The sequence below is a fragment of the Neopelma chrysocephalum genome, unplaced genomic scaffold, assembly GCF_003984885.1.
Source record: "Neopelma chrysocephalum unplaced genomic scaffold, ASM398488v2 Primary Assembly neopelma1_70, whole genome shotgun sequence".
Classification (NCBI taxonomy): Eukaryota; Metazoa; Chordata; class Aves; order Passeriformes; family Pipridae; genus Neopelma; species Neopelma chrysocephalum.
This window is the reverse complement of record NW_020897730.1, coordinates 9,640,721-9,711,210: the sequence shown is the minus strand read 5'-3', so window position 1 is coordinate 9,711,210 and position 70,490 is coordinate 9,640,721. Positions and strand designations below refer to the sequence as shown.

The window sequence follows — 70,490 nt, the reverse complement described above, 5'->3', positions numbered from 1 at the left end:
CTGTGTTACACAGTGCTCTAAGAGCTGCACTATGTTAGTGCTGCTCTCTGTTGATGTGGGGCTAATGTAGCTCTGGAAATGTCTGAGGGTGAGAGGCTGCGGTGGTTTGTCACAGGAAATAGAGAGAGAGTGATACACTGGCTTGTTTCTGTCCTCCCTCTCAAGGGGATCTAGGAGTGAGGTCGCAGCAGTCTTGTAGGAGTAACATGATTCTACTTCGTGATTATCATCTAATGAAGGATTTTCAGAGCTCTGGGAGCCATTCTCTCTGTTCAACTTTTCTGGCAGCGGGTTTTTAGCTCCAGATGTCTCACATCCCAATGAAATTGCCACCTTCTCATTGTCAGTTGAAGATGTCTGCAGGTTGCCTCTGTTAGCCTGTGATTGTGGTGCATAACTTGATGATCTGGTGGTTTCCACAATCCCAGGCACTGTAGAAAAATCCTTGTGGGGCCTCCCTTCTCTTCCTTGGAAATCCATATTAGATGTGTTTGGGCAGGAGTCCAGGCTGTGATCTCTTTCAGCAATGTTTACTGAAGAGGCCTGGGCTGTGTATTTGCTTTCATCCAAAGACACACATACATTAAATGCATTAGAATCTTCCTTGCTTGGTTTCTCCTGCTGAGCTTCTGTGCTCAGTTCCTGCTCTGGACTGGGACTGGGCAGGACTGATGAATCATTGGACTTTTCTGGCTGTGACTGAGGACTCTGAAGAGAGTCAGGGGAGGAAATGAGTCCTGAGTGTTTTCGCAGCCAGTTTATTATCCCCATAGTCAGTGAGAGCTCAGTATCACAGAGTTTTAGCAAGCATTCTTTGCCTTTCCATGAGCTGTGGAAAAACCCCTGGCTGATAATGTCTAGAGTTGGTTGGGAAGCCATGTTCTCCTCAGCTCCAACGTGAAAGCTGTAAATGGACAGAGGGATCTCGATGGCTTGCTCTGAAATGGTTTCTGATGCACACAAGTCATCATCAAGGACTGGGTTTATTTTGGCTTCATTTGGGTCATAGAAGAGCTCATAAAGGGCATCTCCACTGTAGCTGTCTCTTGGAAATCTACCTGGGACACCAGGGGTCTGAGCTTCCTTCCGTTCATCATCTTGTCCAGGAGAGAATGAGTCATAGTAGCCTTCATCACTTGTGGATGTGGATTCCTGGTTTTCACTTTTTGGTGTTTCTGTTTCTGTGGAGCTGTCTTTGGAATTGTCTCCTTCTTTATCAGGTGACACGTGGGGGCTTGTCACCGATATGGCAGCCTGACTTTTAATCTTTTCTGTGTCAGACCCAGGTATCTTCAGCAGCTTCTTTTCAAACAGAGCACTCTGATGTAGCCGTACTGATTTGTTGATGTTGTCCCAAAACTTTGCAAATTCCACAGTTTCATTCTGGCCAGGAGAGGCCAGCTGCTCCACCCCCCCTTGGAAAGAGCCCATGACGGGGCTGTCTTTGTGCTTGCTTCGCCTCAGCAGAAGGTCTTTGCTGTTCTCCAGCTCCAGGTGAGCAGAGCTCTCATCAGCAAAGATTTCCCCACAGCCGGTGAGGGAGTCAAAGCTCTTCAGGGAGGCAACATCTTCACACAGGGCATTGCAGCAGTCATAGGAGGAGTCAGACTGCAGTTCACTGTCTGAGCAGTCCTGTGACAAACAATCAGCTGCAAATGTTTCTCCAGTTTTGAAGAGATACTTCGCAAGACGCCCAGGCAACTCACTCTTGCAACCTGGAGAGGACAGGTTCTTGTCCTTCTCAACCAGAAATGTGAGGCTGTCTGACTTATTTTTTCTTATATGAAATATATCTCTGAGCCCTTTCTTAGATCTCTTGAGGGAAATCCTTTTCCTAGGAATGGTTTTTGCGACAGCTGGTACAAAAGGCATCTGCGGCACAAAGTTCCTGTAATCAATCATCTGACTGCTGCAGGCAGACTGGCTGGGGCTGACCACACACTCCTTCTTACTGCTGGAGCTGGACATCCCTGAAAAGCTGATGCTGTTGACAAGTCTGCCCTTACCCTTTCCAGAAAACCCCTCCTCACATGCCCTGCTGCTGGGGCTGCAGTGCCCTGCTTTGTCTGCCTCAGCAACGCACTCGTGGGTTTTACTCTTCCTTACAAGTTTGTAGGAGGACCCAGATGATTTTTCCAGGCTGTGGTCACCAGCTCCATTCTTTGTTGCTCTGGTAGAAAATCTGTAGTTCTTGTGGGTGGCCAAACATGCCAGCTGGACTTCAGCCACACTTTGGTTTCCCTCCAGAGCTGCCTTTTTGTCCTTTCCCATCTCATCTTTGTTGGTAGGAGCTGTATGCACTGGTGGCACTTTCTCATGTTGCACACTGGATTTTATGAAGGTCTTTCCTCTCTTGAGCTCCATGCTGCTTCCTCACATCTGTTTCTGGAAGAAAACAGCAGAACACAACTACTGTGAGGCTGGTGGCTAGCACTTGTAAATTTGGAAAGCAACTGGAGAACAAAGGGAGGGATATGAAGCATTATGGAGTTGGGTTTGTCTGTCACTGGACATTTCCATCACTGAGTCCTGGTACTGCATGACAAACAGATTGAGTGAAGCTGAAGGTGTGTTGGCTGGAAGATCCAACAAGGAGAAGACAGTGCACATTATGGACTGGTAGCTGAGGGTCAGAGAACAGTTTGTATGTTAGAAATAAGGGGGATTGGACTGAGGATTATGACTTCAGTATGGCTTTTAACAAGATAGAGGTCCTGTTCTGAAAGTAGAAGAGGCATCAATGAAAAACAACTCCTGAGAAACTTTACCATGCAAGTGCGTGCATAAGGGAGGCAGCAGCTCATAAATCTGTGTGTTTGAGAAGGACAGAGAGCTCAATGTGGGAAATCTCCTCAGAAAATGGATCAAACATTTGACACATGATGCTCATTTTATAATAAAATAATCCTTACCTGTGAATAGAAAATCCATAAACCTTGGGACTACTTTGGAAAGGAGCTGAAACTGAATTACTGGGTTTGCTTCACTTCCTCCTGAACATAATGGAACATTTTCTGCAGTAATACTTTTATTGTCAAAAGTCAAAAATGCCATATTGAAAAATCACTGTTAATTATGACGGAAGAGTCATCTCCAATTCACAAAGAACAGTGTAGCACACAGAGGCATTGGCACATTGAATCTGCACTGTGCATTGATTAGCTACTTCTAAAAATACTCTAGTACCTGTATCAATGGCAGTTTCAGGCTCTGCCTATATGGTTTAGTATTGAACCTGTTTTATGTTTTCATTAATCTATTTAGTCATTAATTATTTTAGCCATGTTGCTTTCAGCTTTCCAGCAGTTATTTCATAAACACGCCTGATCCTTTTCTGCCTTGTATCAACTTGAATATTGAGTAAGTCAGTGGAGTTACATAAAGGTAGGTCAGGGAAGAAGCAAACACTTCCTAAAAGCTGTTAGAAAAAACAGATCTTTACTGAATGGGAAGCAGGACAGTAACTCCAAGCCCTGTTCTTGAAAGAACGTGCTTGGATCTTTCCTTAGTGAAATCTCAGTTAATGATTTATCTTGTTTTGAATTGTTTAGACATAACTAAACAGTTGGAGACACTGAATGGGAGATTTTAAATTCAGCACCAAGCCAAGCCTTTGTACTCCTAAAGTAGAACTTAAAGCACTCTTCAGTCTACCTGGAACTACAGCAGCTGTCTGTAGCCTCCAGAGGCTTTCCAGTTGCCAGGGCTTGCTCGGAATGTCCACACTCTGACCAGCACCTCATAAGATGCAGATCTGAGAGCTGTCACCCACAGCTCTGCTCCAGCTGGCAGATCAGTGACAGCCCATTGCTCACAGAAGCTGCAAACTAGCAGGTGATTAGCAATATTTACAACTAAATGTAGGTCAACAATAAAAGGCAGAAAACTTAAGACTAGGGTGTGACTATTTGACATGCTCTGGAAAACATGGTGGGTGGTGATAGATGGGTGTCTGTCAGTATGATTGAGATGTTGGCACATTTATTTGCGCTTGGGGCTGCGTGTGAATGTTGCAGAGCATTCTTAATGGAAGCCAGTAAACATTTTACTACACTGTCAGGTATTTGGAGTTCACTGATGCTGCGGGAAACTTGTTTTGCATATTTAGAAATAGGTCACTGGGACAGGATTACACTCCTTCTGAAAAGCAAGGTGTGATCGACAAGAGATTCAGTGCGTAGAACTCCGGCAGAGTCGTGAAAACAATCAGAAACGGCTGATGCAAGACCAGTTATTAATATCCCAAAAATGAAGCGCCTGACATCTCAGTCCTTTGCAAGTGTAGAAGTAGGTACTGTGTCCCTGTGGGAAGCTCCTGGTGCTGCTGAGAAGCTCCTTAGAGGTCTGTGACATGGCAAATGCCAGCCTTATAACAATGTTATGTAGAACTCCTTGAAGTCCTGCAGCTGTTTCTGCCCATTCTGAGTATTAAGCAAGGGTCACTTTTGTAGGATATTGCATACTTAGGAACTTTATCTGTAGATGCATTAAAAAGGCTTTTAGAGGTGGATTTATTTATTGTCAACTATGAAATGTAGTAAAGCTAAGAATTCAGGATATTATTAGATAATCTTTGTAATAAAGTAATGTTTGATCTGAATTGTATCTCCCTTATAAGAAACACGGTGGATGACCAGTTTGATAATTGGGTCTAGAAACTTTAAGGCTTGTTCTTTTTTTTTTTTTTAATAGATTAGATGAATAGTTTTAACATGAAAGCCCAAATGGCCTGAATAACATCTATACTGAGAATATATGTAGTATAATAATGTAAGGTACACTGATGGTAGCCTGTGCTACCTTTTCAGGTTCCTCTGATGGGGGAAAAAAGTGTTAGATGTCATTTAGATTTTGTGGGATTTTTGTTTGGTTTGGGCTTTCTAATATCTACTATATATATAGCCACCAACTTTGTGTTCTGATTATTTCATGTCTCTATTTGATCCCATATATTCTTTTCCCTAATATTCCCACAGGATTCATGCCAGACTTAGTATCTAGTTCATTGTGTCATCTTGCTTATTCTGTTTTAAGACTGTCTCATCTTTGGGAATCTTCCACATTAAAAATGTTATTATGAATGAACACCAAGAAAAGGAAGACCCCCTCAGTCAATTCTTTGAGGGCTCTTCAGGACAGACTACCAGGGTCTGTAGAATTTTAAAAACCTTTGTAACTTCCCATACGATGAGTTCCTCTTCATCCTCACATGACATAAATTATCAATGAGCTTCTTCCCAAATACAGAACAAATGTTTATGTGATGATGTTCTCTTTCTATATCTTACATATAAATATAGATATATTTTTTAGCCCTTTTGGTTGTAATGGACTACACCATGATATCTATTTTTTGTCTTTGCAGGGACACAAGTTATATCTCTAACCCCAGAAGCTGTACCAGTGAAGTCACAAACAGATTAAAGTGCTGTAAGGGAAAGTTACCCTCCAGTGCTTATGTAAAGCTAATCAAAATTCTATGAAAAATTATTCTAGGCATTTAAAAAGTGGTACATTTTCTCTGGGATTTCTTGACCCTTGCACTCAGCTACACTATTGCCTGTCTGCTCCTTTTTAATTATTCTCCTCTTGGACTTAACTTGCAGTATATCTATTCTTCCACGGGGATAAAAGACATATGAGGGACTGATTTCCACCTTTGTAAAGGAAATACAGTTTGCAATTAAAATCACTATGAAAAACAGAAACCTGTGGAAACCAGCAGTCAGTCTACTGAGACTACGTTATCCTGTTTTGAACAGACTCTGGATGTTTTCTTTGGTGATGAAACTTGACCTCTTTTTTAGTATCTGTGAAATTACTTGTCCAAAATACATGGGTTTAAATAGAGGACATCCTTGAATCTTGTACTGGGCTGCAGTTGTCATTTACAACAATGTTAGGTGCAGCAGCATTGAGACTTCCCATCCACAGTAAACAGTACTTTTATCTGGCTTGATCATACCAGCTTCTCACTTTTAGGATTTCACAGGTGTCTAAGCAGGCAATTAGGTCTGGATTTTGGGTTTATACTATAATGGAAATAAGATTTTATTTTAAATTTGGATAATATTGCTCATAAAACGCAGAGATACTTCATGTTCAAACATACACCATCTGTGACAGCCTTTTCATAAACTCTGAAGGCTTTACTGTATCTGTGATTCATCTAAAAGTAAATGAAAGTTTTAGAATGGAAAGATGAACACATTCCTGTGGGCTGAGGAAACTTGGTTTTAGGACAGTCAAAGCAATTGCTTATGGTTCTGGGTTATGAGGACCTGAACAAGACTGAATTAGGTAACTGTTCTGGTTAATAAGAGCCATATTCAGATGGCCTAAATTCTACCTAAGTCCAGGTCAACAGGCAAGGGCCAAAGAGGAGTGCAGTGGAACCAGATGTTCCTTAGGAAAATGGGTGGAAGGAGGATTCAAACTGTCCAAATATTGCCTCTGTCATGTGGGTCAAAGAGAGCGGTCCCACTTGCCTCTGTCCATGGTCCCCACAGCTTTCTGCCAGACTCAGCTGTTTACAAGTTTCCTTCTGTGCTGGAATGGGGGAAACCTTGCTTTGGGTTTTGAGCTGGTGTCAAAATTGATATCTTATATCTTACTAGCTGGAAAGTTTTGTTTAGGTTATCTTCTAAGGAAAGCTAGAATATCAGTCCTCTTACATGGAACACTAGGAAGATCATCCAACTGGGAAAGCAGAAGTATCTGCTTCAGTGTGATTGCATGGATAGAAATAATAGTGTTTCAAAGAGTAAATTTAGATGAACTGGCTTCAGCAGGTTTGGATCAAGAATAATTTTGCTTAAGCAGCAAAAAATATAATTAAAGTTCATTTATTCCAAAATCTTATCAGGTGTCTAGCTTGGACACTCTTGTTTGTTTGATGTGCAATTTATATATAACTGTCTCTCTTGGAGATAGAAATAAGTAAAATTCAGAATACAGTGTTTTTGCAGGGGAGATAGGAGTGTTCTTTCTTACATTTAGATCATGCTTACAATTGACAGGTGGTGGAGTTGGTGCCTTGCTGTCTCTTGTGAAGCAGAATTCTGCATCACTTGGCATCTGAATTTCACCTCCCTCCAAGCATATTGCTTTTATTAAATGAAAGAGTTGATAAACTTCGAATACTCTTCTAGCTTTTCAATTTAAAAAGAAGGAAAACCTCTCTTTGGATTGTTTTTATGTTTCAGGATGCAAGTTTGGAGTGAGTCCAAAATCCCTTTTCCACAAGTGGCTTCATATCAATCAGACTTAAGATGCTGAGTATCAGAGGTACCTTTGAAAATGTTACCCTGCTTTCCCCTCAGAAACAGTAGCATAATTAAATTTCCTGAAAACATTTATCTGATTTGGGCATTTGGACATGAATTATGCTTAAAATGGATGCATTTTAAGATGAAAAGTTTTTTTAAAATATTTCCTGAGAAATTGTGTGATGGGAAAGGCAAAAAGAATGGAGTGCTCGGGAAGGCTCTCCCTTCCTATGCCCAGTTAACATCGGGAGGATTTTTGCTGTGCACCAGTTGGAAGTCCTAAAATGCAAAACCAATCAAGCTTGAGGTGGTGAAAGCCACAGCTACTTTCAAAGTCAGTGGACAATACTAATTTTTAATGCTTAGGATCTAATCAGCAATGCATAAAGAACAGCTGGTGCTCCCAGTAAAGGAGGGGGGGATATTTTTTGAATAAGACTGTTTATTTGCAGTCAAAAACATTAACTCTCTATCTCAGAAGATAAAAGTTAATAGTGGAAATACTTGCTAATGATAATGAACATATATTCCATTCTGTTAATTTGATTTTTAATTGCAAAGCAGAAAAATGCTTTCTTGCTCGAGGGTAGTGATACCCTCCCTGCAGTTATTGTAACGCTGTTTTCTAGTAAGCAAATAAATGTAACTGTTCTTCTGGTAAAAACCAAAGAGGATTTTAAAGCAGGGCTCATCTTCTCCCTTAAACTGATTACTCTGCCACTATCTCATCTCCATTATAAAGCAGAAAAGAAGAGGGTGGGAAGGATGGAGGATGTAATCAGGGACAGTCATCATTCAGGAAACAGCAGAATGTTTATTTTTAAAGGCGGCTGTGTGACACACAAACCTGCATTGAGATCATGCCTCTCCTCAGGAGGAGTACTCTTGTCATCCTTAGTGCCTGGATCTTATCATTCCCCTTAACCATTTGTCTCTCTTGGCTAACCCAGGATGCCTAATTCCTTGCATATACATTTAGGTCAGGCAATGGCTTTCTCGTGAAGAACCAGCAAAAAGCACATTGGTGGGTTTTTTTCTTCAGCCTTAGTTCCAATGAGCACACAAAGTAAAATCTTACACTCCCCCAGCAGAATACTAGAAAGATGTGTCGTTAAATGCATAATCTTATTAGCAATGTGCTATAGGGGAGTCTGAACCTTCCTTTAAGCCCTGACAACTGTTTCATGAAGCTCAGGATTTTTCATAGTAAAATTAACCACGTTTCTACTCCCAGCACACTGTCCTGCTGTGTGCTGACAGGAGGGATCCCTGGGGGCACAGCAGCACCCACTGCTCCCCCCAGTCCTGCCCATGTGGGGCACCCAACTGCTCCCCCCAGCCCCATGGGGTGTACAGCGTGGCAGAAGGAGGCTGAGACCATGACAAAAGGAGGCTCCTTCTCTGACAAAACCTCTGCACCCCTCATTCAGTTTTCTTCTCTACCTGAGGGTGAAAGAAACGTAACTGCTTGAATTATGCCATGAAAAAGGGCAGCATCAACTCCTGCCCAGGGAGCTGTCGAATCATCACTGTATTGCTGGGAGAAGGCAGCAGAGCAGAAATTTCCACTGGGTACCTGAGAAGGAAACAGGGCATTTGTTCTTGCCCTGGCCAGCAGCCTGTTGGTACCAGACAGCAAAGTGTTAATGCTGACAGCTTTGGCTGTCCTCTGTAATTTTTTGCTTTAAAAGGACATAGGATGCGCATTCATATAAACACAGGCACACACTTGTCAAATGTATGGAAAAAGAAGTAAAAAACAATGCTTCAAAAACAAGCAGTCATCCCAAAATCACAGTCTCTCAGAGTGGCTGTGAGTGTCAGAGCAAAGAAAATGCCATTGCACCAGAGCTAACAATAAGAGAGATCATGAAATTCCTACTCACCATGTTTTATCACTGAGCAGAAATCCTCTGTCTCCTTGCTTCTGAGGCTGGTCTTTATCCAGAGGCTCCTGTGATGCTTTTCAGACTCTGAGGGGCTGGACCACTGCTGCTCTCCAGTGTTACTCTCCACCCCCTATCTTTTCCTCCTCCTTCTTCCTTCATCCCCACCCCCTCATTCCTCCTGCTTGTAGCTTTTTTGTACCTTATATAGATTCTAAGCTTCCACATGTAGCTTGATATAGGAAAGATGCTTATTTCAGCCGTCTGCTGGAATAAGGGAAATGCCTCCACTGCTTTAGGAATAAAAGCCCAGAAGGTAAGCTCGGGAATCCTGAGCCAGCATTTTGGTTCCCCTCTGTATGACTGCTTATTAAACAGGGAGGAACACATCCAAATTAATTTCATTTCTCACGTGCTGTTTTGTTTCTGACTAGGATTCAGGAAAAGTGAACCTAATGTGTCTTAGTTTAGTGAGAAGCTTCACTTGCAGTGTGTGCAGATTATTGGACTGTGCCACCCTTTGCAGGATTTGTGTTAATGCTGAAGTTGGAGAGAATTTCGTGTGGGAGCAAAGTGGTGTAAAGGGAAAGAGTGAATATTTCTGCTGCCCAAAGCTGGAGTGCCTGGTGTGAGCCTCACACTGCCTACCACAAACACCATTTATCAAATTCTCCTTAAGGTCAGTCCAGCTTCTGCTTCAGTGTGCAGTGAAGGGAACATCTGATATTACAGTCTGATATTACATCATTCTTTGTTATATCTTTGTATATATATCTCTTCTGTCCCCACATCGCAGCAGAAAGGGTCAAAAGCCTTAACCTGCTACCTGTTCTCATCTTCCTTTTCACCGTGTGCTTGAACTGAACCTTGGAAACGGGGGAGGGAAGGAGCTTGAACTTTTGTGCTGTCTAAGCTTCTGAAGCTGAAAATCAGTCTGTTAACTTAAAAGCAGGCAGAACAGAGTGCTCCTGCTCTGAGTGTCAGCCAGTAAGCCACTCAGGTGCCCCTGATGGTAGAAACTGAAAAATTGCATATTGGAAAAACACTCCTGGGTTCAGTCCAACCTGCAACAAGTAGAAAGCCCATGTGTGACTTCACCAAAAGACTGGTGGGAGGAAAGAACAAGCTGTGATTGAATCCTACTAGCTCTGGCAAGTAGATTAAAAACAATCATGAGAGAAAATACATTAATTAGAAATAGATCTGATGTTTTTTATTCTGCATGAGATATTTGTATTAATATAGGAGAAAGCCTTTCTTCATGATGGGTATGTGAAGCCACCAAGTTTTCAGGTAGTACATCCTTGCTCTGCAGTGATGGCGCTTTTGAGAGCCCCCACTTTGTGCACTCTGTTTTGGAATGAGGGAACCTATAAAACATTGCAGTCCTTCTTTGTTCAAAGTAAAATCAAGGCTTGTTAGAAATGGTGATAAACGTGAGAGTCACTGTTGTCACCTGTGCCCCAGGTGGCCAAGAAAGCCAATGGCACCTGGCCTGTATCAGCAGTAGTGTGGCCAGCAGGACCAGGGCAGTGACTGTCCCCTTGTACTCAGCGCTGGTGAGGCCACACCTCGAGTGCTGGGTTCAGTTTTGGGTCCCTCACTGCAGGAAAGACATTGAGGTACTGGAGCAGGTCCAGAGAAGGACAGCTGAGATGGTGAAGGGTCTGGAGCACAAGTCTGATGAAGAGCGGCTGAGGGAGCTGGGAGTGTTTTGTCTGGAGAAAAGGAAGCTCAGGGGAGACCTTATCACTCTCCAGCTATCTGACAGAAGACTGGAGTGGAGTGGGGGATCGGGCTGTTCTCCCAGGTAACAAGTGACAGTGTTGGAAATGGCCTCAAGTTGTGCCAGGGGAGGTTTAAATTAGATATTACAAAAAATTTCTTCACCAAATAACATTCTTCATCAAAAGCAGCTTCTGTGATGAGAGAACTTGAGATTTTAGGATGTTTACTTCAGGATGCCCATATGGACAGGCAATTCCATCTTTAGAGCCTGTTATTTTGCTTTATCAGGGAAGTGGCCTAAATCCATTGGCCATCCATAGCTATAGATATCCATAGTTATCCATGGCCATAGCAATCCATAGCCATAGCCTGCATTGACCTAAATACCAGTCTCGTTGCATGCAATGGCAAATGCACAGCATGTTGAACAGCAGCTGACCCATGGTAGCCTTTATGCATTACAATACAGCGTGTTTTTCCTAAACAGTTCTCAACTTGTCATTCTCTGAACCATCTTTCTGTGCTATCACTTTGTTTCAGGCTATTTCACTGTGGCTGATGATCAGCTTGGCTCAAAATGTTGGCCATTGGAGAACCTAATCATCCTCTCTGATTAATTCTGATTAATTCAGTCTGTCCAGAATTGTTTTGGGCATCAGTGGGCATAAAAGGGAAGGGAAATCAAACCCTGCAAATGAGGGGCACATGGCACAGCTGCCATCTGTTTAGCAGATGCACACAGCCCTTGGCATGGGGAGTAGGAAGAGGGCCCTTGAGGGAAGCAGGACTAAGGAATGTACAGTCCCGGGAGAGGGAAGAGTAGGACAGCAGAGATCTTTGGTATGAGGAGGACTGGGGAAAGGAGGAGGAAAATCCACATAGAGGGCAGTGTGGAAACACAAGGAAGGAGGGTTTAGATGCAGAAGCCCAGCCTCCCAGACCCTGGAAGCCATGGCAGAAAATGTTTGCCAGAAAATGCAGTGGTGCAACAAACAACTATTAGCGTGAGCAACTCACAAAAAAACCCAAGCTGTTCTATTTTTTAATTTTCTGCCATGGAAGAATGTAGCAGATTCTTTAACCCTGAGACTCAGAAGAAAGAGCTGAGATAGCTCTATTTTGTTTCCAAGGAAGTGCTTACAGAATGAATTTGACCCAGGCTGTTTCCTGCCAATGAACTAATGAAGAGTCTAACATCCCTAGTCCAGTTTAGCTTTCTGCTAACATCAGGTTAAACTTAATTATTCATGGATTCTTATCACTATTTCTTGGGTTTGCATGTCGAAGAGAATTGGTAATGGATATGGAGCTTTTTCTCCAGACTGCTTCCGAAAGCCTGCCTTGGGTTGAAGGGACTGATCTTTGCGACTTATCTGACAGTTTCCCAGGGCTTTCATTAAGTTAATTGCTACTCTCTTCTCAGTTGCTTGGTGAGCTAGTTTATGCTGCAAATTTTAGGATTGTGAGTTGCTGTTAATAACATCAGTACTTAGGATGGAAATAGGAGGATTTTTATCCACAGATTTCTGCAAGTGTATTTCCCTCACTGTCTCCCACTTGTTTGCCTGTGGGGCGTTGATGTTAAGGTTTGCTGCCAGGGAGATGAGGTGGAGCAGGTAGGGTCACAAAAGTAAAATATGGAATTAAAAAGCTTGGCTGTCCTGCCTTCCAGCCACGCCTCCCCACCCCAATAGTGATGCCCTCAGGGACAGAGAGGAGCACGGAGTGCCTCGGGAATGGGACTGATCACATTTTCAGTATTGCTGTTCCAGGGACTATGGATGACTGATTATGAACTGCTCGTTGCCTCAAAGAATTAAAAGGGCTTTTGAGAAAAAAAATTAAGTGGTGAGTGCATTTTTTCAGCTGCCTGTGTTGGAGTAGTGGCTGCCCTTTAACTTTCTGTTTTAAACAAAAAGCTCTTGGGTAATAAATACCTGTCTAAAAATCAATGTGGAAAAATGTACTGCATTAAATGCTACGAAGAACTACATCAGAAGAACTGTTTCATGAAATTATGAAGAACTCCCAGGCTCTGGAAACCAGACAACACCTGGGAAGGACACAAAACCTCAGGGACCTGACTACAGAAATGTTTCAGTACAGGTCACGTTTTCAGAAGTTTTTCCATTCCAGATATGCCTGTGTGTCATAGACATCTGTCCAGATGAGGCAAGAATACCTCTGCTGCTGCCATCTCTAAGGCAAAATAATTATTCAGCGTAAAGCGTGGGGATGACAAAATGTGCTGTTCCACAGGCGTCCCATTGCAACCTATAAGCAAAGTTTCCTCAGCTTCTGCTGAGGAAGTTGCTGTTGTGATGACTTGAGGGAAGACTATGGGAAATTTTTTATGGCTGTTTTGTGTGACTTGATTTCCCTGCTTAATTTTATGTTGCTCCCTGCCTGAATACATACAGTTAAGTGCTCTGAAGGCTTTGTTAAAGGCTCAGTGAGGAAACTGGGATATATAGGTGTAAGTAGCCATAGATACACAACTTCACATAATAGATACAGGCCATCAGTGAGGCAGAAACTGTTTCAGTGGCTCTCATGGCACAGCTGGGATCAAAGGAGGACTAAAACCAAAAAGACTTAGATAGAAGCTAAGTGAGTAGTCAGTTGAGTTGGTGAGGGTGACACATTAGCACAGCAGGCTCAGGTCTAAACACAGGGACAGGGGTATCTCGAGCTGTGAGCAGGACAGGCTGGTGCTGCCACTGCTGCCTGTCACTGCTTGTGTGCTTTTATTTCATATCTCAGTGGCAAACACAAATGATGTGTTGCACAGAAACTGGCTTGCTCACAGTGCAGAAGATATACCTGTCACAGGATCTTGCAAAGGAGCCCTCATGGGTGGTAGGGGGGCCACAGCCAAATCATAAATCCTGTTCTGAGGGAAGAAACATCTTGGTTGAGGGTAGTTGGTCAGTCCTCGAGGAAAAAGAGCACTACAGCCAGTTTGTAACTGCAACAAGTAGCACCTTGCTGTACATAAAATCCCACTGGTCTCCCAGTCAGTATCTAAACACAGGCAAACAAAAGGACATTTGGAAGACAGGTGAGAAATGAAGCCTTTGAAACCACCAGCAGTGCAGCTGGTAACAATGTGGTTAAAAATGCTTCTGCCTGATTTACTCATTGGAACATGCATTTTGGAAATAAATCTGTGTGTTTGATTTGTGTTGTTAGTGGCAATGTCACAGCCAGATTTCATTATAGGTGGCAAGTCGTAAATCTCAGAGAAGACTAAAATACACAGTTCTAAATGCAATTTATTAGCAGACCTAGAGATTGTATTTGGCCGTGTTTGTTGCTCTTGTTATCCTGCCTCCCACATGCTCAGGTGGCAGTGGCCAACTCCAGAAGCCTCATGTCTGCTGCTGCCTGAGCTGCCATCACAGCTGGGAGGGGAAACCTCTGTGTTCCTTGAAGTCATTAAGTGTTGTTTATGGTAGGAGTATAGCATTACAGGCAAGGCTCTTATGGTAATGAAATATGACCCGTAAAGCAGTAAACCTGAAAGAATTCGGCATCTGACGAAGTGCTCCATTAATGTATCGTGAGTATTGACAGTGCCAAGGTCATCATTTGGTTTGCAGCTACACCAGTAGGTTCTAAAATACGATATTTTATGGGTCTTGTAGCTGTTTAGAGAGGAGTGATCTGCTGAGTACTATTCCTTGGGCTTTGTCACTTCATGGCTTTGGCTGTTGCCATCACTCTGCAACAAAACAATCTCTCCCAGCAGTTTGATTTTTCACAGAGGGGTTATTAACGTTTCTGAGTCAGCTGACGTGCCTAGACAGTACTCAAGAATATTAAACTCTTACATATTTCTCCTACAAATGTGCAAAAGCCATTTTTGAAGCAGTAGCTGAGTGCCAGCGCAGGGCTGGGAGACACTTCAAAGATAGCTGGGAGACAAGCTGGGCTAGGGCCGTGAGAGCGGGGATGTGTTAGAATGGGATGGATGCTCTGCTCTTTGTTGCTGTGTGTTGAGGAGGATGGTAAGCCTGTGAAATAGGACACTTTAATCTGGGAAAAGAGATTCAGAAATTATTCTTCAGCTTTAATACAGAGATCACAGAATCGCAGAATACTTTGGGCTGGAAGGGACTTTAAAAATCACCTCGTTCCAACCCCCTGCCATGGCCAGGGACACCTTCTGCTAGACCAGGTTGCTCAAAGCTCCATCCAACTTGGCCTTGGGAATGGCAATTTCTTGCCATACAAACACACTTCTATAACCTGCACCTTTGGAAAGGACTAGCGTATTTCTAATAACTGTTTCTAGGCACCTGGCTTGAAACACCTTGCAGGGAGTCTAACTTCTCTGGAAAATCAGACACTTTAAGGTGCTTCAAAGCCCTTGATATGTTGGGATTTTACTGTAGAAAAAAAAGCAGCAAGAGACTGCTGAGTTTGCAGAGTTTGAGAGGAAGGTGTATGAAAGAGAGCGAAGTGGGGAATGCTGCTGACTGCATGGTCTTGGCTACATAGTCATTTGGAGCTTGGCAGTGTCTGAAGAGCCAGGTCCTTTCAGAGCTGACAAAAGTGGACAGAAGCCAGTCACAAAATGAGTTAACTTCTTCCTCAGCTCATTAAATGAGTTGCCCAGTCAAGAATGAAGTCTGCATTCACACGTAGGTACACGTGTTGTCACAGAAATGGTATGAGGATGACAGTGAGATGGGGACCTTGATTTCTTCCTTTGTTGCTTTGGCATGAAGTTCTGTACAAAAGCTGTTGCTGCAACCCCTCACACAGCGCAGGGCAGGGAGTCTGTGCTATTCACCCTACAAATCAGTCACAGGATTGCCAGTGCTGCTGGCTGGGGCTGGAGGAGACAGATTTCCCTGCCTTTGGCTCTTTCCTGTCATAGATGTTTTCCCTAATGCCAGCATGGATAAAACCCAGGCTAGTCTGCTCCAGATTGGGAAGCATTGCCCCAGTAATTAGAAATTACCTAAAATAACAAGGTGCTGCCATACCTAGGTAGTGGAAGAGCCAAGGTAATATGCAGAGAAGGATGAGTCAGGGAGGAGGCTGACTCTGACCTGCTGTGATGCTCTTCCCACAAATGCTGCAGCCCGTGGCAGTGAGGGGAGGAGTGGGCAGCCGGGTGGGCAGGAATCACCTGCTCTCCCAGCAGCAGCTCCCAGGTGAGTCTGCGTGCCTGGCACAGTGCTCCCAAGACACCTTGGTCAGGGCTTCTCTCATAATAATATTGTTTTCCCTGTCCCATAAAGATCTTTCTTGAACACTTGAACAGATATTTGAAGTTGTGAGTTTTTTGCTTGATCTACCTGATGTGTGCTGCTGTTTCCATGTGAAATATCTGATGTAGTTGTGGTTATTGAGGTGCTGGCCTGTCATATCCCTTCAGTCTCCAAGGGTGTGAGATGAGCAGATCAGCAATGTGTGCTTTATTTCAGAGTTCTCCTCTCTGGCAGTTCACAGGAGGACAAAAGCCTTCCGTGGAGATGACATACCTGTCAGACTGTGGCAACTATCAGCACTTTCTGTGAGCAGAGGGATAGCAGAGCCACTGCTGAAGCAAACAGGCATAATGACACTGCATTTCAGCACCCCAGCAATGGGTTATTGTGTGTGTGCCCCATTCAGAGCTGGGGACACGGCCCAGGACAGGAGGCAGGGGAAGGGGATACAGCTCCTGCACCTACAGCTGGGGCCTCCGTGGTGTGTGGGAGCTCCTGGGGCCGGGGCTGCAGGAAAAGGGCTGCAAAAGGCCCTGGAGCAGCCTCTGGGCCTGTCCCTGGTTGTGGGCAGTGTTTATACAGCACACTCAGGCAACAGAAGAAAAGGAGGGAAGCGCAGTCAAAAGGATCCAGGAAGAATAGCTCTCAGTTAATAGGCATTTGAAATATTTCTAGACAGAAAGAAGTGTTTAGGCAAATGTGAGGATTTATTGTTTCCATTAATTCTTCGGGCTTTTTCAATTTGCTGGTTGAATTGGGCATAATTTGTATTAATATATGAATTATTATGCTTATAAGAGAGATGCTGGTTGGTTAGAGAACAGTCCAAACTACACTCTCAGACACTGCATGTTCTTATTTAATATAATTGTGTTTTAATTTGTTTCATGATAGAGAAAAAATAAGTAGTCAAAGTCAGCTTTCATGGAATTAAGTAATTAGTTGCAAAATCTCAGAGAATTTTTAGCAGGAAAATTTCTAACAATATTGTAGCTTCTTTTTATTTTAATTTTCAGATCATAAAGACTTATGAAATCTTGTTCTTTGTACCTGCCTGCTTGTCCCTGCCTTTTAATAACTTCTACACCTAACAGCCAGGTTAGACCAACTTGAGATAGTGAGAGAGCTCTCAGAAAATATTACCTTTATTTAAAGGTTTCATGAAACTAGGTAGAGACAGGCTGTGTAAGTGCCTCCAGAGGGGAAAAAAAGGCTGGCAAAGAAACTCCACTTTCATTAGAAATCAGAAAAGCAGCATTGCAGGCAGGTAAACATCTTAGAGAGCAAAAACAGTTGATCAACAAGATCCCAGCAAAGCAGGCTTTGTTACAGTGCTTGAACTATTACTGGATATGTGAATCAGTGGGGGGGAAACCCCTCTGTTAAGTAAATAAAAGATGAGAAAATGGTAAGAACTTAAATATGAGTGATTTTCCTGTGCTTTTGGAAACCTAGTTGTTTTCCAGATTCACAGTGGGGTTTACAGATAACCCTACAAGTGCTGTAAACCCCTTTCTCACCCTCCTCACTGCACAGATGGGTGAATTAATCTGAGCGTCTCTGAAGGGATGCCAGTATTTCCTGGGCTATCACAGTCATTTGAGCAGAGAATCTCACTGACAACACTTGATATTTCTGTGAAAAGTTACTGATTACCAGCCAGCACAGCCATCTGAATAATTCAGTCCAATACCAGAGATGGAGTGTCACATATATACTAATGCCTTTCTGCTCCATCACACTGTGCTGGCTCCAAGTGTCACTGGGCCTTTTTTGAACTTGTATTAATGAGAACAGAAACTGAGAAAAGCTTTGTGAAGTCATTAGTCAAAAGAAATTAATTTTAGGGCACGCACAATTTTGTTGCACAGGAACCTGCAGCGAGACAGGCTTGATTCCTTGTTCCAAAGGCTCTCCTGGGGATGCTGTAGTGTCTCAGCAGGGAAGCATTCATAAAATGCATTTCAGAGATGTAATAGGCAAAGGTGCCTTTGTTCAGGCTGTTGTAAAACACTACCCGGTTTTGTTGCACGCAAAGAGACTCCCCACTAGATGGCCCTGCACATCCAACATTGGATGTGTGTCCACGTAAACACGGAAACAATTTCTTGGCTTTGAATTTAGCTGTAAGCTTTGTCAACAAACCTTCTTTTCCATGATTTGCGTAGGCCGAGGTCTAGGCTCCTCCAGTCCAGAAACTGGGCAGCCCAATACCTTGCTACGTTAAAATACCTTGTCTTTTTTTACTGTCGACCTGTACCCATAACACATATGTTTAAAATTCTGCCTTCTCGTCTATGGGAACTATACAAGTTGCTGTTAAATGTGCTTTTTATCCACACATAACGAATTGAAACCTGGGACTTAAAGCTGAGGTTGTCGTGCATGTTCATGAACAGGGGAGAAAGCAGTGATATTACAGCCTGGTCAGCTGGTTTGTTGCACCTGTTCTTCTTAAAATATTTGCATCTGGCAGGGCTTCCTAAGGGGAGAAAACCACAGAACTAAACTTTTGGAGGATGTAAACTGTCATTATTAACATTTAAAGAATTGCATTAATCAACCTCAGATTTGATCTTGATCAAGGAATTTTGTGAGAGATCCCCTCTGATTATTCTGCCTATCACAAGGCAGCAGGAGGCCCTTTTTGGAGATGTCTTCCTCGGAGTGTGGCACAGAATACTTCCTTGCATTTGTTCCCCCGAGTCACTGCTTGTTTGTCCAAATTACACCTTCCTGTACTCCTTCCACTTTGCTGATGCTGCCTGGCATTAAATTGCCGAATGCTTGACACAAGTCTCATCTTCCTGCCACGAGCTCCATGGAGGTGAACTCCTTTCACACACAGCTCTTTCGGTGCTGCTTATTCCCAGAGGACGACTCCCAACCCAGGAGGGGCCCACGGCCACCACAGAGCTGGGTGAGTGAGCCTGGGGGGGGATGTGGAGCATGGACTGTGTGTCATTCTGCTGCTGTGCAGGTGCTCGCAAAGGGAGTTTCACTAAAGAGTGACCAGGAGTTAATGCTAAACAGGTTACTGGTGCTGACTTGGTGCTTTGTGCACAAATGGGAACTCACAGCACCTGCAGGACCAACAGAACAATTCAAGAGAAGAAAACGGGCCTGAGGAGGAGACCAAGGTGTTGCAGGTTTGGGAAGACATGAAAGTCTTCCTTCTCATTTTGTGAAGTGACCCATGGACTTTGGGTCTTAAGCAACTGCAAAATATGAAATAGGTTTGGGACAACTTGAATTAATTAGTTGCTTGGCAGGAAAAAGGCAAACAGTGGTGTGGGGTACTAACAATTGAGGCTGGTAATAAGTGAATTAAAACGGTCACTAACAGTATACATGTAGCTGGCATTCATCAAGCACCGCCTAGAGGGGTTAAAAGTTGAAATTAAGTGATCATGACTTTTAAAAACAAAATAAGAAAACATATCTTAAAGTGTGCTTTTGTGAGTAGGCAGAGCTGGTGGGTTCACTGGGAAGGAAACGCAGCAGGTTAACAAGAATGGGACTGAATATTGCTGTGGGACCTGGTGAGTGCTCTTTGTTTTGCTGTGCTGCTTCGAGGCACTGGAATCAGTTTTTCTTGCTGAAAAGGGTGGTGTTGCTAAATGGTATTATGATAACATAATGAGAAATCAGAGCAACTAAGTCTTGACAAGGCATCCGGCTCGAGTTAATTAAAATAGAGAAGTCATACCATGGTGCCAAGGGAAATAGTAAAAGCACAGATGGGGAGATTTGATTACTTACTGAGGATTAGTGTGGTTAGTGCAGGGTCTTAAAAGGACAAAGGGACAATCTGGACAACCTCAAGGCTGGAAGCTTAGAAGCTTAGAAGAGATGTGGGCATGTGAATTGCAGGGAAAATAATTTTAAGCACCACTACTGGTGTGAAACTGCAAAGGGAAAGGCAAGCTTTTGGGTTAACCCAACATTTTTGTAATTATGGGAGTTGATTCTGTGAAAAAGGGTGAGTGTACACAGTCTTGGCACATCATAATACATGTAATCCTGCTCGTACTGTAGCTGTGCCAAGCCCAGGTCAGATCTGATTGACAAAAAGTTATCCTGAGACAAACTGTTCCCAGTCCAAGCCAGTCTGGCCTGTCCTTTTCAGAGTTTCAAGGTAGATGTGGTTCCAAGTGCACCTCAGCACACCAAGGGAGCCAAACTTGGAGGTGCCAGTCACAGCTCTGCTGGGGTCCAGCAGCAAGAACCCGTGTGCTCTGGCCTGGAGGGGGAACAATGCACATGGCAAGCGGTGAGGTGACAGTGGCTTTTCTGTGCTGCTCACAGCAGCCATAATCCCCTCCTGTGCAGTCCCCATGAGAGATCATAGTGCAGAAATGTAAGTAGATCAGATGCAGGTGTTTTGCATGCTCTGCCTGGCCAGAGAGCCCAGAGCACACTGAATTAGATGGCCATAGTCTCTCCTTCTCTGCACATCCTCTCGTGTTTGGCTTAATTCCTGCAGAAATTCCAAGGCATGGCACACAGCCGTCTTGCATTTGTTGCTATTTTCATTGGGACTGCATGAAGATACAGGAGGACTGGGCTGGTCAGCTCCTGGGACAGGATTGTACAGAAAAACCTTTCCCTCCACCATCCCCTCCACCCAAAAAATACCTAGCACCCAACCAAGTAAAAGATCAGAGCCGGCATGGTATTTCCCTGAGAAGAGGAAAGGGATTGTCTGGAGGCAAAAAAAGGAAATTCCAGAGCAGATTAAAATGGAGAAAAATTTCCAGACTAGGAGAGGTCCTCTGAAAAATAAATAAGGTGCATGAGTGTAGGAACATGTTTCTTCCCACTGTTCAGCTGACCAGATGCTGCCTAACCTCTGGATGGCTCTGTCAGGTTAGAGATCTTCTGGTGCCTAGACAAGGAGCACAGGCTGCTTGTTCCTGAAGCTACTGTACTAATTGAAAACAAAACCAGTCAATTACTTAGTAGTTCAGAGCAGCTTTTGTCAGGCCACTTGCTGAAATCAGTGCAGATCCAATTATGCATAAATTATCAGAGAAGCTGGTCATTTATAGCATGCTAAAACCAGAAAGGACAGCACGAAGGGTGAGTAGGAGGAGCTGACCCTCTTCCAGTTCATTTACAAAAACAAATACCTTTTTATAATTCTGTATCCCTGCAGACACCCTGTGAGGCTCCAAGGACCCCATTTTGAGTCTGACAAAGGGAGTTAACCCACTCCAAGCTGTTCCCCAGCAGGCTGAAAGGCTTTGCTTGGTGGGGGGAAAAGTCCCCAAGCTGGTGTTTATTGATGGCTAATCATGAGACAGACTTCTCTCTATTTTGGGAACAGGAAGAGTGTGCCTGGAATCTTGCCAGTGAACAGCTTGGGGTGCAGCCTCAAGGATCCTTACCTTCCTCTGCTCTGTCCTTACGTGCCGTTTCTCACCCTTCAGGGCTGAGGTCACTGCTTCTGTAATGTTTTTAGCAGAGTGTCAAGGTGAGACACTGGCTGTGAAACCAAATGAAGACCACGTGGCAGGCAGCTCCTGTGTCAGCCCAGGCAGGCAGCAGGGGTTCAAGAACATTTGGCTTATATGACAAACCTGTACTCCCTCCAGTGAACACAGGCTGAAGGAGTCGGGGTTGTTCAGCCTGGAGAAGAGGAGGCTCCGGAGAGACCCAGTGCCTAAAGGAGCTACAAGAGAGATGGATTTTGGACAAGGGTGTGCAGGACAGGACCCTGGGCAATCTAGCCTAGTAGAAGGTGTTCCTGCCCACAGCAGGGGGGTTGGAACAAGATGGTCTTTAAGGTCCCTTCCAACCCAAACCATTCTTTGATTCTGTGATACTGGTGGTGCAGATTTGAGGCTATGGGAGCAGGAGGGCTTCTCCTTACACTGACTCCTCAGCTTCTCAGGCTGCCAACAGCACAAACAGCCTTAGATGTGTGTTTGTTTTGACTAAAAGTGAGGATTAGTGGTGCATTTTAGAAACTGAGTCACAGAGGGTGTTGACAGCTGCTGAAGAGGTTCACAAATAGTCTTGGAGACTTTCAGGACAGATAGCTGGGGATGAAAAGTGACACTGTGGGTCTCGTTTTCACCGTCACTTCAAACCTCCAATAGCAGGCAGGAGAGAGAAATAAGAGAAGTAAGCAGTCCTGGCTCAGAAATGGATGCAGGAGGAACTGGCAGCAAATGAAGAGACACAAGTGGCAGGGCCCGAGGTGGCGTCCTGGGGGATGGCACGAGCAATTCCACAGCTGCTGTGCTAGAGCTGGAGCTGGCACTGATGTAACAGCACTGGTTTGAATAGAGCTCAGGCAAGATCCAAAATCAACAGAATATTGTGGGCTTGCCAGGGAAACCACGTGTTTGAAAGGGGAAGGGGTCATGGGGCAGCCGGTATTGGGACGATCACCAGAACATCCCCAGTGCTTCCAGGAATGGGAACTGCACAGGAGTGTGTGCCCCTGAACTGCCCCAGAGCATCGCTGCAGGACTTCATTGAGAGGTCAGGGCAGTTCTGATCTCATTCATCTCACAGCTTGTTAAAATGGCTCATTTAAAGGGTCTGCTAATTCATTTAAGTTTTCTTCCTGTATATGTTGTCTTAAAGCTTTTGTGATCTATAGTAGTTTTGTGCATATTTATATTCCTCTTAGTTGCTATCCATTGTGCTGGGCAGGCACTGAAATGTTTTCTTTGGAGCAAGACGCTGCTGCTTCATGGGAGGAAGAAGCAGCTCAATTAAAAGGACCTAGAACTTCCTGAGAAAATGCTGAGAATGGGTGAGAAAAATAGTTTGTTTTCTAGTTATCCTGGTAACTTTGACTATAATGAACTCCTACAGGACAGGCATTTGCCTGTGGATAGCTGAGCTATCTCTGAGCTACCCAGAGGTATTTTGGAGCTGTTGTTGGCTCTGGGTGCTGCTGAGAACAATAATAAAGGAAAGGAGAGGATGTATTTGCTCTGGTGCTTCTCATGCACATCCTTTAATGAGCTGGAATTTGGACTGGAGAAGAAAGAAACAAATAATTAAACTAGAAATAAAATTAACTTGGCAAATAAAATTAACTTAGCTTGGTGGCTGCCTTCAGCAATGTTCTCTCCATGCCTCAATCTCTTCCTGTTGTGAGCTGTAGCTCTGCCAGTTTGGTGAGAAGTTCTGGACATACCAGGGGGTGATGTGCCCTCTGCCTTGTGCCTGTGGAGGTCACCGGGAGAGTAAGACTGATGTGGGCTCACATAACCCAAACAGTGGTAAAGTTACATCTCGTCCCCCCAAAAAACCCTCTCTTTTCTTTACAAGTTCGGAGCATTTGTGTTCATATTCCTGCCCTAGCACTGTTTTTGTGCCATGAAGTCTGAATCTCCAGTGTGAAGGAGCAGGGAATTGGTATGGAAATGAGTGGGAGTGGTACAAAGCCACTGTTAGAAGGGCAAGGCAGAGTGAGGCCTCCTGTGGAGAAAATCTAATTTTTAATAACCTGTGCTGAATAAGTAACAAAGGAGCTGGCGGGGAGGGACAAGAGAGCTGGTGAATGGCACTGTGTCAAAGGCCCACGGCATGTTCCTGCTCGGCTAATAGGAGATTGTGACTCTTATTCAGCACATGCTGGCAGTTAATCCCTGTGCCATATGGCAGCTCTGCCTGGCACCTGCTCCATCAGTGTGAGATAAGGTCAGTGTCTCCCTGTGGGCAGCGTCATTGCAGACAATCAATGTTGCTTCAGCGTCTTTGCCACCCGGGAACCACTGCCCACCCTAAGTACAGCACTGGGAACTGGGGAGGAGCATCCTAACTTTGGCAGCGAGGCTCCTTCCTCTCCAGGATGGTGCTGTGCCTTGTGCTATTCCATGCCATGTACAGATTGTATGCATTCATTCACAGCCTGTCATCAAAAGGCATGAATAGGAAGAGATAATGTGTATTTTCTTTCACACTGTGTTTTTCCTCCCTTTTCTGTCTCGACTCCACATCTAGAGTGTTTTCTTCCATCTTGATTCCTCTATTATCTTTGCCCCCCAGGTTGTACAGGGCAGGCAATCCCTTCCAAGCTGTCAGGAGGGAACTGTGACAGTGCACAGCTGTGGCTGGGGTCCTCCTGTCTGCTGCATCACCATTAAAGCCCCTGTCTATCTGCCTGTATATGCCAACCTGTCTCTTCTGCCTTTTTTTCTTCCATTTCTGTTTTGGTATTTCATTTTAACTTGCACTTTGCACTCTCCAGCCATCTGTCTGCCTTCTCATCCAATCATCCTTCAAGGAAGTATCGTGCTAAACCTCTCCTGTACTGCCTAGCTTTTTACAGGAGACAAAACATGTTAAAACGGGCATATGGCCAGGTAGCTTCTGCTTTTGCCTGCCAGCAGCAGCCCTTCCTAGGTGATGCTGGAGATCACTGCAGGTGAGACAGAACAGAGACACAGAGCTTTTGGTGCCAGCAACCATCAAAAAGACAGAGAATCTGAGATGGAATGGTGTTCTAAGGGATTGGGGGGGGTGTGTGTAGCTCCTCCATTTGAGAAACTTTCTCTTATGAGAAGGAGCTTTCTCCCTGTCTTAAAGGAGGAGTGAAAAAGCCACCAATTCAGATGTGTACTTCTAGTTCTGCTCATGACTCTATGTGATATTAAATATGGGTTTAATCTCTTCTGATAGATGCTAAATTTTCAGATGAGAGTGATATGTTATTGTTCTTTATCTAAAGGCCTTAGATTTCTATAGATAACTCCTGTTAGCACCAGTGTTGTGCAGCATTCAAAGTTTAAGCAAGGTTTCTCCTCACAAATTAAACTGCTTCAGGAAAGAAGATAATATTTTTTAAATAGGCCTTAATTAGTAGGCTGTTTGTCCTGTTTCACAAATGCATTGTTATGAAAAGTAGGTAGGCAGGAGAGATCATTAAATCTGAGAAACAGTCTAGGATGGCTTCTCTTGATGTCCCATGAGTCTGTCCATAAATGACCATGAAAAGCAGTTGTTTGCTATAAATCCCTGGTCACATCTGCAGCTTGTCACCAGAAAACATGTTAGTGGTTCAACCACGTAGGTCCTTCCAGCTTGGAAGAATTACTGTGGCAGAGGAGGAAAAGCCATCTTGCTTTGCCTTGCCAGGCTCAGGGAATGGAGATGGGTGAGTTCTGCTGGCTACAGCTCACAGCAGTCAGGGACACACAGTGACCTGCAGGAAAGCAGGTGTTGTCTGGGACTTACAGTCAAATATTCCAAAATTCTGTTCTTCTGACACCCCCTTAATTCTTAATACTGCACCTTGAAGGCAGATTTGGTACAAAATTTACCTTGGCTTTGTGATGACAGTGTCTTGATGGTATTTGGAATTAGGAAAAGTGATGCAGGGATTTAATGCTGAGCCCTCCCAGTCTCTCCCAATGTCCTCTCTTTTGTTTGGGAGCCTCATCAAAATGTCTTCAAATAAGCACTCTCTAATCCTTGTTTGCTTTTGTTTCAGGTTTCCTTTGACCTTTACAAGCATTGTAATCTGATCTTAGTTTTCACACCCATTTCTTTACTTCCTTAACTTCAGTAATTGCTATGTCCTATTTGTGAACTTTGTACAGTTACAAGAGCAATGCTTATGTCTCTTATCTACAGCAAATAACAAGCAAGGGCTGAACAATCCTTCTGGACCCAAGTGGGAACAGATAGCTGAGGCATGGACAAGTTGCACCCCTCCCCTGTGGCTTGCAGAAAGGACAGAATCTTACAGGTTTAGAAAAAAAGTTGTCTTTTAATTGACTTTGTATGTAAAGGAGAAGCAAAAGGGAAGGCTCAACCAGAAAAACAGCACAGTCAAACTGCTCTAATTACTTTTTTCACTGGCAGCAGCAGCTCATTTCCCCAGAGTGACAAGATGGATACAGGCAGGAAATCTGGTTCTCCCTGCCCTGCTGGGAGGAGCTGGCCTGCTCCTGGGCACTTGGCTATTCATGGCTGGGGGAGCTTCCCCAGCAAGGGAGGTGCTTTCTGAACCTGGATAAGCCTGGAAGAAGGACATTCATGGAGGGAAGCTGAAGAAACTGCAACCGCACATGAAGGCTCCTGAGGCCAAGGCTTTGTTACTAAACACGCCTGGGAATATCCCCACGAAACAAAATTCCAGTGGAAATGTTGATTTGTTAGGCCCACCTGTCTCATCCAAAACACAGTTCAAGGAGCTGTGGTGGAGACCAAGGAAGCCTTTTTACCCTGCTCTTGGACTCCTGGCCAGGCAGCCCAAGGTCTGGGGCAGACCCACAGCCCAGGAGCAGTTTCTAGGCTGGGACCTGGTGCGTGGTGCTGGGGGAGGCAGTCAAAGACTCCATGGTCACACTGAGACAGAGACATGATGGTTCAGGGAACCTCAGGGGTGAACGTGAGCATGCAGTGCAGTCACACACTTCCTCTGGGTATCCCCTTCTAACACAGTCTCTTGGGATGGAGGGCTGGGGAAATCTTAGGTTGCTTCCCTTTCTTGCACGGTGCTTGTTGGCTTGTTCAGTTGGTCAGACTAAACTCTTCGTGAAGTAGGAAGCTTCCCTCTGTGTGGATGCAGATAAGTCCACACCAAGAGCTGTAAGACAGTAATATTTCTAACCTTTTCTGTTCAGTTCAGCAACACCTGTTTATAGTCAGTAACAGTATATAATGTAGTGCAGTCTTTGCTGGATTTACAGTGTGGCTGGATGCATTCTTTCTGAGATCTCCCAGACTCATCAGATAAGACAACTAAGCTTTCAGTAGGATGTTTATTGAAGCAGAAATGAGTAAAGTACTTAACAGTGTGTGGTTCAGTTTGAAAATCAATACAGACAGTATTGAGCCAGAAGAGGGGCTGCTAATACTGTATGTCTGCATCAGCAAGATATGTAAGAAGTGTGTCCACATAAATTTACCAGGAAGCATTTAAAAAAATCAATAACTAGAGCATTAAGGCCAGGTTTACAGGAAATTGCAGGAGAATCATTCAGGTTGGCACCACAAAATATTGAACACTGAGATGCAATGGCAAGGAGCTGTCTTAAGTTCAGAATCCTCAGGAGTGGTCTTCAGAGCTGCCAGCCCCTTGCAAATGATCCAGATGTGGAAATGCCTCCTAAGGTCAAGAAAATGAGACAACAACCAGATATTCTCAGAGCCATCTATTTCTGGGTATATTTCAGTGTACCAGGACATCAACCTATCACATTTTTAAATCTAGCAGAACTGTACTGAACAATTATAAGCCCCTGTGGAAATCTGAGGGGAGTGGCTTTGGCTGGATCTGCTGGGGTTGAACTGTCTTCCAGTTATTTGCTGTTGTCCATTTTTGTCGAACTAAAGCCTTCCTGTGTTCCTTTCAGGAGGAGCACAGTTAAAGCTGAGGGAACCTGCAGTCACTCATCCAGAATGGGATGAACTTTAAAGTCCCTTCCCACCCAAATCATTCTATGATTTATTTTTCTAACAGCCAAAAGTGTGCAGCTGATATGACAACGAACTCTTGTTTTTTCACACTGAATCCTAACCAGATGGTGGAAAATACAGTGGTAATTTAAATAGAAATGAGAGAATCCTGCCCATTGACAGGACATCCTTGGAGTGCCATGAGCTGGGAGGCAGCAAACACTTCCACCATTAACAGAGATCTGAAATTATAATTGGAGGTGACTTGCATACTTGAGTTTTCATCATTTCCCTTCCATTTTGCAATAACAGTATAATTCAACAGTTCTACTGTCTGCTTAAGGTATTATGTTATCATCATCAATGATAGATGCAAGGCATGGTCCTGAAGCATAATTGCATCAATATTGCTCACATACTTCTCAGTGGATGCGGGATTGAGTGAGCAAAACCAAACACCTTCTGTTTTGCCTACCCCAGGCACCATAGCAATTGAAATGCTGTGCTTAAAATTATCATTGGGTTTTCCTCCTGTCCCTTTGTTCCATATGGTGCTGCCTGTCAACTGTCTTAACATCCAGTTCTGTGGATGCCAACTATCAGTGTGTAAGGAAATGAAATGTGCACAAGATTTGGTGACTGATGCTGAGTTCCACGAGCTGTCTGCTTTGTTGCTTGGCATGCCCTGAGCCAGCATGTCCGTGGCACAGCACAGCTTTCTGTGTGGTGAGCTGTGCCCTGACCCCCATGGAGGGAAAGATACTGCATTGCCATGTGCTGGTAGTGCTGGGCAGATAATGAATACAATAATGCCAGGTTAAGTGAGGAGCTGCCTATTAAACAATAAAAAAATAGGTTTTCTTCTGATCAGACCATGCCTGGAAGAACTTGAAGAGTTCCTTCTCTGCAATCCAGATCCCTCACAATTCTCTGGTTGCACCCCCAGCTCTGATCCTGAGCTCTGATATTAAAGGCAGCACAGTGCAGCAGCAGTGTCCTGGCCAGCAAACCAGGAATTGGTCTCCAAATGGACATTGGAAACCCCAAGTCTGCTGTAGGATATGCTGGTACATTACAGTGTATGTCACTCATCCCAGACAATTCTCAGATTGTCTGTAAGTCTGCAATAGATGAGAGTTCAGTATTTGTGTACCATGCATGAAAAAAGGCAGGGGAAGGCTTATCAAGCATGAATAATGTGGTTTGATTCACTGAAGCAAAAATGGTTTTCATCTACAAATAAGGTAATTTCATTCACTAGAGCCATTGTGCTACAATTTTACAACAGGATTGAGAGCCTTTTTATTGATCTTCAGGTCAATTGTGTTGTTGCATACAAATTGGTGCAAAACCACCCAATGACATTTATGGCTCTCCTCCATCAGTACATGTGAAATGTTGATCTGCATCGTTGCATATTTGTTTAATCAAGCCAACATTTCACCTGCATCATTGGAGTGATAATGTGATGAGAACAAACTCAAATTACTGAAAATGATCAACCCATTCATTTCTGATCAAAGAGCTAGCTGAGGGATTTAGTCCCTTTTAAACCTCCCAGAGATTCATTCTCTTTTCTAAATATTAGATTTTACAGAAAGAAAATAAAATCTCCACTTTAGGCAAAAACATCTTTTGACACCACAGAATTCACTTGCAACTTTCAGCTTTCTGTCCTTGAGAAGAGCTGGTAGAATTGGCTACAGAAATCACGTTGCTTCCATGAGTTTTTTGAAACCTCTGCTTCATTTGCCTTTCTAAGGACTCAATGTAGAAGATCTGTCTTGCTTTCTTCAAGTCAGGCAATCATCCCTACATCCTAAGGAAATGGACATGTCTGGCTGTGCCTCAGTAAGGAGGTCAAATGCAACTGTGCGCCGCCTCAGGGAGATAGAATTCAACAGTTCCTCAGTTTTGGATGATACTACTTTGTACTTTCTGCTGGAGGAATTGTCTCTCACCCCATCAGGCACAAACATGAAGATGTTTTTAATCTCTCCAGTCGTCTGCCTCATGGCAGGTGTCCTCATCATTCCTACCATCTTATTCGTGATCTTCTCTCGATTTAACATCCGTCAGGAAACAAGGTACATGCTGCTGGGAAATGCTCTGCTTTCTGATCTCATCTACCTGTTGTTCTACACCCTGTCGGCTGCTCTCAATGCAGCACACCTACATCTCCCAAAGGAAGCCTGCGTCCTCCTGTTATTTCTGCTGGCAGTGGCTTATTGTGGAGGATTGTTCACAGCTGTTGCAATAGTCTTGGACACATACGTAGCTATTTTGTTTCCTTTGCGCTACATCACTATTTTGCCTCCTTCACGAACAAAAAAAATCATAGTTTTACTATGGATGTGTTCTGGAGCTTTCCCTGGGATGTTTTTCTTGGTGCTACATAGCACCCACACCTTTGTGCCCTGTGTCCTGGAAATGTGCTCGGTTCCAGTAATACTAATATTAACTCTGAATGGGACTGATGCTCTGAAACTCTGTTTCTGGCTTTCTGCCACGGTTATCTTTCTCTGCCTGTCTGTAATATTTTGTTGCTATGCTATTCTGTATTTTAAAACCAAACATTCGGGTATATGGGAGAGCATCTGCTCCAGAGCCAGTGTAACATTCTTAATGCACAACACTGTGTTGTTTTTCTACTTCTTTCCACTCTTGGCCCTTATTGTAGAATCATTCTTGTGTGTTAATGTTCTCATCAAACTGCAGACAGGAATTTTGGTCTCCCTGACAGTCTGCAATGTCCTGATGATTCTTCCTAAAGTTTTGTTCCCTTTTCTGTATGGGCTTCGATACAGAGAGATCTCAGCCTCTCTCAAATCCATTGTCAGGAGGAAGCAGCTTCGCATGGTGTCACCTGCTCCACCACCATCCTGAGCCAAGGCAGAGCACAGTCACAGCAGAGGAGTTGTCCTTACCCTGTTATCATGCAAGACTGATGGAAATCACTCAGCTTCCGAAGAAGTGGAGGAGAAGTGGTCAACCCATGGTAGCAAAGACATGGGTTGACCACTCTGCCTCCTTGGTGCCAAAAGATCTTTCATTATGTCATGGCTGAGAATACAGAAAATGCTACCCTGGATGAAGTTACAAGCTTTGTTCTGATGTGAAAGGCAGAACCTTTGGGAGGAGATATTGAATCAAGATCATTTTCACCCACCTGCTGCAAATGCCTTTCTAGAAAAGAAGAAAATTAAAAGTTTTGCGAAGCAGAGGGGGCAACCACAGGTCCCTTGACGGCATCCCTTACATCAGAGGATCCTTAACTAAACGTGCTGTGAACAGAACAACTGTTTCTTTCATGCACAGTGTATTCTTGCAAGGTTGGTAGCCAATGTCCTATTCTTTGAAACCTGACCTGAGAGGTGCCTCTGGAAACTGCTGCACCCAGCGAAAGGCTGTGCCTCAGCCTGTGCAACGTGCTGGTGTATTTGCTGCCTTACGGATTCTGTCTGGCAATTGCACAACACTGGAATTTTTTAAAATCTCTGTCTGGTGGGAGTCACCTTTGATCAGTGCCTGCTGGGCAGCCCAGCACATGACAGTGCCGGGGGTTGCAGGGATGGATGGGCTGCTCGGGGAGGGAAGCTGAGCCGGAGGCAGCGGGTGGCATTCCCTCATTCCCTGCCTGCAGGGTGGTGTCCTGCTGTGCCGGTGCTGGAGAAGCCTGGAGCAGCCCAGAGCCCTGATTCCTGCTGAGGCTGCACTGAGGTGACCTGGCCAAGGCTGAGGCAGCAGCTGGGGCAACAGGGCAGGAGCAGTGAGGCGCCAGGCTGGGCACAGCTGTACCCACAGCATGGCTCCGGCAGGAACCCGGGGCGAGGGACTGAGCATGAACACCACATCTGATCCCTGCTGAGGCATCTCCCAGCTCTGCCTCACAAAAATCCTCTCTAGCAGCCTGATCCCAGGTTACAGCTGCACTGTCTCAGAGCTACTGCTGGATACCTGCCACTAAAGCCTTAGGAAGGCCAGGAGGAGAGGCTGCAGAGCCAGTTGGTGCATCAGGAGCAAGATCTTGTAAGAGCCTTTTAGGTTTTCCAGATCAGCCCCCTACCTCTAGAGAACAAGTGAAACATATTTCTGACTTTAAAGAAACCAAAATTTCATTAGGTATAAACATCAGTGTGGGAAATGTAAGTTGCCGATCTGTTCCTTGGACTCGATAAAAAAGCTCTGTGTTTCTAAAGATATTACTTTTAGAATTCGTTAGATTTTATGTAAAAATACACCGGGCTTAAAAGGAAAGGTCTTTGATTTCACTGTGCAATATTTCCCTTATGTGCAGTCTCTCTTCACGTTCTTTTGGCTTAAAGTTATACACAGAAAGTGCTGAATGTGGCTGTTGGCTATTTCTCACTGGTCTGAAGAATTCCACTAAGTGTGAGCCAGGAGGAGATCAGTGTCTGATTGCATGGAATGTTTTTGGCAAGGGAGCCAGTTTGAGCGGTTCCTGCTGATCTTCTCCCATCATTTCCAAGCTGCTTGTTACTCTCCTCACATTGCAGTGCCTGCTTTCTCCTGTTTGCTGATGCAACTGCTTCTGAGGTTGCAGGTTAAATATGTTCCTTCAAAGAGAACTGGTGTTGTTTTTATTTTAACTGAGATTATCCCAGTGATCTGCTTTATAGGATGTTCTGCAAACAGCTGCATAAGCACAGCTGAGGGGGTAACAAGTTCCAGTACAGAGGTGGGGGAATGAGCAGGGACATCTTAGAGAGGCTTTGCTGCTAAGGGACGCTTCTTTTGTAAGAAGCATCTCTAAGGCAAAGTTGTTGCAAGTGAATAAACTGTAATATTGCATATTTGCTTTAACCGTGGTCCTGTGCTTCTCAGTACTCTTCAATAAAAGGATCTAGAAGTCACTTTTTACTGGATTCTTTTATTTTTCTCCAAGATGAATGTACCATAGACATTTGTCGTGGAAACTGTGTTTGTATAAAGACTTCAGATTGTCTGTAACAGGGATCTTGCATAACCCTAGGAAGGACGGGGGAAATGGCTGCATACTAAATCAGGTGCTTTCTGCTAAATCTCCTTGGCATGTGGAAAGATCAAGAATGGAAGAGGTACTCGTAAATCCCCAGGCTGCTCATATCCTGGGCCGATTTTTATGCCAGCACCCATTGACAAAGATGCTGGTGACTTAGAGTTTACTTTAACCATGCAAAGCTCTTTCAAGTTTACCTGTATTGGAAATTTTCATGATCAGGGGTGAAGATAACTGTTTAAATAGTATAAGTGACCATAAGTACCTTTGCATAGCTGCAGGTTAATAGTGCTTGATCTTCCTGCCAATTATGAAGTTAATCTCCTGGACAGGATTCTGTTGCCAATTCTATGTCTCTTTCTGACATACACATCCCCTGGATATATTTAGATACAACTGGAAGTTTGGTAACAAAGGACGCAGAAAGACAAAGCAAGTGAATCAGGGATTGTGTCAAGTTTATGTGTATATGAAGTCTGCCCACAGTGGTATCACAAGGGCCAGGCAAACAAAACATTGCTTTGTGGAAATGACCTTCTAAGAAAGATTATTGCAAGTTGATATTTTATTAATCCACATTAAAGTGGTTTAACATTAGATAGGTAAGTTTTTCTTAAGTGACTGCTTGTAAACAACATCTTCCCAGGTAATATTACTGTGCTGTTTGGTACAAAAGCAGTATATTACAGAGTGTGTAGAGGAAACACACCACAGCCCTGAATCATTTGCCCTTGGGGATTTCCCCAATCTATCTGAATAGGACCAAAGGATTCATTAGGGCAACATAACAAGCACAAGGTTCCTGTAATGCTTTTCATACATGCCTTGAGTTTTGTCTCAAAGATTGTTAGACTTCTGTATTTTCTAGAACCTCATTGCTGTAGTGATTACCAGCCTTGTAAGGATGTCTCCACATAAGCTCTGGAAATTCAAACTGAGCCTATTTACCAGAGTCCAGCAATCGACCTCTCCCTGGTCACATAAGTGAACTTCTTGAATGTCACTGTGCCAGCCCAGCATTTTAATTTAAAGTGAAATGGAGAGCAGTTGGCTTTACCATGTGATTTGGCAGCTGGGGGCAGTAATCCTTTAATGAATTGCAATACCATGAATCACTAGAAGTATTCTAATTTATAGCCTAAATATATTCCTGCTCAGTTTTTCCCCTCTTTTCTTGTGCCAGCATTGTCACTACGTTTAGCACTGCTCTCTTCCCTCTCTCAGTTGGATTTGCAGTGCAGTTTGCTGTCTGTAACCTGCAGACTGAAGGGAGTCAGACCTGCATTCCAGGGGCTGGGGCTGTGCCATACAACACTGGAGACATAATTACGTCAGAGATAGGTCTGTGCCTCCAGTGGGATCAGGTTCAGTGTCAGGAGATACGGAGGATCTCCAGGCAGGTAAACAAGCACACAGTTTTGGATTTGGGGTATAGTTCATTGCAACGATTTCAGTAATTATTCAGTAAAACTAATTAACCTCCCACAGTTTTAGTAATTAATGTTGGAGTGTCTACTTCTGCTCCATCACTTGGCTGTGTCATTTTCTACGGGAAGTTTAATACAGTAAGAGGGCAGAAGGAAAGTGGCATTTGCCTGGTTGCACTGGGGGCAGCCCCGAGAGCCCTGGGGCTGTGTCCCAGCCCTGCGGAACAGCGCCAGCTGCCTCCGGGACGGGTCCGGCAGCTCCCGCGGGGAGAGGCTGCTCCTTGCTTATTAGTCGCTGTTTGTACATGGAGATACTGTGTGTTCTTTGGATAGAAACCGTGACTGTGGCCATTCCCTGCCGGAGGGGGTTATGCATGACAGATGAGAGAGAGCCCTTGATAGGAAAAGGAAATTACAAGTTTCCCCGAAACTTGATTTCTGTTGTCTTCTGTTTCCAACCCCACCTCACTGCTGGTAACTGAGGGCCCAGCACTGCTGGTGCTTGCCATTTTTTCACAAGGCTTGTGATTTTTGGCGTCTGCATAAAACTACTGATCCTGGAGTTTTTTGTTTTTCAATATGCTCCGAGTCCTTCAGATTGCAACATGAATCCAAAACGTACAAAGAGCAGGGAGGCAAATAAACACAACATGCACTGCTATTAAAACGTCAGAATTTTTGAGCAACTCGTGAGTTAGGAGAGGAAAAGGAGCCAAGCTGTGATTGTGCTGTCTCGTGTTTGTCAGTGAGGGATGTTTTGGCTCCTGCTTGCCCAAGGTCTGCAGATGTGGCTGGGAAACCACCACAGAAGAGACAAGAGGTTGTTTTCTGCCTCTGATATGTAGAGTTAAGAATTCATTTATTTTGACAACTCTTTTCCAACTCAGTGGTTTGTTTTTCTCAAGAAAAAAATACAAGTTTTGCTATGGACATGAAAATCATCAACCAGTTCCTGAGGGCTACTGTTTTTTAGGATGATTCCCAGTAGGAAGAACTAGTCAGCCTCAGCAGCTACTATCATTCATCCATCTTCTCTGTCCCTGTAGACCAGCCAGTGCTGCTAACCACGTCAAAGGTGGTAACTGTTCTTCACAAAAACCTTTTGAAACAAAATACTCTTTTTAGAGGGTATTTCTTCATGCCTTCTGAAAAGCAGAGTGGGATGGGAGAATGTGGGCCAGCATGGAAGTGTGAGAAGTGCTCGCCCTGCAGAACGATAGGAATGTAAAGGTGGAAGGGGAGCAATTAAAAAGTAGTTGAAAATGGAAGGACTGTGGGAAAATCAGTGAAAGAAATGGGGGGATAGTCTGGAGTTACGGAAGTAAGTTCAAGGCATGGGGCAAGACACAGGATTTCTTGCAGTCTATCTGAAGGAAGGACAAAGTGGAGACCTCTTGTAGGGCTGCCACCTGCCCCAGGGGCTGTGTCTGCCTTGCTCAGCCTGCACCAGGTCTGCAGGCCCTGCTGTACCCCTGAGCACTCTGGTGTTACTGTGCTGAAATTCAGGAACTCATGTTTTTTTCTTAGCCCAACACGACAGAAATATTATTTTTAATACTGTAAAAGGCAAAGGAGACATTACAGAAAGGGAGGGAGAGAGGCTGGAAGGAGTCACTACTCTCTGCTTAGAGAGATTTGTTTTGCACAGTATTTTCTGTCTTGATTTAATAGTGGGTTGGCTCTTCCCAGCAACTAGGCAGGGGAGGAGGGACGGAATATGTTCCCAGTCTTTAGCCAAGAGTGTCCCAGAGTGTCCCGGGCATGACCTCCTCAATGTTTGTTTTTCTTTCCCTATAACTGACCCAGATGCTGGGACTTGAGACTCGGGCCCTCCTGGCCTGTTGAACATTTGCCCCTTCTGGTACTGCATGTGATGGTCTCAGGAATCAGGCTGGGAACAGTACCTGGAACTGTTTTTGTCTCCAGCAGATTGTTCTGTCCGATTGCATTCCAGGAAACCAAAACCCGTGAGAAAAATCCCGGGAGCGCACTGCCACCCAGTGGGGATGGAGGCAGGGATGGGCTCTGGACTCCTCTTGTGTGCAGCAATGGGGAGAGGAAAAGGCCTTTCGGGCAGAACAGTGACCAGCCCCAGAGCACAAGAAAAAGGAAACTAGGTTTTTGTTTGCTTTATTAGAAAACAGCTACAGTGAATGTTCAGTGGAACCAGATTAGGGTTCATTTACATTTGCAGCCTGTGCAGTCTCTGTCTTGGGAATGACAGCAAGGTTTGCAAACTGAGATGAATTTTTTTTGGTCATCCAGAATTGAAAAGCCAACAAAGTATCTTCAAGCAAACAAACAAACAAACAAACACACAAACCGGTTCAAACTTAATCTAATGTACCAACCACTGGAAAAAAAGCACAGCTTTGGAGGAAACGACGTTTCATCAAAGGTACAAATCTTTCATTCCAAAAAGCATCTTCTCTTTTACACTAGTTGGTGCAGCAAATCCAACTTAACACAATAAATAATTGAAAAAACACTGGGACCAGGCTGAGCCAGTTCAAGCACATTTCAGGGTAGATATACCTGGGAAGTAAATTTCCCACCTACACATCACATTTCTTCACCTGATTGGAGGTATTGTGTTGACAGGAGTAAAGTACAGCTGGTCCCTGGTTCTTCTGTGGGGGGAAGGAATTAAGATAATTTAAGGATATACTGTACAGAGGAAATGCAAGGGCTAAGCTTATATACAGATACTCCCCCGAGGCCCTGTGGAGGTGTTTCCCTCCACTGCTCCCTGCAGCTAAAAGCCATCCTCACTGCAGTCTGTGCCACGGGGACATGGAGCCACTGGGTTTCTTTGCAGTTCTCCTGCGGTCAGACAGAAACTGCCCCGGGCACAATCTTACGGATGTGGGTGTAAGACTTCCTGAGGGTAACACTCCCGTGATGAGACACCCCCCGGGGCAGGACACACTCCTCTGTCAGCTTCTGAGTTTCAGGGTCCCAGCAGAGCACTGTTGCAATGACTTCGTTCTTTTCATCTCGGCCCCCAGTGATAAACAGCTTGTTGTTGCAAGGAGAAATCCCACAACTGGCTCTCTCGTGGGTGAACTGAGTCACCAGGCACCATGTGTCTTCCTGGGGGCTGTAGGAGTAGAGGGCTTTCATTGCTCCACCTGGAGAGGAAATGGATATTTGCACTGGCCATTCCTGTAAGGGATTTTAATTAAACCATCCACTTCAACAGGGCTCTCTGTTCCTGGCATTCCTAAGAATGATTTCTGCCCCAAAGCCAAGAAAAAACAAGGTCACAGGATACTTTATTGTTTTGAAAGCCTGATCCGCAGAAGGCCACTTATTGTTCATAAGGCTGTGGAATTTAAGGCCAGAACAAACTGCTGTGATCATTCAGTGTGACCACAGTGCACCCAGAAACAGACCTTTCTCATACCTGGGGCTTCAGCTAAGGACACAGCTTCAGAAAAGTACAATCTTGTTTAAAAGAGCTTAGACTATGAAGGACCAGGTGTGGTAAGCCATCACTGTGAGAAATGGGTACAGGATTTTTCACTGACTCCTCAACTTCAGTGTCCATCTGTCCATCAAACCTCCTGCCTGGAGGGCTTTTTCAAAAGCCCCTTCCTTGTTTAGGGGTTTGGCAGACTGATCCAATAATCTTCTTATGGGTTTGTTAAACAGAGGGTGACCTTCAGTTTCTCTGTGTTTCCCAAATTCTTGAAAGTTTTTGTGCACTTTTTCAATTTTGCAGGATGTGTTTCTCTCAAAAAAATGGTCAATACCTTAATTATCAAGACAGGCTATGGAAATATATTCCCTCCTGAGACTGCCAACATTGAAATGGTTGTTATTCTGAAATTTGTAGGGACCGGATGTGTCTTCTGTAATAGCTGTACAGAATCACAAAATTGTTAAGTTGGAAAGGATCTCTGGAGATCATTCAGTCCAACTTCCCTGCCAAGGAAGGGTCACCTGGAGCAGGTGACACAGGAACACAGCCAGGTGGGTTTGGAATGTCTGCAAAGAGGGAGAATCCACAACCTCCCTGGGCAACTGTTCCAGTGCTCTGCCACCCTCCATGGAAAGAAGTTCTTCCTCATGTTGAGGTGGAACTTCTTTTGTTTTAATTTATGGCCACTGCTCCCTGTTTTGTCGCTGGACACCACTGAAAAGAAGCCTTGAAGCCACGGTCTTACTGATAAGGTGCAACAATGCCAGGGATCCTCCCTGCTGCCAAAATGAGCATTGATCTATTGTAGTTACAAAAAATGCTGGGTCTGATAATACTAGTCCAGTATTTGAGGGGTGATCAAGTCATTGTGAGGTGATTTAAACAAGTTTTATTTCCCACTTGGAGCTGACTGAAAACAGATGTTGTTAGATACAGTGATTCATCTGGCGGTAATTCATCGATCTGGGTAATTTGATGGCTTTGGATGGAGGAACCAAATGCTCCTTTATCTTTTAAACTTCAGGTGGAGCTGATTTCTGTCTCACTGAACTATATTTGGTTCTCAGATAGGTAAACAAGGTTTACTGGTGGATATCCCTGTCTTAAAGGTGCTGAATGAATGTAACTGGAATATCGTGTCTGTTTTTATCAGGAGTTTTATCAGCCAGCCCATAAGTCATGTGCCTTCTCTCTCTGTCTGTCATTCTGGACAAACAGGGTGAGGCCAGTTCCTGAGCTGAGGAGAAGCATGAGGTATTTATGTACATAAAAGTTGGAGGAACTTTTCAGAGCTCCTGTTTGGGAAACAAATGTTCCACTTTCCCTCTTTTGGATTTTCCAGCACCATCTGGAGATGTGTGCAGGCTCCCTTCCCCTTCGTAGTTCAGCTCACCACCACCAAACTCTTGTTCTTCCATCTTTGCATCCAGTTCTGGCAACTAACTGAAGTAACCCCAAGTGCAATCTAGTGAAGAGTTCTGGGTCTTTGGGTATCAGTGGCTCTGCTCTCATGACCTGCTTCCAGTGCTCTTAATCCTGCATAAATCCTGTATGCAGTGGGCTGTGTAATGCTGCTGGAGAGGAGAGGGGGCATGATGTAGCAGTGAAACCATGCCCTTGCTACTATGAACACACCTTTGGATGGCTTTAAGCTGTCTCTGGGCTAGCTCCAGCTTTCCAAGATACCTGCCACACGAACAGGCATTTTGACTTGGCGACTCTTTACTCCTGTCTGTGAAGGTGCCATATTCCCATCCCTCACTAAGCTCAGTGGGAAGAGCCACCCAACTATTTGATTACACTCCGCAGAGTTTGTGGGTAAAACTAAGACGTGGAAGGGAGCCCTGCTGTGTCTGGACAAGGAGAACCATTGGTGCTTCACTCACCCACCACATAAATGTGGTCACGGAAGCTGGCAGCGTTGATGCACTTGGCTTCCACCGGCATTGGCGCTTTCAGGCTCCACGTGTTGGTGGCAGGGTCGTAGCACTGGGTCTTGTCCGTCGCCAGCTTCCCGTTGGGCCCTCCTCCGATCACGTAGAGCCTCTTCTTGTAGCTTGCTGCTGCAAAGGAGCTCACATTGACCATGAGGGGAGCAGCCTGGGGACCATAAACATCGTTAGTAACCATCTGAAGGAGCCAGACTGACGTCTGTGGGGTGTGAGCCTGTGGAATTTGAAGTCAGACATCCGTTTTATGATATCCCTTTTTAAGCAGGGTTCAGAAGATGACGTTGCTAGGGATAAGGTGGAAGTATTCAGCTTTTTCTTAAGACTGCAGAAACCCTTAAAAATATACGTTCAGTTCAAATGCTGAAATTAAAATTACACGATCCACAATTGAAAAGCCAGGAAATGTCAGAAATACCCCAGATCTCCTTAACATACTTACGTATATTGAAAAGAAAATATGAAATTTGTTCATACTGATCTTTCTACTTGCAGCTGTGATTGTTAGATTCATCCACATTGCTCTGTGTAATCTAGAAACTGGGGGTTGTATCTGCCGTTACAATGCCCAGTTTCATTACTGTCATGGATTAATTGGCTGCCTAATTCTCTCATCTCTTTGCTTGAAGGACAGTTAATAGAACTGGGGTTTTTTCCTGTTTACCTTGAGACCTTTACTTTCAGCTTAAATGCACCATATATAATGCACAGGTTGATATACACATTTTATATACATAATGTAACAGAGAGTAGTTTTGAGCCTGTGCTCTGGTTCGTGTGTACTATACTCATACTCACTGATTTCTGGACTACTAGCTTTAAAAGCCAACAAAGAAAAGTTAGGCATTAGATGTCTCACAGGCAACAACTGACCAGTGATCCAGGGATTTTTACTTTCTGAAGGATATGCATTTCTACAGAAAAAAATACTTAGGGTCTTTATAGACCAGAAATACTTAAAAGAATTGTACAAGACGATTTCTATGATTCCAAACCCAAACATTTTCTGAATAAAATGTTCCAAATGAGTAAAATGTTATGTGATGCAGCATCTTACCTCTGACCAGCAGTTATGAAAGGGATCATAAGCTTCCATGCTGTTGATTCTCTGCATGCCATCAAAGCCACCAATGACATATACTTTGCCACCCAGCACTGCCATTTTATGCCTCCATCTCCCAATATTTAGGTACTCAATTTGTATCCATTTGTTGATGGAGGCGTTGTATTTCCAGACATCATGCTTTGTTTCTTTGCCACCTGCAGTGTACATGACGCGTGTAAATATGATAGAATAGCTTGTATTTACTCAAATCTCCAACATGTTTAAATTTAAATATGTTCTCTCTCAACAGAAAGTAAGTAACTTTTACTTATTATTAACTTCTTAATTAACTACACCAATGACCTGGCCCGTTTTAGCAGAAGAAAATTTCTGAATTTAGTTTACTTAATGGTAAAGGAAACTCTGAATAATTTCCACAGCCAAATATTCAGTAAAGATAAATCACTGTTTCTCACTTTACCAGACCACAACCATTTTCATTTCAAAACCGAGTGCACAACCAACCACACACAGCGTGGTGATGTGCAGGAGATTTCTGTGCACCACCAGGGCTTTGCAGAATGCAGCAAACAAATAATAAACAAACATGACTTCCACAAGACAGGGGAGGATGCTGCAGCCAAATCCCTCAAAGACAGGCCTGCACTGGGGAACTGCCACTCTGTGCTGGGTGGATCCAGCCAGCCCCGTGGTTTGCATCGTAAAGCAAAAGACCTGACTCTGAACTCCTACCAGCAGTAGACCTGCATGACCTGTTGGAAGTTTTACTATTCAACCATAGGACCATATGGCTGGGATCTCATTTTTGTATCTCTCCTTCTGGTCTCTTTCTCTACAGACTTGGATTTGCTTCATATTTTTAGCTCAGAGATCAGAACTGGATCCTGCACACTCATTCTAGAGCTGACTTGCAAGTGAGAGCAGTGTTTTAAACGAGCACTTTTGTTTGCCTGCAGTTTCTGGTGTAACTGTAATACAAACGGATCTAGTTAAGCCTGAAACCACATTTACAGACTGAGTAGCTTATTCCGTCATCTGCAACCTGATTAAACATTTGCTTCACTGGTGAATATACTGAAAAGAGAATTCATATTCTATTGAGAAAGTGTCTGCCTTCATTGGTATTCTGTACTGCAGCCAGATCACTGCAAACTGATGGAGCCTATCTCTGGGCCAAATAGCAGATTGAATGGGAGATAATTAGCATGCTAGAAAGAGTCGTTTGTAATGCTTTTGTCTCAGTATTTTTCACATGTATGTGTTGAATTTTATTTGCACTCAAATAGCTGAAGTGGCTGAAGGGTCTGAATGCAGCATTCATGGGTACAATGGGGCTGAGAGACTGCAGGTGTTCCCCTTAGTCTCCCTAGAAATTTCCCTTTGACTTGTGCTTTCCTGCACAGGCTGAAACTCTGTTAGGACCCTGAGCTGGGCCAGTGCGTGAATTTACTGCACATCAGGGGGACAGGGAGAGAATTGGAGGTTTATTTTATTTCTGTTCTTTCTCTAGACAACAGTTCTTTCTAATTTGAGGAGGAATTGTAACTACATTAGTAAAAGTAACAGAATGGTGAATTATAATTCATGTCATTTTTTGTTATGCTACAAATGTAGTATTTCAGGTCATCCAGTCAAAGCATTTAAACTGTTTGGGAGAAATCATTGATCTAAAAGTAGTCACAGTCTTGTGGAAAGGAATTTCCTATTGTTCAGATGCTAGAAGGGCAGGGAAGACTCCAGACCGTACCAAGACACCGAGGGAAATGAGCACATGGGAAGGGAGATCAAGTTAGAAAAGATGCAAGTCAAGTTAGAGAAGAAGCAAGTTACAGGAGGTGAAAGAAAGAAAACAAGAGTAAAAGGACATGCGGGAAGGACCAGATGCTTAATTGGGATTGAGACACTAATAATGTGGTTTAGCTAGAAGAAAACTGCTAATGGCTTTGGTCCACTCAGCCTTTTATTTGGGTGGGAAAGGCAAAAAGGAGAAAGGCAAAGAGAGAATAGAGAGAGAGAGTCAAAGATATGAAATTAAGCAGAGAAGGAGGAAAGAGAACCTGTGAGAATAGAAACAAAGGGAAAGCCAGCTTAGACTCACCAAAGCAAGGAATATGTTAGCCTGGCCTGGAGGGAGCCTGGATAGGCCATCAAAGAAAAGTGGAGAAGATACACTGGAAAAGATGTCAGGAATAAAAGGATGCAAAAAGCATGTAACCTTCAAAAAGAGGAAATGGTAGGAGATTAAAGGCAAATGGAAAAGAAACCTCCCAACTCAAGGGTGTGAGTGTGAGGGATATTCCCTAGCTGGGATGTTTGACTTAGGTTTCTCTCTACAGCTAACTTTTAACAGAGGGACTGATCCCAGATTTAAAAGAAACTCTCTATAGTGGGCTGAAAGGAAAAACCTCTTTTATTTGTAACTAGGGAAGGAATAAACTAATTCATATCACAGGATAAAGATTTAGTAAACTTTAAATTGGAATGAAGTATCAAAAATTTGTGGATTCCGAAAAAAAGGAATGTGATGGAAGGCTGTGGACCCGTATTCATACTTAAGCAAAGCATTCAGACTTTGGCCCTCCCTCCTCCATTCTACTCTCCTGTTTTAAGGGAGTGTAGAATTTGGTGGTTGATTTTGCAGAAAAAAAGGTATTCTACCCATGGAGGCCCTGCTCTGTAACGTGACAGTGATGAAAAGCATGCTGTCACTTTTCCTCTGGAAAGCAGAACAAGATCATCAGACTTGTTTTTGACAGGCCACCAAAAACAGCTGTCAAACTGACTAGCAAGCTTGAGTTTAACATTTTTGATTGTCAAAGTAAAATCTTTGTAGCTCCAGGATCAAACCTCTGTGTGGAGCTCAACTGTATTTGTGTGGGAAGTTAAATAGGGTTTTGCTTATGCATGTGGAGCTGCAAATGGACAGGTCACAGAGGATATTGGAGCAATTCTTCTTCATTTTGTATTTGATAAACTGTTCCCCAGAGCCCTTATGTGACCACGGTCACTGAGAGTTTAGGGTCACTGAGTGTTTAGGGTGCTGCTTCACAAGTACCCATGCATATAGACTAATATTGCTTAAAAAGGAATCCTGTGCTAAAATCAGAGCTAGGCAGTGTCCTCACACATTCAGTGCTCTCTGGAGCCTGTTCAAAGCCAAAGCATTTGGAATACCTGTAGTGCTTAATTTTCCTAAAGCTGCCTCAGGCATGGTCTCGATAAAAGCTGGAAATAACTGTGAGAACCCTCTGCTCCCCTCTTGCACTCCCAGTGTCTTGTTCCTTACCCGATATGTAGACTTCGTTTTTTAGGGTAATGCATGCAAACTCCACCCATTTTTTATTCTCATTCTCCGGCTCCTGCTCTGTGATTGGTAATTTTGCCACTTCCAGGCGGCTTCGCCTCAAAGGATCCAGGCAAGTCACTTCTGCTACAAACTTCTCATCTTTTGTACAGCCCCCTATGATCATAAACACCTCAGACTGGAACTCGTGCATCCTGGGCTTGGTCCTTTCTGTAATAATCTAAATGCAAGTGAGACAGAGTGAGTACACAGGGCACTTACACCTACAATTACAGAAAGGTCTGGTGACCTTTTTTCTGATTACCTGTTCTGCAAATCACAACAAATTTACATCAGCTCAACCAATTATCCAGTGCCTTCTAAGCTGAAATCCTGGAAAGCATCCTAGAAGCTTTCAGTAGAAGTTGCTGTATCCTCCTTTCAGCAGGATTTTTCCAACTCTGGGCTTAGTTACTTTTGCCTATCAACTAGGATCCTTTTGGGAATTCCCAGGGTGGCACCAAGAGATATGAAGGTGAGCAGTGGTCCCAAGGCTGGGTGCATGGTAGGCAGCTAAAAAGGACAGATTTTATTTGCTGCTGATAGAGTGAGGGCAAGGTAGGAAGGCCCCAAGGTTTGTGTATGCCCTGGGGAGCTTGGAGAGAGCGAGGCTGCAGTTAGTGCTACCAGAAAATAAGTGCTCTCATTATTTGTCCTGAAGAGCTATGTTAGAGTGTCAAAGCAATGACAGTTCTCAACTGTGGAGGTGGGTTTTTTTATTTGTTTCTTTGTGTATAAGCTTTTATTTCAAGCCAAAATTAGAAGATTTATTTAAAGCCAGCACCAGGCTCTGAAACATGGTTAGCTCTAATTTACTGCCTGCCAGCTCAGTTTATTGACCAGGTCTTTGTTTCAGGGACACTGGAAAAAGTCACTTCCCAGGTAGATGTTCACCAGGAGCAAAGAATGCAGGGGATGCTTGGAAACTTGTGTTCTGCTTGGAGGACATACTTGCAAGGAAGACCCACAAGTTAAATGCTGTGCCAGGAGGCAGCTTGCTTCAAGTTTTGCTTCTCATTCTACTTTTAACATGTTTCTATAAATTGGCATAATTTATCTACTTTAAAAAATATTATTTACACAGACATGAATCTTGTATTTGGACTATGTTTAGAGAATTATTAGGCAAATTTTTTTAAACATCTGTCCCAGAACTTGCCAGGTTTCAGGGCTCTGTTCTAACCTGTCTGCCACCACTGCCAGGCGTCAGCCAGCCCGGGGGAGGGCAGCTGGCAGCGGCTGGCCCTTTGAAGATGAGTGTAATGAGTGTTCAGCCCGGGGCAACATTCCCTTTATCTATCCCACGTGGACCTGAGAGCAGTGCTGAGTGGGACAAGGCTTCCTCGAGGAGTTCCCCCCAGACTGGCTGGCACTGCCCCAGGTCACTGTGTACTGTCTTACGCAGTCACTGGCACAAAACGCCCTTGGTTTCTCCCCCCATGCCAGTGACACATCCACTGTTAGTGATGGGTCCACAACGTGCTCCTGAGGCCTCCTGCCCTCCTCTGACTCTCTGACTGAGGAGGCACACACATTTCCTCACACACTCACATACTTTGCTCCTGTTGTGAAATCTGATCTTTTGGTTGCCCTCCTCTCTACCCCATGTTCTGGGCAAGGAAATGTGACTGATAGCTAACTTTCCAAAGAGGACAGACAACTGAAGAACTGGAGATCCACCACAGCCTGCTTTGAGCAGGTGGGACAGGACTCGACTGGATGTCAAGATGAACCTGTGTCTTTGGGTGCAGGGAGCTCTGCAAATGGCACATAGACAGACCTCTCCTCTGGAAGAGACCGTCTTCTTCACAGGAGATTCTCTCTTTATGAAACATTTTCTCCCATGAGTAACAGGTGGACATGTTACATATTCACATTTGAAAGAATCATTACAGATTGCGGCACAGTTTAGTGGGAAAATTATTCTTCTTTTCTTTGGCTTGAAGTAACAGCTGAGAGGGTGAGGTGTCAGGAGTAACTAGGGAGGTCACCTGGGGTCTTTGTTTAGCTGAGCAAGAGTGTGTAAGAAGGGTCGAGCTCAGATGTTCATAAACAGGAAGATGTACACTGTTTTAAAACAACCCTCCAAAAGCTTCTAAACCTCTAAGTCAGCAGGATGAATTGTGAGGCCCATCTTGACTTTTCAGTAGCACCAGTTAGTGAAATTTCAGTACTAGTACCTTTTTCTGCCCCATGGTACTGCTCCTTCCAATGGGATTTTTGAGCTGAAGCATGAGACACTTAGAAAGAGTGGCCAACACCTTCCTGTTTTACTCACCTCATTGCCTGACAGATGGTACATTCTTGCTTCCTGGAGCAAAGGAAAGACATCTGGACACTGTCTAATGAGTTGATCGGCTTCAACAGTCTCTACGAAGTACCAAGGGTCCAGGAGGGGCAGCCGGACATTCTCCAGCACGTACGGCAGGAGGGAAAACCTTTCCGACTCCTTGTAGCGCACCCAGTTCATCACGGTTTCGAACACCTGGGCCTCCTCCGTGACGTACAGGTCATCACTCTTGAGCGTGCTGCACAGGATGTCGGCCGGCAGCTCCAGGAACTCCTCGTAGTTCAGGACCTGGGTGAAGTTCTGGATGATGTAGTTCTGCACTTGTTGTTTCAGGCTGTGCAGGGAGTGGGCATCAGCCAGCCTCAGGATGCCAACGCAGTTCTCTGGCTGGAGGGCCTCGGTGAGAAAACTGGCACAAGCATCCACCATGCGAAGGAACTGTGGGCAGAAAAAGCATGTGTAAGGCCAGAGTGGTTACTGTCTGACTGTATCATTGGAAAGCTATGAAGTTCGGGGCTGGGTCCCAACCACCCATGCTCTACATGAGGCCAGGTATCTCCCAGTCTGCAGTCTGAAATGAGAATTTCTTCCTCCCTCTGTTTTTTCTCCCTCTGCATCCATATTGCTCCTTTTTCCTCTTGCAGGATGCAGAGGACCTGTGAGAGTCATGAATTTTATTTATTTCACAAGAGGGTTTTCTAACATTGATCCATGAGATCTCAAAGCACTGGCAATCATGGAGATGAGCACAGATAAGGTCCCCAGGCTCCCAATGTACTTACCCTGCTTCATCTTGCAGATCTGCTTTATCAGCCCAGACCAACTAGAACGGAGTCTGGTTGTGGAGTGCAGGTGGCTCCACTGTCTGCATTTGTGTTCCCACCATCAAAACTCCGAATGTGTTTGTGGTCTAGTGAGAGTGGTGGAAAATGAGTGCTGAGGTCTGGGAGGTTTGGACCAGAGTGCTGCCCCCAAAGAGGGCATAGGCAGCTGTCCTGAACTGGGGTCAGAGGCAGGAAGAAATTGGCCATCAGCAAATCTTTGAGTTGGCTGATAGCCAGGGTTGTCTGGCAAGAGTGTTGTTGGGGGGGGTCCTTTGGAGGTTCTAGTGACCTTTGTTTTCCTAGTCATCGCCACTGGCTGAATAAATACGGATGTGCATTTTACACAGAGTCCGCTTAATGGAAGTACTGGCTGTGTTTGCATTCAATGGGGCAGCACAACCACTCTCATGAATTTCCTTGGCACAATAACCCCACCTGAGGGTCCCAAATGTGCAGATCCTGGGCCACAGATGTCTGTGGGGCATTTGCCATGAACCATGATCTGAGCTGGATTGCTAGTTATTAATTAGGAATTGGGAAACAATTTTGAGTAGAACTGATAAGTTACAGTGCTTCATCCTGGATTTTCCATCACCTCTGTGACATCAGATATGGGTACAGCATCAATACTTCGTGCTGGTTTTGTCAGTGAACAGTGCAAACAGCAAATACACCGAGACGAGTCAGAGCTGATGCTCTGCATTTCCATCCAGGCTTTTTGGGTCTTCTTTCCATCCAGTGTCAGCAAGCAAACTATTTTAACTCGTTCTGTCTCACTGGGGAAAATTGCACAACAGTAATTTAGGGGCAAGAGGAAGTGAAACATTTTTGAACCCTGTAGTATGTAGATTTGTTTCAGTAATTAAAGTAGAATCTTCCAGACCAGTCGCTGTCGTGTTGACACATTTAGACTGTTTATCAGAGCTGAGCGATCGCAGACGCTGTGTACAGACTGCCTGGTTCCTGTTTTACATTTAGATGTGGTCAAGAGTTTAGAGAAATGCAACTGGCTGATGAGCAGGGGTATGTGAGGTCTCAGAATGTGTTGTGATATAAATACACTGGTGGCACGCGGGGGCACCGCGGTGGAGCTCGGTGAGCCTTCGGTGCCCGTTCTCTGTGCTAGCACAAGGCAAGCACTTTGAACTCACCAGTGCCCTTCCCTGAGGATCTACCACCAGGTAATCCTCAGGCCTGAGGCAGGTTAAGCATTGGCCTTATTAAGCTTATTAGATGTGAAGCATTAGCAGTTGTCAGTAATGAGACACAAAGAAAACAAACCTAGGATTTGCCAAGGTCACTCATCAAGTCATCCACAAGTCTGGGAATAGACCCCAAAACAATGTTCTCACCAGCCTATAGCAAACCACTGTAAAGTGCTCTAATTATTTACACAAGGCTTGTTAAGAGCCATACCCAGGAGGTGACAACAGAGGGTTTTCTCCCGGGAGGTGCACACAGCCAGCAGGCCCCACTAACCACTCTGGGGAGCTGCTTGTGGCCAGGCAAATGCAGAACTGTGAGGTGTGGGTGCGAGAAACAGCCACGCTGAGGACTTAACTAGGGAGGCTGGACTGCTTGGGAGCATGTCAAGGCAGGACTTTCCGTGGCTGCTGCTCCTCATCTCTGTGCTGCACTGTCTCCCCACCCCTCCTCTTCATTTAGAGAAAAAATTCCCCCTAAAACTCCCCCAAAACTTGCTGGGCATACATCAGTCAGTCCCAGGAGAGCAGGTGACTCAAGAGAGCACCAGAAAGAAGACACCTCTAAAACTCTGCTTCATCTGCTCTGATTAGTCTGCAGAGCTCTGAATTTTCTTCTTGCCTTCTATGAGTACCCCTCCTAATGCCACCCCAGGCACTTGAAAAGCCCTGTTCCCTGGGAACAGTTTCTACAATAAGTGTCTTTCTCCTAATACCCATTTGAATCCAGGTTCTTACTTGCTAGAGACATCCCATATGCTTACTTGGCCTTCCCTCTGAATAATAGAATTTATTCTCCCCATTTAAGTCCTTGCTTGTCCCAGCTTTGATTCAATGGTCTAGTGTAAGCAGTGCCAGCAGCCCTGCCTCCTGCTAGAACCCCTAGAAAGGGAAGGGAACGGTGGCTAAAAGGGCTCTTATTCATAATCCCTCTCTGTATGCAGGACACTTCGGGGTCAGATCCTGCCCCCTGCAGCTGCGGGGCCCCCAAACACCCGCTCTGCTGTGGCTGCAGGGACAGCACGTCCCCGCTCAGCAGTGACACCTGAGCCCCATGGCCACTCGAGGGGCACAGCCACCCTGGCTGACGGCTTTCTGAGCCCGGAGCCCATCTCCAAAGCCCTTCCTTAGAGAGTCGTGCCCTCTGGTCTGGCAGGGCCAGCACTGCACGGTGGCTGTGCTGCTGCTGGCACTGTCCTGTGACAGCCACCCTGGCTCTTCACTGCTGACTGGCAGCAGGGTAGTTGTCAGATATTGATAAGGTGTTTTCTTTAGAGTGTCTTGTTCATGGAAAGTGGATTAACAGAGGGATGAGAGGTACTTTGGGAGCCAGTAAGGCCATCAGGCACATCAGGCTGGTGGTGCTTCAGCTGTGCCCTGAGGGCAGAGCAGACCTGCTCTGCTTAGAGGAGGGAGTTAGAGGACTTCCTCCAGTGTTCCCTCTGCATATGGCTTTTCCATGGCAGTGGGCATCACAGCCCTTGGCAACAGTACTGTTTCTTTTTCATCTGCTCAGGAACTTGCTTTCCTCCCACCGTCTCTTTGCTTCCACCACAGCAGCTGATGTGGCCCCTCACCCAAACCCTGCTGAGGGAGCGGGGTAACACAGAGGTTCCTGGAGGGGCAGGAGGGGTGCAGACAGGTCTGAAGGTTGATGTTGAGTTATGGTGGGGGAAGCAGAGCTCTCTGCCATGGCCCTGAGAAGCAGCTGATATCTTGGCCCTACCCAGAGGTGAAAGGATGAGCAGCTCTGCAGGCAGTGTAGGTGGCAGAGGGTGTTGGGCTGATCGAGGGTGGGCACCAGCCTTGCAAGCACCGTGGCTGGGCAGCCGCCAGCCCACACAGAGGAGGTGACTACTGAACTCGTGTTGCAACTCTGCTTTAGGTGGAAAAAATTTGTCTGGGTCACTTGAGGGTGAGGCTTAGCTGTTCAGTGGCTCCCTGTTCCATACCCTTCACCTGCTTCCCCCAGGAGGAAAGCACACTGCAGCAGGGATATCTGCTTTATCCAAACAACCTTCCACCCCTTCCTGCTGTCAGTTCTGGCTGCATTTGGTCAAAACTTATTGAAAGGGCATAAGGGAAGGCATAATTACGTAAAACTTTTTCAAAAATAGTTTCTAGAGAAAAGAGGATTATCTATATTGGAATATCTAGAACTGTGCAAGTTATTTCTTCTTTGGTTCATTGCCAAGTCTGTGAAATTAAAAACAGGCACTACCACAAGTTGTTGCTAGTCAGATAACAGGGTTCTATTTCGAATTTGGATTTTTCACGTCTCATTAATTGGAAAGAATTTCCCAAACAAAAATGTGACAATAAATAATCTTCTCAGCTGTCAATATACTGAAATTAAACATTTGATTCTTTCAACTCACTCTTTGTTCTTCAGCATAAATAGCACAGACAAGCTGGCAGAACACAAGTTCTGCCAGCTTGATTTAGTAGATTACTAAAGATTTAGTAGTTACTAAATCTTTTTTACACAAAACACATTTTCAGCCCAAACCCTCACGTTTATAACATGAGGTTTTAAGGCCTTATAAATCTTGATAGCATCCAAGATGATTGCAGTAAGACTTGGGACTGCTGCTTTTAGTTGAACATTCCTGGTTTTCTAAGTTTTTCTAGTTTTTTTCTAGTTTACTCTCCTTACTTATGGCACCCTAATGATTTTATCATTAGCCTAACAGGGTTTCATAGTTTTCTTAAAGCACCAGCCTTGGGAATCAAATTTACTCTTAATTTTAATGAAAAATAGGGAAGAGAAATGAGAAAACATAAGTTTATACTTTTGATAGTTTCAGAAGAAAAAAACCCCAAAAAACTGAGGAACGATCCTAAGGGAAAAAGGTTCAGAAGAAAACAAAAAACAAGACAGAAAAGTGTCCTGAAAATGAACTAAAAGTAACCATTGAATGCTACCAGTTGGCAGTGTTGGTCTGCTGAAAATGTCAGTGGGTTACTGCACTATGGGCCCAGACGACATTAAAGCTGCACCAACTTTGCCAAGTTACCTTGGGGAGCACTTTGGGATTACTTTCCCTTCTCTCCCCACAGCAAGTACCAGCTCCCACTACCCCAAAGGCCACAGGTTCATTGCACAGAATCCTAGAATCATTTAGGTTGGAAAAGACCTCTAAGATCATCAAGTCCAACCATTAACCCAGCTCTGCCAAGCCCACCAGTAAACCCTGTCCAAAGGTACCACATCCACATCTTTTAAATCACTCCAGGGGTGGTGACTCCACCACTGCCCTGGGCAGCCTGTTCCAGTGCTTGAGAACTCTTTCAGCGAAGAATTTTTTCTTAGTATCCAATCTAAACCTCCCCTGGTGCAACTTGAGATAATTTCCTCTTGTCCTATCGCTGTTTGCCTGGGAGAAAAGACTGACCCCACCAGGCTACAACCTTCTTTCAGGTAGTTGTAGAGAGCGATAAGGTCCACCCGAGCCTCCTTTTCTCCAAACTGAACCCCCCCCCCAGCTCCCTCAGCCACTCCTCATATGACTTGGGCTCTAGAAAGAAGAGTTCTAGAATTCCAGAGCAAAATTCCCATGTCAGATTCAAGAATCTGAAGTCCATAACGAACCACGATGATTATGGAGTTGGGTGTTTCTTGCCTTCCTTAGCGAGAGGACTGGGCACACACACACATTGGCACTGGGCAGCATCTGGTGGTTACAATTTGATGGCAATTTGCAGCTTAGGACCAGGGACTGCAATTTGTTAGACTCACAGGTGATTTACAGGACACGTGAATACCTCATGGACCAAGGGCTGAGTAATACTGCTCAAGTCTGGCTTCCCACAAGTCCCAGGTAGTGACTAAAACCCTTTACATCATGAGTTCACAAAGGAGGATGCTAACTTTGGCTGGGCAAGCCTCCATCCCCAATGCAGTGGAGAGGGAGAGGCGAAGTTACCTTCCTGCTCTGGCCAGCCATGCCAGCCACTGCCCACTAACTCTTCTGGGCTGGAGGGTGACCTGAACCTTGGGGAGCACGGGAGGCAGCACGTGGGAGCAGCTGTCGGAGGCAGAGCCTGGCTCTTGGCCAGTTTGTATGGCACCCAGCACAGCAGCATTCCAGTACGTGGCTGCCACTGCCTTTTTTTACCACAGTGTGCGTAAATATGAAGCAAAATGCTTCCAGAACCCAAGAAATCAGAGAAGTTTGCAGTGTGTTAACCAGGGTAAGACATGGTGTTGCCAGAGCAGCAAGACTGGATCAGTGCATTTGAGTTCTCTGTACCTGAAAGAGGCTGGCAGCTTCCAAGACTTTCTGTACGTTTTCCTTTGTGATGAGCATCTTGCTGGTGTAGGTGTAGTCCAAGAGTATATTCATGGTTTCTGCATCAACTCCTTTAAGTATGATCTTCTCTTCATATTTCTCTCTTAAATCATTGCAGAACATGGCCCTGAAAAGAAAGACATTTATCTTTTACTGCTTCCCAACCAGGATGAGGCATTCTAAAAACATTTGGTTATACAGATTTCAACACAGAATGCTCTGATTGCTTCATACTTTATGCAATTATTGCATAGAAACAAGGAAAATCTTTCTGTTGCTTTCATACCTCTGTACTCGTGAGTTTGATAAGGGTTACACACATGATGGATACATCCAAGCTGGACTCTACAGTAGCCCTAGGGCTCCATGGCAGAAAAAGCAGCTGGGACCTTCCTCGTGTTTGAACTGATGCTGTGGAGCAGTTGTGATGTCTCACCTGCTGGCCTCTTACAGGCTCTTTCTGTTTCTAGCACAGGTCCAGCTCATTAAGCCCCTGGCATTTTCCATACTACATTAACACTTGGATTTTTTCCCAATTAAGAGGCTGACTTTTCCTCTGCTAAATTTTGGAAGCTTTTGGTAGGATTGTAGAGTTGGTACCTCTTGACTAGAGAAGCACTTGAATAATCACGAATTGGAACTGCTGTTAGCCAGAAAGTGCAGTGATTTCATGCATGCTGATGCCACCTCTTCTTTGGTGGATAATATTGCATTTGAAAGGTGACCACCACACACACTTTTGGCTCTAGTCAGACTTCATGTGGGAGTCAGAAATTCTCCAAGAGCTGTTTAAATCCACTTTGCATTGTGACAGCAGCACAGCAAACACGCATCTTCCTCTGCATTTTCAACTCACAGATTTTTGCTTTTGCTTAGGATTTTGATCAGCCCCATCTTGTTCACTGCACTCAGAGAATGAGATGTCATGTCATTTGGAATCTGGCTCAACAGATAGAATTATTTGAGGCCACTTGTAACTGTGGTGAAAAACATGTGCAGATCTAAAGTGTAATTAGAAGCACTCTTTACCCTGCATACCAAGTCCTTCTTTATTAGTCATGTACAATGTTGACAGGACAGTGCAACCTGGAAGTGGCTGGAGGTCCCAACTCAGAGGCCATGCTTTTCTTGTAAAGAATAAAGCTGTCTGATTGACACATCTTACTGGAACCAAGATGTAAACAGGTTTTATTGCAAAGCAGTTAGGCATGGTGAATGGCAAATGGATGGAAGATACCAGCTGCTACTTGCTATAAGATTTACCTCAGCAGAAATTTTATTGCAACGTGTTAGTCATCTCAGTGTAAAAACTGCCTTTTGGATAAAGAGACCTAACATTATAGCAGGAAACTCAGGCAGAGAAGTTACTTGTAAGAAAAGTTGTTCAGCCAAAATTCTCATTTTCCCTCCACCCGTCTCAGCTCTTTAGAGATCTTTGGTTGACTGCTCTGTCCCATGGTCCAGGTTCTGCTGCCACTGAAATTAGAGTATTTCTAAGGCATTAAGACAAAATGCTCCTTAACTTCAGTGACCACAAGACTGGGATTCACTTTGCTTCTCTCCCTCTGGCAGTGTGGAATGATGTATGTGGGAGGCACATGGGCAGGTGGCCATTTGAAAGCAGCAGTCCTCAATACCCACTTCTCCCTGGGATGGGGGTTTCAGCACGGGGAGGGAGGTGTGCCCAGAGCAGCCGTTCAATTGCGCGGGATTGACGGGTGTCGGATGCTTCATCTGAGCGAGAAACAGGCCGGGGTAGGATGCAGGTGTTGTCTGCTCTTCTTCCTTTCATCTCTTAAACTGGTGCCTCCAGTCTTGTATTTAACCAGCCCTGTGAGGGAGGTGAGAGTCTCACTTCCGTCCCAGTGAGCCGGAGAGTTTGATGGGATCAGTTTGAGATCCCCGGTGCCTGTGCAAGGCTGCTCAGAAACCAGCCTGGGGATTGTGGTGGTGGCTTCCCACAGGGATCTGCTCAAAGTGCTGTCGCCTCTCCGTCTCCTGATCTTTGAAATGGTATTAGAGCTCCCATGAAACTGGGAGTGTGGACTCGTGTAACATGGCTGCAACCTGCAGAAATCACACACCTAAAGCACTGTGCTCTCCCACCAGTACTCCTCTCTAGAATGTGGCAGGGCTGAATAGGGCAGTGCTACATAGGAGCTGCCTCCTGTGACCTTCCATCTGCTCAAATGGAGTGAACCTAATTCCCACCCTGACCGGAGGAAACACCCAACACCAGGCTGATCAGGCTGAGCTTCTCTCCTAGGAATTAAAATGCTGCTTCTGAACCTTTCTGTATTTACCCTCAGGAGGCTCTAAATCCTTCAGATGTGGCTACTAATTTCATTGTCTGTTTCCCCAGTTCTTGTCCCTGTGTAATTCCAAACTACACCTTTGAATCAACATGTACTCTAAGAAATGCACATGAAGTGAGGGTCCAGCACCAAATTTAGAAGCCTAAAAATGGTAAATTCATAAAAAAACAGGGAGAAAGCTCAACAAAATCAATGGAGGACTGCAGTTTGTCAAGTACTTTTCAAGCATCCACCCACACTGGAGTGCCGGTGCTTGGAACTGTAAACCTGACTTCAAACAACCATGCTGGAGCTTGAGGATGCTCTGGAAAATATTGCTTCAACCTCTCCCAGCCCCATTCTCCCATTACCCTGCCCAGTGCAGGAGTAAAAAAACTACTGCTCTACCTTGGTCAGCTCATATTTCTTTTCTCTGCTTTATTACCATCATCCAGGCAAATGGAGAGTTAACGCTTTTATGTCTTCAGATGCAGGACATGTCACAGGAACTAGTGTATCTACTCCCAAGCAGTGCTGAAGAAAGGACTAGAAGTTGTTAGCTTGGTTTAACTGTGTTTCAGTCAGCTGCTGGGCATTGCCTGCACTGTGGCACCCAACTCTCAGGAAGGGGGTTGTGTAACTTACTGTTGCAGGGGAATGAAGCCTATGACTCACTGGGTCCCTTTGCTTTGCTCCTGTGCATGGCTGTTAGAGGTCCTGTAATGGCATGGGAAGCACTCATAAGAATAGTGGGATTTAAGCATTCCTTCCTTCTTTGGGCCCATGCAGCTTCTAGTGAATTATGGCAAGATGAATGAAGCTGCCTTGTGAGCAGCAGAACTAGTGAAGCTCAGTTCCCTGCAGCCTTGTGACCTCTTTTCCCTCTTCACAGTAAACTCAGCTTCCCCTTCCTGAGCCCTCCATTCTCCCTGGTCATTCCTCTCTCACACATTTTGTGTCCCTCCCAGGAAGCTCAGCTCTGTGTCTGGCTGAGCAGGGGCAGCGCGTGCTTTGGCTGGTTCAGGGCACTGTGTGTGTTGGCTGTCCAGGACACTGTGCTCCTCACCCAGCAGGGCACCGTGGGGCCCCAGTCCCAGCACCTTTCTTCTCCTAGCTGCAGGTTTCTGTCAAACTTGTGTGAACTTTGGTTTTAAGATTTCCATCCTCAGCCAAACATGACTGAAACCAACCCAAAGAGTCACGACAAGAGGCACTGACAGTGATGTAATAAATCTCGACTCTGTGGGAGACCAGGCCAAACAGAAGCACCCAGGGGGGCAGACCCTACACACGTGTGCAATTGCCTTGGGATGAGATGACCTCCAGCCAGGTATCTCACTTCTTTCCAAAGGACAGGCTGAAGCTCAGGGCTGAATGGAAAATGGGCCAATAACTGTTATCATAAAACTATCTTTTACCTGTGAAGTCCTTCTGATTGCAGCACTTTTGCTCATAATGGAATTGTGGGGTTTTTTCGAAGTATCATTATGATAATTCTGATTTTAATTTGTGCATCTGCTCTCTTTTCTGCACACAATGCTGGTAAGAAATATTTGGGCATCACTGCTTTTAGCTGTACATTTTCTCATAAGCAATAAATGTAGTCTCTCTGTAGAAATAATACCTGTCTCCAAATATTCACAGATACAATCTCTCTTCTAGATTATAAAAACAGAACTGTTCTTCCAGGCACTACCAGCAAAGCTTACCAGACTCCATTAAAATTAGCTTTCTGCTCATGTCACAAGTGGTCACAGGTTCTTTTTTTCTCATGTTTCCTCTGTAGCTATTCAGTCATCTGACCACTTTAGCAGTAAAAGAAAGAAAGAAAAAAAATCCCAGCCATGCAAATGTGATTGTTTAAATGATAGTGGAAAATCTGTGTTAAAACCGATACCGAGTTCCTCTGTGTGTCTAAAATTTGTCCTTGCTGGCCAGTTATCTCAGGTAGACTGCCTATTGTAGTGAAAGAATGAAAAATTCAAGAGGACCAGAAGGAGAGGGTGCAATGGTAAAATTGCTTTCAAGGAGATATTTCCCATTGCAGTTGATTTTCAGTAACCCTGGGACAGACGGAAAATTCCCTCTCTTTCCTCCCTAGCAATTTTATGCAATATATATTTTCACCCCAGAATGATAACAGAAAAATTAGCAAGTTCCACAAACCCACTCCTAGTTCAATAAAAATGCCCTGTGATCTGAATGGATATTCCTCTTTGCCTGGATTCCTAAAGGACAATACAAGAGGCTAAAGATATTTGGTTAAAACACCCTTTTCTCATCCATTTGTCTGCCAACATTCTCCATTTTTTTTTTGCGTGCTGGTATCGGAACTCCAGCAAATCCACAACCCTGGCACCTGCCTTATTTAAGTCTCCAACTTTAAAAAATGAGCGGAAAGATGTAAGGAATTAGAGGCTCACTGCAAATTTGCAGAGCTTAGCACCCAGTTTACATTCCTTGGAGATCTACAGTTCAAGTCTAAGAAGCAAAGTAAGTTTATTGGGTATGTTTGCTACAAGCCTTACCTGAAATAATTGCTTGCTGCAGCAAGGACCACTCGGTGACAGGAGAATTCCCTGCTGTCCACGCACAGGATGACATCCGTAAGGGAATTTTCAAGCCGAAGGTTCTCCAGGCCGTTTTGGAGCACCAGAGAGAGGCCCGTATCATCAAACTTGACCCTTTCGCTGCTCGAGACTTCCACCAGGTCCCCCATTTTTGTCAAGCACTCATTGTCCAAAGAGATCTCGGGCTCCTCAGAACTCTTCTCCAGCGTGTCCCCCATTTTCTGGCCAGCCCCGTCTCATTCTGTTGGTGCTTCAATCTAAAAAGGGCTCCCAAGCTTCAGACGAATCACACTGCAGAAGTTGGGCGGATTTCCTGTCCAGAGGTCTCTGCTTATCTATAGCTGTCACACACACATAACAGGAAGCCTTGCACTTTCTCATCCTGTTAACACAAACAAAGGGTGGCTTTTTTTCATCGATTTTCAGGCAGTATCAACATGTTTAGAAAGGACTTAAGATGCCTCTGCATGTGAGAAGATTACAAGTGACAGGGAAGGCCTGCTTCCCACCCTCAAACCAGTCCCTCACTGTTATCTGGGTCTGCTGCTTGTGGTGATAGGTGCACCACAGACCTACCGAGTCACTCCTGGTGGGCTGGGCTGCTGAGGGAAAGAGGGCAATATTTTAAATTTCTTTTTCCAGGTAGGTGATAATTAATCACTGAGCTGGTTTGGGCTTTGTTTTTGTTTTTTACTAATATGCTCACATGTCCAAAAAGCCCTCCAAGTGGCTGTTTCTGTCCCTCATGGCATGTTAGCTGGCAAATATTGGATGGCTTTTCTTTAAGAAGGCTAAATGGATATAACTCTCTTCAGGACATGGAGCAGCATCAAAGATCTCACAGCTGATGGTCCTCAGGCTACACTGCTGGGCACAGGGATGTGGTCCATGCAGCCAGTGCCATGCTAGCAGCTTTGACTGATAGTGAAATCCTAGCTAGGGAGAGCCTAGGGAGGGATGTACCCACGCTCATCCCCACCATCCCCACTGCTGCAGGTAGCTTGAGTCACAGCTACTTCTAACTTGCCATCCCCTGGATGGTGGTGGGACCAAGAGCTGTGAACCTGGAGGTGGGGACACTGCAGGGGAGCTCTAGGGCTGACCCTCCAGCATGACAGGAGCTCACAGAGCACAGGGCTGAAGGTTTCACTTTCAGCTAAGAATTAATTATATCTGCTTGACCATCACCTAGATGAGAAGCTGACCCAAGATGAATTAATAAACCACACAGCCTATTGAAAGTAACAGGGTAAATCCCCTGGCTGGCCTAGGAAGCTCACATGCTGGGGGGTAGAAAAGCACACCCTCTCTCTCTCCCCCTGAGAGGAATGCGGGGCAAATCTCTAACCTTGGCAGCTTGAGTGCTAACCAACCTTGCCTTTGTGATACTTACTCTAGGAATCCTTGTTTGGCCAATCCACAAGTTCTTAATTTGTGTTTGGTTTCCTCTTTTGTTTCCAGCTTGATAGCTGAACACACAGTGTCATGGGAAGCTTGGCTTCTCCCTCTTCTAGAGGGAGGTGAAAGCAGCATTCTCAGAGCCAGGTTGGAAGATCAAGAGGAAGGAAAGCAAAAATATCTCCCTCCTGCTTTCCCCTACCTCCTTGTAGTGGGTTTTCTTCATTTTGTGTAGTTTGTGCAGCCCTTTGGCTTTTTCCTTCCCCAGCTGATGTAAATGTGTTCCTGCTGCCTTTTGTGCTAACTTTTGCTAATGGATGCTTCCTTTCTTAAGGCCAGTCCCTTCTTTCCTCCAAGTATTCCTCCAGGAATACATGAGAAAATTAAGGAAATCCCTCAAAAAGCACACCAGGTGTGCTTTGAAAATCACAATACTTTAGCCCTATCCTGGACTACGTTCTCTTTGTTTATCATCACCACTTTTGACCTTCGGGCTCTCATCTTATCAGGCTTCTCTCTGATGGTGAGAAGCTTCACATTTTCTTTATCTGTGCAAGCGAATGCTGAGATTCAGCAGCGATCACTTGATTCCAGTTGCTGAAACTTTAAACAAAGCATTAATAGTTGTGAAAGCTGAAGTAAGATTGTATTGGCTGTGAGTGCTGGGAACGGAAACCCTGCAGTACCGGGGTTGATAGCTGTGGCATTGTCCGTGAGCCGCGCAGTAACTCCACCGCAGAAAGGACCTCAGTCGCTCAAGTGAGTGTTGGTTGTTAGTAGGAGTGATTAACTGTACACAGTCTGTCTCCTTCTGTGCCATTGCCAACCCATATGATATGTTTTTAACCCTAATTTTTGTTTTTTCCTGCCAAGCACCTCCCCTCCTTTCTTCTTCTGTGGGTCTGTTTTTATGTTTATGGTTTAACCCCAGCCAGCAGATAAGCCCCACTCAGCCACTTGTCCACTGCCCCACCAGCGGGATCAGGGGGAGAATCAGGAGGATAAAAGCTGGAAAACTCATGGGTTGAGATAAAGACAATTTAATAGGCAAAGATAGAGACAGTTTAATAGGCAAAGCAAAAGCCATGCATTCAAACAAACAAAAACAAGGAATTAATTCACTGTTTCCCAAGAGAAGGCAGGTGTTCAGCCATCTTCAGGACAGCAGGGCCCCATCACACATAACAGTGACTTTGGAAGACAAACACCATCACTCCAAACATCCTCCCCTTCCCCCTTCTTCCCCCAACTTTATATCCTGAGCGTGATGCCATGTGGTATGGAATATCCCTTTGGTCAGTTGGGGTCAGCTGTCCTGGCTGTGTCTTTTCCTAGATTCCCATGCACCCCAAGCCTTCATACTGGTGGGGCAGTATAGAGAGAAGAAAAGGCCTTGGCTCTGTGTAAGCCCTGCTCAGCAATAACAAAAACATCTCTATACTATCAGCACCATGTTTAGATCCAAAACATGGCCTCACTGTGAAGAAAATCAACCCTACTCCAGCTGAAAACAGCACATTCCACACCTAACTCCATAGCATTTACATCATGCTCAGGTCCCACACTATTCAATACAACCTCATTAGCCACCACTCCCCTTCCCACCCTTTGATATAACACAGAGAAGTATTGACCACCCCTGTAAAATGTCCACAAATGTCCCCAAAATGTCCTTTGAGTTAATTCCATCTGTGACTTTGGGCTCCATCTGTTCTGGTGGTCACTCAGGACAGGAGAGGTGATGTGTTGTGTGGAGTTAGTGAGCACCAAAGCCAGATCAGGTTGGGTCACTGCTGCACTGCAGCTGCTACTTGTAAGTCTTCTCCTCCATTGGTTTGGGTGGTTCCTGTTATAGTAATTCCTGTAACAGACAACTCAGATCATGGCTGACAACAATTTAAAGGTGTATCCATTACAATCTCCACCCCTGGTCCTTTTGGGCCAGGTTACAGGGTTTAACATTGCAATGAACCTCTCCCCTTGCCCCCAGCCTGGCTGCAGCAAGGGTTTCCCGCTATAGTCCCCCGTTAGTATAGCCCACATCATAGTCCTCCGTGGGCTGCAGGACACAGCTGCTCCACCACAGTCTGCAGCACAGGCTGCAAGGGAATCTTTGCCTCCTCTCCTCCAACATGGGGTCCCACCCACAGGAGACAGTCCTCCTTGAACTCCTCTAACCTGGGCTCTTCCCATGGACTGCAGTTCTTCGCAAACTGCTCAAGTGTGGGTCCCCCATGGGGCCACAGGCCCTGCCAGAAAACCTGCTCCAGCACGGGCTTCTCACAGAGTCACATCCTCCTTCAGGCATCCACCTGCTCTGGCGTGGGGTCCTCCTTAGGCTGCAGGTGGATCTCTGCTCCATCGTGGACTCATCCACAGTCCCTTCGACTTCAGTTAGCACTGGAATTCCAGCCTGTCCAGTACAGCAGCTCAGAGACAGCAGGGATGCCCTGGCCACCTGCCAGCCCAGGCCCATCACCATGGCTGTCACCAGAGTGTTCCCAGGCACAGCAAAGTGAGGTGATCAGCAGCACAGCCAACGGTGACCACCAGTGAACACTAGAGCCTAACATGCAGTCAGGCACGGGAGGCTGCTCATTGCCAGCCAAACAGCACTAACAGCTATAAAGTCAGTCCAGCACATCCCAATCAAATCTGTTGTTAACTTGAACCTTCTGTGCCCCAAGTTGGGCTGCCTAATATTTACAGAGTCCCTTGTTCAGGGATTAATCTGCAAATGTAGTAGCTAGTTTCATTATTTGGACAAGTACCAGGGCAGTGCTGAGGTCAATGTTGTGTCTTTGCAGGTATGAGGGAACAAGCCCAGCAATCAGGCAGCTGCTTGCCGGAGGTGCTCCATCACCCAAGGCTGCAGCAGTAACATGTTATTTAATCCTGGGGCAAATCCAGATCGTTACCTCATGGTGGCAGCTTCGAAATACATTCTTCTTTTTGGCCTTTCGAGACTTGTTCTGGTTGCACTGTGACTGTTTTCAGTAGAGAATTACCTGCTAGCTAAATGAACCACTGAATCTGGTAAGAGCTGAAGGCTTGTCTGTTCATGACTTGTTTGCCTATTTTCTTTACCTTACACATACTGAACTGACCTATGTCAGTTCTGTACCACCTTGAGACAACTGGCTGGAATTACTGGGTAAATGATGTGTATCCACCACTTGAGTTGCAGTAAGTTTACAGACCTCTGTAACATCACAGACTGCTGCTGGTACCTGTGAATCTCTGTACAGCACAGTTGGCGAGCTGAGTTCAGAGACTGCTTTGCATCCTGCCCTGACCAGTTCCCCAGTGATCATGCTCCCTGCTTAAATGTTGATCTGTAGCCAACACCAGCCCATTTTCAACTGTCTGTTCCTGAATCCAGTATCATCACTGTGGCATTTCAGCACTGTAAAGTTTGACCATGCCAGATGAATCTGCCCAGACCGGCCAGGAGTCCTGGTTCCCATCTTGGAGAGTGAAAGATTTAGGCAGTCCCAGGAAAAAAATCATAGTCTTGGGGCCATGACTAAGAGGAGGGAGAGAAGAAATCCCACCTGCAACAGCTACCAACAATGGATCAAGAGCAAGGAGCTGAGGCATCCTTTAAGCAAAGGTAGAAAGATAGAAACCTATTTCTGACAGTTCTTGTTACTTGTTTTGCTTCCCACAGTCCTCGTACTTTAGCTAACTGAGCCTTTATGAACCTAGTGAGTCTGAGAGGAGCCAACTGTGAAACATGGGAGAGTGTGGCTGCCTCAAGGAAGAGGCCAGATGAAGACTGGCAGGAGGTTTTCTGACTGAGAAAGAAGATGCTCAGCCATCCTGGTATCACAATCGGATCTGGAAACTTCCTACTTTAAGAAATGAGCGGGTTGCTGAACTTGTAGATGGCAATGACTTCATATTTCTGACCTGGAAGAAAACTTTCCCATTAGTGTCCTGTCACTGCAGAGCTCCCACAAAGTGCTCCTTGCTGTTTGTCTTCTTCCTCTTATTCCAGACCATGTCCATTGTGTGACCACTGGGGATAGTCCCATGTGTGATCCATGACCAAGTGGCTGCTGTTGGCTATTCCATCTTATACTTCTTATACTGCAGATAACTTGCAGAGCTGAAGCCACCCAACAACATGTTGACAGCTCCATGTTCAGACCTTAACACGCTTCCTGATGGCTGTGGGAGGGAGAGTCCTTTTATCTGAGGGGGCTTGTTTGAAGGTCCTGGCCCCCAACAGGGGAAGGACACAGCAGCAGAAGAGTTGCCTTAGTTTTTGAGTTCTTCAAGTAGAACAACTCTGCAATCACTACAGAAAAAACCTCACAGCACAGAGGACTCTGCTGGGGAGCACCAAGAGCCATTACCTTGGTGTGGGAGCAGAGATGGGACTGCAGTTGGGCAGCTGGACACACGTATTGGGGCTCATCTTGCCATCAGTTATTTTCTAGCATGCTGCAAAGTAAGATAGCTCAAGCCTGAGATAATCTTGCCAACCCTGGAAAGTTGCTGGATTTTTGTCTGTGTTTTGAGTACATTGGGATAATGTTCACTAGCTTAAAATAGCATGTACTTATTTTAACTGTAGGGAACAAATGTGATTTTAGTTTTTGAAAACACATCCAGAACTTATGGATCGTATTTTCTATAAACTGCAAACTGGAATCTTTGTTTCATCGCAGTTTACTTCCTCTTCTGAACCAGCATCACCTTCCATTTCAAAAACTACTCCTTGAGCTTTCTCATATCCCTCCTCCTGAGTAGCTGCAGTTGTTCACATTCAGCAAACAACAATGATTTTTTGAAGTTGGCTGTCTCATCCCCTCATTCTTGAAAATCACCTCTTATTTTGAGAGTATCACAGTGTTGACCTGCTAATGCTGCATTTATTACCTTCCTATCTTTTGCTCTCAGAGTGGTATTTTAAGTCACTGGGATGTTTCTAGAGAAACTGCTGCTTCCACGTATTGTTTTCTTCAGGATAGTTAAGCACTGTGCTAACAATCCAGATGAGTGACTCCAGACTGTGCTTTCCCATCGAACAAAACAGAAGTCCCAGCTGACCAAGCTGCAAATGCCAAATTACTTGGGTTCAGTATTTGAAGTCTGGTTGTTACCATGACCATATTGCTCCCATGTGTGCTACTGGCTATAGAGGTCATCCTGATGTGTGGATGGGCCAGCTGAGCTTGAGAATCTTTGCTCCCCTGCTCCTAAGCTTTTAAGGGAGTGGTGGAAGCTAGTTAAGTAAGTGTTTATTCTATTTGAAGAAGCTGAATTGCAGTCTGGGGGTGCAGTGTAGTCACTCCCAAAGCAGCAGGCAGAACAAGCTGAGACATCGCTTAGCACTGTATTTTAAGACTTTATATCCTGGGATGAGATGCACCCAACAATGAAACTGGAAGGACTGAAGCCTAGGAATGTAGCTGTAGATAAGAGTCATATGCAGTAGGTGCTGGCCATGGCAATTGAGGATTGCTGTAACAAGCCTTCTCTTCAGAACAGGCTTTTCCTTCTCCCTGGAAGAAGGATGCTCTTTTGTCTACACTTTACTACAGGTTTTTCTTGAGAACAGACAAGTGCTTCCCTTTGCTGCCCTCAAGATAATCAGTCTTTGAAACAAAATAGCAGCAGTTACTTCCATTTCCTGTCATATATGAACAGGCAAAGAAATTATATTCTTAAAGTTGGTTTCTAGTAGGAAAGAAGTGCCCCACTTTCTTTTAACTTAGTCTTGAATTGTTCTCTAAAAGATTTTACAAAAAAGCTTTGTCATCAGCATCAGACTCCCTCTTGCTTCAGTTTATGTAAGTAACAAGATGTTCAGGTCACCTGTCATGTTCTGACTGCTGTGCCACCCATTAGAATTTATTAGCATCTTCTCTGTATTATTAGTTAGTGGTTGTTTATGCACAATAATTCTTCCTCTAAGTAAATTATACCTTTGATCTCCGTAAGTGGACAGCAGGAACTAGGTCCATGCTAGAAGAATAGAGGCCTGTTGTCCTCAGTGGTATTTTGATCTTGTATTCTCTGTGCACCTCCATGTCCTGCTGCAGGTGTCCATCGTGCAAGATAAGAAACACAACTTGGCAAGAAGTAACAGGCACTTGTTCCACAACTTGACAAAACCTGCCCAACGAAGTAGCTCTTGAAATGAAGGAACGGTGTTCTGCTTGGCAGGAGCTGGGAAATGGAGGAAACTGCCAGTTACAGTGAATTGTGTGGAGGTCTGTGTTTTAGTGCTTGATGTTAATGGGACATTGGTTGAACTGAAAGTTGGGTTCTTGAGTCCATTCACAGAATTTGCTAAGTGGCCCTGCAAAGCGCTGGCAGTGTGACCCCAAACCATGGGAAATAAACCTAGTCTCAGGTTGGTGTCTAAAGCTATGCTGACTCCTATTTATCATAAGGTTTGTCGATCTCAGCCAGTTCTGTGCACACATACCTAACTGATGAGTTCACACTCAGAGCTGTGACCGAATTTTGCTCCAGTTTTTCAGCTGTGTGAAGCTTAGAAATGCTGGTCCCAGAATCAATGTGGTCCTTCTCATCCTTGTGGTGGGCTTTTGCTAGTTTGCAACATAGATTTCCTACTTGGGTTATAAAGACTCTCAACCTCCTACTTGGGAAGACCATATGAGGAGAAGCCAGTGTGATGATCTGTGTGCCCTGTACCCTCACCACTTGCTGACTGTCCTCAGGATGCTTTGTTTTCTTCTCTGCAGGAATGAATCTAACAGACTAGAAACCCACACGGACCCAAAGCAAAAGAAAATGTTCCAATGAAGCGCAGTCTAAACGTGCTGAAGCCAAATGAGATTTTTTTTCTGCAGATGGTAACAGGGGAAGGGAGCAGGACTCTTTACAAGAGGGAGCTGACATTCTGTGTGGTGCACACAGTAGCTCACAGAATCAGTCATTTCTTTTGACCACTGTATGATATAGTTTCTGCTGCTGGCTGATGTGGGGTCGTTTACTAGCTTGTCTAATTATCCAAAAAATAAGGATGTCAGTGGCAAATATTGCTACTCCTAGAAAATGAGTTTATCACTGGAAACCCCACATTTCTATAATTAATTCTTTTGTCTCCTATTCCGACACAATGAAGGGCAGAATCAGTCGGCTCACAGTTGACTGCTGAAAGTTCAGCCTTGCTTGGTCTGGGGGAAAGAAGCAAATTGGAAAGAAGCAGAAATCTACATGTTTTCAAAAAATAAATAACTGTTGTTCAACATGCAATTTGCCTTAATACACCCACACACACGCGCTCTTCTGTATAAAGCCAGTACCTACGTCTGTCTGATTTTCAGTTTACTTTTTTCCTTCACAGCTACTTTGTTTAGCTCACACCTGACCTTTAAACTTGCAGTTTGATGGTGGGAACGATGGCGAACGCCCGATGAACCTGAACGTTAATTTAAAAGAAACTGAGTATAGTTCTCAACTAGTTCCGCATCATTACAGCAGCTGAAGCTGCAGCAAGTTTTAAAATACTGTTCTGGAATTTTTGCAATTTTTCATCAGGTTGTCTTAATTGTTTCTTTAGCAAGAAATCTAAACTTGTGTGAAACTGGTCTTTAGGCACCGCAGTTAAACGGCTTGCAAGGCAATTCAACATTAGTTACAGAGGAAAGGTTTTTAATCTTAACTCTGTATGAATTACAGAATCACAGAATGGTTTGGGTTGGAAGGGACCTTCAAGACCATGTTGTTCAAATCCCCTGCCATGGCAGAGACACCTTCCACTAGAATTGTGTGGTGTGAGCCGGGGAGCTTGGGAATGTGGATAAGCCCTACTTCACAGCTTCCAGCTACCTGTAGCCTGTGGAGGAATTGAGTTGGCAGACTGTTAGCTAAGCAGCTGAGCAGGTGGGAAAATTTTAATCTGAGCAGAGACTATGCTGTAGAAATGTACATCTTGCTAATTATTACCAGTAGCAAAAATAGTTATTGCCTTTTATGTAACTGGTTTATGAATGACCCAAAGTTAGAATTGTTACAATTTGTATGCAAATTCAGGCATTGTGTGAAGTGCAATGATTTTAAATATAAAAAGAGGAAGTGCTGAAAAAGTTGTAATATTTCCTGTTGAGAAAGGGAATTGTCTGAATGTGCTCTAACTGCCTGTGGATCAAATTTGGAGGTGTTACACTGTTAGGAGGCTATGTGTTAGTTTGTTTTTTAAGCTGATCAGAATCTTCTTAGCTTAACACAGCCATAGCTGTCTGCCTCTGGACATGGCAGAGTCCGAGCAGCAGTGGCCAGAAAAGCTCAGTGCAGCTTTCCAGCCCCAGCCCTGCTCCTCCCGTGCGATGTAGGCCAGGCAGAACATGTGCTGGGCTCTGCTCTCCGCAGGCTCCCGGGCAGCCAGGGCTCCATCCCACTGCCCAGGCTGGTCCCTGCTCAGTCTCCAGCACTGGGTGGGCACCCACCGACCACCCTGCAGGAGGGCATCTGAGCGTGGCCCAAAGCTCCTCAGCTGGACACACCGGGACTCGAGCACATTGTGGTGTCACTCTTCAGCAGGGAGCGAGGGGTCAGTGCTGGCTGTGACATGCTGCCTTTGGGCTGTGGTTTTCCTCAGACAGGAGCGTGCAGGGAAGCTCCGGGAGCACAGGCACGATGTCCTTACAGGAGCTGTCGGGCTGCGGTTCTCTTGCAGCGCTGACATACCCCGAGAGCCTCGAGCGCCGCTGTGCCGGCCTTGGCGGCTGGGCAGGGGCGAGGAGCCCGGGGAGGTGCCGTGAGAGCTCCTCGGGAGCTGTCAGCTCCGGGGCTCTGCAATCCATCAGGGAAGCTGTCTGGAATGTAGGGCATTGGGACAGCTGCACCAGGCCAGGCGCCGAGCTCGGGAACACCGCAACGCTTCGAGTTTGGAAAGCTCGACAGATGCCGTGCTGGCAGGGCCGGGAGGTGGAGCCCAGCTCGGCGGCTCAGTTAAGTGCTGCTGAGCGTCGGGGAGGGAGCCGAGGGCCGGCTGACTACGGGTGACATTTTGGAGGTGTGACACTGGAGAAAGAGAGGACCAAAATCATCTTAGATTGGAGAAAGAAGGTAACTTTTAAAAGCTTGCCGCTTCAAATCATGGAGACTTTAGAAATGCTACTTTAATTCTTCTGCCAGTCAGTATTAAGAAATATTTAATTTTCCCATTAAAAAGAGAATGGAGAATTTTAATATTCCAGTGCTATTTCCATAGTATCTGCCCTGGAGAAAGACAGAAGTTCTTCAGAACTTCGCAGTCTTGTCAGTGTCTATTTCTGAGTTAGAAGAGCATTATTAAGTTTATTTAATTTCAGGGGAAAAATATTAATAATATAAATATAGCACACATCTAAAGAAATGAGACGTATTGCTTCCTACCTACACTAATGATCTGTTCCTCTTTTCAGTCTCCTCCTCTTTAAAAATTACAAAATATTGTCTCCTATACATAAAAATGTTAATAAGAAAGGCCAAGGAAGCCTATCATACCATACATATTTTACATTGTTCGGTTTTTCAGTACCATATTGATGTATGTCAGGATAGTCTAGTAGCCATCTGTGACACAACAAATCAATCTGTTTATTATCAGACGCTCACTAACAAACAAATCTTAGTTTTACAATCGTTTCTGTCTAATGACACTGCTAATGATAGACAGGTAGGGAAGGCTTAGGATCAAAGAGTAAACTGCAGATTTCACAATATTTTCTTGGCAAAGCAATGTGTTGATTGAGCTGCTGCACTGGAATCTGCAAACCTTCATTACATGTGTTTTTCCTGGGATTACTTTGGCTAACATTTTCTTTCCTGTCTTCGTGTGACAAATCTCTATCCAGGACCAGTGATCTGAAGTTGCTTTAGTCTGGCTGAGCATTTTAATAGAGCTGAGAGCTTCCTTTAGAGAAACACACAACTCTTTTCCATAGGAGTATTCCATGTCCAGAAACAGTCCCATTTTAGATCTCAGAGCAGGTGCTCAAAAACTTGTTTACAAAGGAAGGGGTGACCAGGGTGTTGATGTGGGCTGGGATTTTGGGTACTGCTCCAAAGCAGCTGTATTGGCACAGCAGCTGTTCCACATCCCTCCCCAGCTGTCCATGCCTAAGGCAGCCACCACTTTCAGACAAGGCAGCAGCATTCAGGATGGTGATTCCCACCAGTGATTTTTGGATAGTAGGGGGCTTTTTACTGTGCTGCTCTGCTGGGTGCAGGAGGCCTGGGATTTGAGGACAGACTTGTCAGTTGTCCTTCTGACATCCGTGATTCCTCCATCCTTTGAGAGCCAAGTCCACTTGGAGAGATATTACTTTGCACCCCTGCGCCAGTAATGGAGCAGCAGCTGAGTTTGTCTTAGAATGCAGGTGCTGAGCCATTCAGCAGCTCTGGCTGCAAGCACAAGAGGAAGAAATCACAGAGCTCCCAGTGAACTAACTCTTCCTGGATTAACTTTACCCGATGAAGCTTTATTGATGACCAGCATGAAGGGGTAGCCAAAATTACAAGATGGCAAAAGTCATCTAGAGATTTGCCCAAGCATCACCCCGAAGGCACAGCAGCACAGACCAGTGTGAGAGCCTTGGCATGCAGGATGGCTGGTCCTGCAGCTGGAAACTTGCTGTCCCACTCTCACTATTAGGGATAGCAAGGGTATTAGTCCAAGCTAACCAAATTCTAAACTTAGGATCTATCCCTCAGCCTATTGCCAGAGGGGCACCAGAAGCAGCTGGTGGCAGGGATCTGCAAGTGTGGAAGGTCACTGGTAGCTTTGCAAGTCTGAGATTCCCTGTTCTGGGGGAGTGGTATGCACATGCAAAAAACACTGTTGAAACCTGCCTGTTTACTTCACTGTCCTACAAAGCTTTTCATGGTCACTTGGGTTGGAGAAAGCATTTATTTAACTTGTGAAACGCCTGAAGGTCTTGGAGATGAAGAGCTGCAATGCTGCTGGCTATTAATTGGTCCTGGCATTGCCAAATGGTTTGAGAAGAGAGCTATTAAGTGTAGCTGAGGGGCAGAGCTGGAGTACTGCTGGAGAGTGCTCTGAGGCAGCGTGGTGCAGAGGGAGGCCTGTGGCATAGGGATGTGTGAAAAAGTACTGTCGTGAGAGAATATTTAATGCAAACAATTGTGGAGCTGTGGTTGGGCTTGAGGTTACAGGGCTGGGTGGGAACATGGTGATAACACCACATCAGCTCTGGGAACTGCTTTTGTAGGTACCTACTGCTCTTTTGCTGGGTTAGTGATTGCGTGTGTCTGTCTGCCATGCTGCAAGAATAGCTCCCTTCAAGTTGTCACCTGTGTGACCAAGAGCTCAACCAACTTCTATTTCTTTGCTTCTTTTTTCTCCCTGAAGAGAAGAACCAGACAAACACTAGCAGACTCTATCTCCCTGGTTAGGCATTGGTTTCATGGTGTCTCGATACTCTGAGTGCTGTACAAAAAGAAATAGTTCAGTGTTTATGGCAGCAGTGATGCAATGTTCATTCTTCCCAGCTTTGCAATTACACTCCCATAGTCATCTCCCAGACTTGGAACATGGGAGATACTGGGTGGAAAAAATTAGACACATAAATTTCTGCACAGGAGGACTGTTGGCATGGGCCTTGTTTTGAGGTGCTTACAGCAGTGAATGGCTACCGGAATGAGTGGGAAGAGAGGGGATTTGCATGGAATAGGAACATGGGTTGGCCTAGTGAGGGCCAGGGTGCACAAGGAGATGTGCAATACTAGTGGCAGGGCTGAATATGTAAACATGCTACTGGTGTTTTACCAGGTGGCTTTTGTGTAGAAGGGAAGTAACACTGTAATCCCAGTGCCTCTCTGGCTGAGCAGGAGTGAGCACTGAGTGTGCAGGCAGGGGGACAACACCAGCCCCGGCCCCGGGTGTGTGAGGACAGCGTTTGGCTGTGGAGGACATCCCATTTCATTCCCCTGGCAGGACACTCATCCTCCT

The 70,490-nt window shown here is 45.0% G+C and overlaps 3 protein-coding genes across 5 annotated transcripts in view; 1 reads left to right on the top strand and 2 right to left on the bottom strand.

Annotated features, from left to right (window-relative positions):
- Positions 1–9,287, bottom strand: part of AMER3 (APC membrane recruitment protein 3) — a 37,964-nt gene extending 28,677 nt beyond the window's left edge. For both annotated transcript variants that reach the window (XM_027686120.1, XM_027686121.1), the window contains exons 1-2: positions 9,155–9,287; positions 1–2,385 (exon numbers count right to left, since the gene is read on the bottom strand). The exon at positions 1–2,385 is cut by the window's left edge and continues 654 nt beyond it. In XM_027686120.1, coding sequence (XP_027541921.1) covers positions 1–2,364 — 2,364 coding nt within the window. In that variant the 5' untranslated portion in view covers positions 2,365–2,385; positions 9,155–9,287. The remainder of the gene's footprint in view (positions 2,386–9,154) is intronic.
- Positions 9,288–28,535: 19,248 nt separating this feature from the next.
- GPR148 (G protein-coupled receptor 148) lies at positions 28,536–30,360 on the top strand. Its single transcript, XM_027685988.1, has 3 exons — positions 28,536–28,593; positions 29,495–29,828; positions 30,315–30,360. The coding sequence occupies exons 1-3, from the start codon at positions 28,536–28,538 to the stop codon at positions 30,358–30,360; spliced, it is 438 nt and encodes a 145-aa protein (XP_027541789.1).
- Positions 30,361–36,024: 5,664 nt separating this feature from the next.
- On the bottom strand, positions 36,025–57,467 carry KLHL6 (kelch like family member 6). 2 transcript variants are annotated; one of them, XM_027686122.1, is made up of 7 exons: positions 57,113–57,467; positions 52,252–52,417; positions 45,961–46,410; positions 43,626–43,863; positions 40,331–40,533; positions 39,211–39,424; positions 36,025–37,031 (listed from the first exon to the last, which is right to left on the bottom strand). In XM_027686122.1, exons 1-7 carry the CDS (start codon positions 57,370–57,372, stop codon positions 36,730–36,732), a joined length of 1,833 nt encoding a protein of 610 aa, XP_027541923.1. In that variant the 5' UTR covers positions 57,373–57,467; the 3' UTR covers positions 36,025–36,729. The 2 variants fall into 2 exon arrangements, with proteins under 2 accessions (XP_027541923.1, XP_027541925.1); XM_027686124.1 differs by having other exon boundaries at positions 36,946–37,031; positions 39,215–39,424.
- Between the last annotated feature and the right edge of the window lie 13,023 nt (positions 57,468–70,490).

Excerpts from the sequence above, each read along its gene's own strand:
- GPR148 (XM_027685988.1), top strand. The coding sequence starts at position 28,536 with ATGCTGGTACATTACAGTGTATGTCACTCATCCCAGACAATTCTCAGA. Across the intron at positions 28,594-29,494 it reads AATTCTCAGATTGTCTGTAA|GTGTCCTCATCATTCCTACC; the intron begins GTCTGCAATAGA and ends GCCTCATGGCAG. Across the intron at positions 29,829-30,314 it reads ATCATAGTTTTACTATGGAT|GAGGAAGCAGCTTCGCATGG; the intron begins GTGTTCTGGAGC and ends ATCCATTGTCAG.
- KLHL6 (XM_027686122.1), bottom strand. The coding sequence starts at position 57,372 with ATGGGGGACACGCTGGAGAAGAGTTCTGAGGAGCCCGAGATCTCTTTG. Across the intron at positions 43,864-45,960 it reads ACCATCTGTCAGGCAATGAG|ATTATTACAGAAAGGACCAA; the intron begins GTGAGTAAAACA and ends ACTTGCATTTAG. Across the intron at positions 37,032-39,210 it reads TGACCACATTTATGTGGTGG|GTGGAGCAATGAAAGCCCTC; the intron begins GTGAGTGAAGCA and ends TTTCCTCTCCAG.